The following is a 60,948-nucleotide window of genomic DNA, read 5'->3' on the forward strand; positions in this document are numbered from 1 at the left end:
CAGAACAACTCCTACCAGCGTTGCTAAGTACATCAAACGCCTCAAGCTGCATAAGGCAGCTGGCCTGGATGGTATTCCAAAAAAAAAAAAAAAAAAGATCCTTGGTCCGTCAATCTGCGGTCCATTGAGTTTAATTTTTAATCTGTCCGTCTCATCTGGTGTTTTTCCATCTGTCTGGAAACGCTCCGTTGTTGTCCCCATTTACAAAAATAAGGGCAGACTACACTGAGGATACTGGTAATATAAAGGGTGTTAGTGAGAGTACAGTCATGTAGTGATAGCCAGGTGTGACTTCGATAGATGGCACAGTATCCTCAGTGTAGTCTATCAGTATCGCCTTTGCTTAGCCTGAATCGTCGCGCGTGATGCGCCATTATGTTTCACCCCTTTTGCGCCTAAGATGCGCCATTATGTTTCCCCCTTTTTTGCTACAAAAAGGTGAAGTTCACTATCTGTTAGCCATTCTACATTATAAACTTTCACTGACGAGATCCTGATGATCGAAACAGCTGTGGTATCGTATGTCCATCATATCCGTGCGTCAAGCTGTACGTCATATTTGGGACAGTGCGTGCGTTCAGTGTGAAGAAGGATGTTCTACCTACCCTTAGTAAAAGTAACCTTATCTATTTCTTTCAATGCCGACAATGTGAAGATCGGTATGTAGGTAGAACCCTTCAGCACCTGGGCGCACGCATTCGTCAACATGTGCCGTTAAGTTGTGTTCCGCTTGATGCGCGCGATTGTCGTCCTCGCCGTGGTCGTCCTCCAAAATGTGCTGTCCAGTCCATCGGTGGATCTTCCTCTTCCCGTGAAGATGTGACTGCATGCCCGTCCTCCTCTGCGTGTGTAGGACACGGGCCAGCTGAGAACAGCATAAAAGATGGTGAAAGACCCACACGTAAACCACCGAAACTGACAAAGGATCTGTCGGCGTCGGAAAGGGTGACGAGAAGCCAAGTGAAAATACGGACTGATGAGGACGAACGTACAACGACAACGGAAGTGACAACAACAGTCCATATTCGAAAACGTGGTAGACCGCGAAAACTAACCTCAATATCGGACACCGGACAAGTTGGAGTAAGAAGCTCAATAGAAACCCGCAATGGAGGAGACGTAACGGAAAGGACACCGGGTATCGCGCACCCAACGGTTAGTGTCAAGAAACGTGGAAGGCCGCGGAAACGCGAAGAGACAGATAGTGGTGATGCCACGAAGAGGCGAGATGACGGGACATTGGAGGAGACAACACCCAATGGAGCTAAGAATCGCACTTAGTCAATCAAGCAACATCTGTCAGCCCGTACCAATTGTCGTGAGTTGTACAGTGATAATGTTTTCTCAATATTGTCACGTGGTAGATGTGCGTTACATTTGGCTGTGTTAGAAGCTTTGTATATCCGTAAGTTAGATCCTGAACTTTGCGTACAGAAAGAAAATGTGTTGTCGCTACAATTGTTTGGTGTTACTCCTCGTCGAGGTGGTAACAATGTAACTTAATTTGCTCACTATGTTGTTGTCACTATTATTATTTTCCTTCGAGTTTTGTGTCGTGCTAAACTTGATAATTTTCCACCTTGTCACGAGTGTTGTTATCTAATTATCTTTACGCTATATAAGTTTTAGTCTTTCCAACTTGAGCCATTCCCTGTATAATCCTTGATGAGAAGGGACCGAAAACGTTCGGATACTTATGACAAGTGCCTTATTATGACTGGATGTGTGTTTGCGTGGATATTTGCGACCCATAACTTACCTTCGTTTTAAAATAATAATAATAATAATAATAAAAGGGAACTCACGACAATGGAGTAACAAAAAGCACCACTGCAGAGAGAGAGAGAAAAGAGAAGATATAATTCGGACACAATTTCGCGCTCATTATAAACAGCATATATTTGCCTGCACAAGTCGCTTCACTAGTATATAAATCAATGATCATTTCACTGTTAGGAGATCCCCCCGATAGGCTATGCCTTTGGGAAATCCGTTAAATAATAAATATAATAATATTTGACGAAAACAATCACGCTGTGGATTTCACATGAGTTCCAATACACCACATCAGCAAAGCTCTTTCTTAAAATAAAATAATAATAAATAAAATAAGATAAATGAAATGAGATCATTGAACATCACAGTCGGTCATGTGTGTCCACACCAAAATCACAGCCGCTCATGTGTGTTCACACCACCGCAGAACAAATGTTACTCCACTTCTGCTGGTCAACTGCACAACTTCTGAGGGTTTCGAGGTGCCGGCTCGTCTTCAATGCGATGGCCGTGAATTTGACGTCTCGCTGGAGGCTGTTTCACAAGGGAAACTCGGTAAAGTAATTATGCATCTCAAACTTCGTGAGCCCCCAATTATATTTTTCACTTCGCCCACCTTATTTATTTATTTGTTTACACTTATTCCACCTTACCAAACGTAGTGAAAAGGATGGGGATGACCTCCGTTGCGATCTTGGGCTAATATTGAAAGGATTTAGGCAAGAGGATCTCGCTGTAGCAATCACATAAACCAATGTGCTATTCTCTGGTAATACGATCTTGCCTGCATTGTAGGAAGACGGCTTATGGGTACTGCAAACTCACACATCCACTACATTGTGCACATCCGTGTCAGTTTGCTGAATTGAGGTCGTTCATGATAGACACATGGCCCATCGTGGACGGGGTTTCCCATATTCTTCTACATACACCCTCTCCACACAAAACCATGTTTCTACACCTCCAACAGCATCTTCTTTAGAAACCCCACGCGGGCACTATCACCAATGTGTGCTCTAGTTCAATCCGTTTCAGCTCACAACCGGCAGAACAACTCAAAACTTGTTGTCCTACATATCGTCGGGTTCCAACGGGACCCCAGAGGAATGCACGTACTTCAGGTGTGTGCACACGTTTCGTTTTGTATTATGTATTTGTATGGATTCTCCACAGGCCTAAGCCTAAATCGTGCCAGTATCCGTTCACATGTACATGTAGATCTACACGTTTGAACTGAGCGAAATCTATGACATTGCAGTAATTCCTACCCTACCCGGACATGGTTGCACGTTCGATCCACACTCCACAGCGCTTGGGCGCATGAATATTTGTAGGGTCAATACAATAATTATGCCGCTTGGTACAGGGTCTGGCAAACACAGGTTTTTGGTCATGTGCAAGGTATAACACTGGCGTGCTGCCAGCGTGCCAGTGCTATAGTAATGATGTCCTGCAGAGTATTATCCTGTGTTTCTATTTTTGCAGAGTGCACAACACCCGCGGCCTCCACCCGCTGTATTCCACTGCAGTTTTTTTTGCAGAACCAAAGCATATTGCCTCTGTGCGTTATTTGTAATAATAATAATAATAAGCAAGGCCTGGCACTCACAAAATGATGAAAAGTCTTTATTGAGGGGTATATTAGTGCAGCGGGCATGAATAGTACATACTGGCTACTGACAATAACTGTACGCTGGGTTATTGACGGTACTGGCGGTACTGCCCGTAAGGCTGTCGTCCCGGGCAGTGGAGAGGCCTCCCATGCTTTACCCTATCAAACATAGTGAAGTTGATGCGGCTGGCCTCCGTCGCAATGTTGGTCTGACCACCAATGTTTAATACAACGCGCACTAGGACATGATGATCCAATTTTCGTATTTTGATTCCCACCCTCCCTTTCAACACGTCCCCTGTTTGAACGACCTTACCCATCGTGGACGAAGTTGTCCACTCTTTTATGCACGCAAAACACTCAAACAAATACTAGGTTTATACACCTCCAACAGTTTCTGCACGCATTATCACCAGTGTGTGCACTTGTACAATGTCTTCAGCTCATAACCGGCCGACCAATTCAGAACTTGTTGTCCTGCATTCCGCCAGGTTCCAACGAGACCTCCACGGAATGTACATACTTCATGCGTGTGCACACGTTTCACACGTACAATTTACATGTATGCGTTATGCTAGCACGATGCTGTTTGCTACAATTATGAATTTCAAGTACAGAACATGGTTCCATTGTGTTTACTAGTATTCACGCAATCACCAAGTTTCCTTCGGAGGTGAATTCGTTAAGAAAAGCAAATGAAATTTCGCGACTAGTGTAGAAACAATGTAGAACAATAATATTATTATTTACAAGAGCGAGAGTTCCCAGATTGCCTAGAGTGCTCAACACCACAAGGATGGAGTATTACTAGAAAGGCAGAAGAGAACAGAGACAGCCAGCTAGGTCACTGTTGTTATGATGCGTTTCATGCACATAGCAAAGCTATAACTGTAGCGTTACAATAATGACCTAGCCGACTGTCTCTGTTCTCTTCTGCCTTTCTAAAACCATATCAATATGTACAGTGGAGCTCGCTTACTACGCACTCTGATAAGGCATGCTCTTGCTTAGTACGGACATTGGCCAGAGCACGAGTGTAGTCATCCACACCGAAGTGTGTTAGGATAAAATTTACATGACTGTGTATTATAATTATAACCTAACACTGGTTCAAAACCAGTGTTAGATAAACCTTGTTATAGTTCACGCATATTGGTAGATTGACAGCATGAAACAAGGTGGAGGACACTGTGTTCGAAAACAGTGACCTTACTACAACCTTCCGCGGTTGGCCGAGTCCTGGTCCCTGCGGACCGTTTGAACCATAATGGGTGTTGAACCCGGATCTGACCCTCACTATGCTATCGGGGTTGGAGACTATTCCGTACGTCCGTCGTGTATTCTTTGATCGCTCCTGGATGTCGTCCTAATAGTCTTGTAGCTACGTAAACCTCAACTTGTATATAAACTTCTTTTCTTCCAACTTCTGCCCATGGCGAACTTCTCTCAGCTCTTCAGCTGTCAACAGTTACTGCCACCACCATGACACTGTCGCGAGAAGCTGCTCTCTATACACGGGGTTGGTGATGTCCCGACGCGGCCGTTTGTAGGCCTTCACCACGTCGGAACACCCCAGCTACACGTTGGTCACGTCAACTACTTCTGTTTGTAAATCACTTAGTTGCTGATCTTGTTGCGTAGACTGGTATCGGTCAAGAAGATTTGAATGTTCAAAAAAACCTGAGCAATTGCAAGTGCCTCATTTTCGCTACACGTTGGTTCCAGAGCCGCCAACGAACAGAGTCTGTGTTGCATGCAGCGACTTCTGAATTTCTGTATTTTCAGTGTTTCGCGGAACGTTACCGCCAATTGCCGCCGCGTGCGTAGCTTGCAATGTGTGTTTCCACTCACAGGCATGTCAAGAGCTGGATTTCGTAGTGCAAAACAGGTGTGACCTGTAGAAGGACATAAGTTTTCATGCTACATGTCAGACTCATAGCACGGTATACTCTCGCTTTGACACAAGGTTGCGTTTGCCATGCTTCTATATACTGTTCCGGTAAGCTGAGGGTTGTGAAGATTGACTGAAAAGTAACGTTACGATCCAAAGAACCTGATTGGAAATTTTTATTTTCATTGCTATCAGGTTCGCCCTCATTTCCTCTGTGCTGCGCTGATGAGTTCAAAAAGAACGAAACAGCATGCTGTCCGCAGATTGAGTATTTCGCTCCTGCTCTTGTAGCAGTTGAGCACTTTTGCGTGGGGTAGTGCCTTTGCTGCTTGCGTTATGCAGAGCTCACTGACTTGTCAGTTTGAGCACTCTGGCAAGGTACGTTCGGGCCTGATTGGAAATATTTATTTTCATTGCTATCAGGTTCGGCCTCATTTCCTCTGTGCTGCGCTGATGAGTTCAAAAAGAACGAAACAGCATGCTGTCCGCAGATTGAGTATTTTGCTCCTGCTCTTGTAGCAGTTGAGCACTCTTGCGTGGGGTAGTGCCTTTGCTGGTTGCGTTGTGCAGAGCTCACTGACTTGTCAGTTTGAGCACTCTGGCAAGGTACGTTCGGGCCTGATTGGAAATATTTATTTTCATTGCTATCAGGTTCGGCCTCATTTCCTCTGTGCTGCGCTGATCAGTTCAAAAAGAACGAAACAGCATGCTGTCCGCAGATTGATCCAAAGAACCTTATCCCTTTGAGGTGCCACTGAAGGCGTGAAAATGCGCAATTGCAGTTCACTCCACCATTTCCACCATAACTTACGTTCTGTTTGCTTGATTTTGACAGTCTAGGGCTCTTTGAAACGCTCTTTCCGCTGCCAAGAGAATGAGGCCACGCTCAACTCCGTCGGTGCCACAAAGCCTGCTCCAGAGCGCAGGGAATCGCCATAGGTCGGGCCTTGTGTTGAAAGAAATACTTCTAAATTTCATCCCATTATCATAAGCAGAAATTCCCAGCGGCTCCCGGAGGGATAAGGCAGAAAAGAAGGTTCAGGAAGCAGTCGAAAGAAAAGCAATAAAAACAGGCAGGAAAATCACTACAAGTAGATGAAGCCACTAGTAGTACTGTAGTAGACTTTACAAGTATTATTTAACAAGGTAGTTCTTTTCGAAAAAGGTGAAGGAAATTTGAAGAAGCCAGATATCTACCGCGGCTGACTATCTCCACGTCTACTCCATTCGCCATGAGTTGACAACAGAGTTTGAATTCCGCCAGGAGAGGAACCATAGTCAACGGAAGGGAGGGATTTATCCAAGGCTCTAATCCTCAAACGTATGAGTTTGGCCGAGCTCTACCGAGAAGCGCGGCATGGCCAAAATATTCAGCCAGTCCCTGAACGAAAGGCCTTCAAGCATGCACCATCCTGGCTTCCCCTTGGTTCCCTGTGCATGCACGTTGCACACGTGACTTGCCTATCACCATACACAGAATAGACATGTCATTAACCTTGAATTGAGTACACGTCCTCCTGCTTCCTCTGACACTGTTATATGAACATTAGGCATGCTCTCGCACCCCTCTAACTTGCACCTCTGAACCCCTCATTGTGACTTTGGTGCACGGTATTTGGACATGCGGTAGTGTTTGATCCTTCCTTTTGTTTTGTTTTGATACTGGCAGGAGAGTCAGTCAGGCGGAACGTCTACACCTGTGCAGAGTAACGTGATCCAAGGATCTAATAATTGTAGGTCCTGAAGTTGCACACTACTTTTTTGGGAACTGCATCTAAAGCTTGATCAATCCAATATCCTCCATTTTAGTTATTTGTTTTTTTAATATGTTCACATACCCAACTGGTAAATAATAATCTAGACTACTTTGGATGCATGTATAGCACCAGCATAGGCTGCTGCTGTGTACCAGGGAGGCAGTGTGATGAAAGGCACCTAAACATAATAATTATTATGATCACCTCGTGAACACAGTTCTCTGATGATCGCTTAGTGCGTGAAACACATTTTTCATTTTCTTATTCTTGTTGAAAGCTCTGGCCTTCAGCATTGAGCACTCTATTGGACAGCCTGGAACCTCTCGCATTTGAAGGAGTACCTCCTTCTTCACCTGTGGTCACGAGTTCATGTAGGATGGGGGATATTATTATTATCATGATGAAATGACCCAAATGCCTATCGAGGGGTTCATTTGATTGAGAGAACAGTGCTACTACTAGTATGTACAAAGAAAAGCAATGCTTGATGAGAAGAGAAACGGGGAACATCAACTGCAAGGTGGCCGAAATATGCGGAGTTAAATAGACCTGTACTTCAATTCCATGTACTTCAATGGTTATACAAAGGAGAATGGATGCATTTTTCTCAAAGAGAGCCTCCTTGGCTGTTTTGACATTTTTGACTTCAGTCTCTTACATTCATGGGAAGAGCTGGGGACTAACCTCTGTGTTCTATTTCTAGTCGCGTATACTTGGACTGCTTTAAGTAAACTTGACTGTTATTTACGAACCTGGAAAACTACAAGTCCCTCAATGTGATTTTATTTTTTATTTATGTGTATACCCTCAGAATTTTAAAGGTAAGAAAGCAAGCTCGAGTTACGTCTTACCAATGCATTATAGCTGGACCTACAAGTACATGTACTTGGAGCGCTAGTTTCTGGCAAGCTGACTGACCACTAGAAATTATGATGACACTTTCGGGTCGCTCGTCCAGGGGTATGCGCTCCAAATAGAACTAGGAGTCGATGGTATTTGGGTATAAAGAGTTCCGCCGAGGCACGCTCTGTGTACCCAGTGACTGTGTTGATTTTGTAGTTCAGTTCACTATGATCGTCTCTGTTCTCTTCTTTATTTCAAAGGAAAAACCGTCACGTTCTTCTAAAGATGTTTTGAGACTTTTGACTATGCTCAGCACCTGTATTTTCTGAACGACGTGAAATACTAGCGGGTGGTATTTCACGAATCTAAGCCCGTGATGAACAACTTTGAATCACCCAATTTCCGTTATAAGAAGTAGGATACTATTTCAACTGCAATGATACACGATATTGGAATTGTTCGAGTTATGTATTTGTGGCATTGAGATACCGATGATGGCACTTGCCTGTGACTGGAATATACATGTATATGTACATGTACGCAGGACTTGAGCAGATCGGTCACCGGTAAAGGGCGAATGAGCAGAATACTCGCATTGGCACGCTTAGCCTACGAATTCAGCAACCTGAACCTGCTTAACTGCCAGCCACACTGAAACTGCTATATAAATCGTCTACATGTACATGCTTTCAGTCAGGCAGAAAGTGAAGCAACACCTGGTGTAGCACTGTCTTCGCCTATTCATAAAGTTAACAGTTTCGAAGAAGGAGGTTGCCAATCTCGCCCTCTCCAAACCTAGTTTAAAGCGAAGCAAAGTAACAACTGTCCTTCTTATCTCTCCACAGGGACTTGAGAGGGTGCAACTGATAAAAATAATATATTATTAATGTAAGTCTGCTGATGGGGCACGTGGAACCACTGCAGGTGATAATGTTGTTGTTGACAGTGGCAGCAGTGATGTTGTCCGTGAACACGAAGGTGACTCTGGGCAGGAGCATTGAAGGCGAAATAAAGGAGCCGGCTACTAATGCCACAGGCAAGTGACTTTTCCTTATTGACGCCTTTTGAAGCTTAAGATCACTTTGCACTACCGTACCCACGCGATTAGGTCACCGGGGCGCTAATTTTTCCAACTTCATCAAAGACGGGACACTATTAAAGAGAGGGCACTATCAAAGACGGGGCACTATTAAAGAGAGGGCATTATTCAAGAGTGGGCATTATTCAAGAGAGGCCGGCATTATTGTAATACATGTACTATTTTCCAATTCTGGTACGTTTACGTCATCCAGCATACAATTAAAGAAGGCAAATAGAAAGAGAGTACAGGTAGAGATCGTCTATATAATTACTTCGTACATAGCTCGTATATTATTATGGAGTTGGCTTTATTTCACTCACGTTGTCATGACATGAGGTAAGAACCCCATCACCGGGCCAAAAGAGACCAAGGGTAATGAGAGAAAAAAAATAGATAAATGGCCAAAGCAATGAAGACCGAAGCAAAAAGGATTATAAAAACCAAAGCAAAAATATTGAAAGCCGACGCAGAAACTGAGAGACGGACAGAAATAAGCAGAACGATGGAGGAGGCCAGGACATATTCGAATACAAAAAGATGGAGGAGGACAGGACATATTCGAATACAAAAAGAGTAATCACAAAAATGGACTACCAGTACAGGGATAGAAATAAAGGAAGAGATGAATGCCGGACATACTCAAATGGCAAGAGAAAAATCAGGTTGTGAGGACCGTCATACTGCACATTCATGGATGTCAAAGCAAATGCGGTATTGGAGGTTTATACGGACTAGCTCTACCCGTAACATGAGGAGCCTAATGCCGAATGCCAAGAACGGACTTGATAATGTTCAGCGTGCCCAGGATTGCACATTGCTGAGCCCTTTCAATGCGCAGAGTGCCTGCCAATGCCAACACAAAGTGTGACAGGGACACACCAGTCAGTCCACCAAGCGCCCCAACAACCAGGGGTACAACGCGGACATCATCCACATGCCAGATGCGCCGCAGCTCTTGGCAAAGGGGAGCGTACTTTGTTATTTTTTCGGCGATTTTTGTGGGAACATTCTGGTCCAATGGAACACTGACATCCATCAGCAGCACCTGTGTGCTGGACCGCAACACCAGGTCTGGACGGTTGTGGCGCACTTGCGTATCCGTTGGGATATTGAACTCCCACAGGAGCTTCATGTCAAGATTCTCGGTGACAGGCACAAGATGATGCTTCAGCGGGTTGCTTCCCGGCCGACCCAGACCATGCCGCTTGCATAGTGCCCAATGCACCAACTTGACGAGCGTGTCATGCCGTTCGATATACAGTGTTTTGGCTAGGGCTGGGCAACAGGCCACAATGTGATCAACTGTTTCTCCGCGAGTGCCGCAAACTCGACAAATGTCCACAACGTCTCCCCGTCCAATGACCGTGACCTGATAGTGCCTGGTCGCAATGGCCTGATCCTGTACAGCCAGCAAGAGTCCCTCTGTCGCAGGCCTGATCGTTGGCGATTTCAGCCAGCGAAAACTCAAGCCCAGGTCCAAGCCAGCATCAGAAGCTCGTCTCCAGAACTGGCCATGGAGAGGCTTACCTTGGATAACGGCCAGGCACCGGAGAGCAACGGCCTTCTTGACAATGACTTTTGTGGCAGTCTCCAAGTCGGGTAGGTCAAGTTCACCCAGAAGTCTGGAGGCTTGACGTGTAACTGATTTTGACGATGCCACATCATTGTCGTGATGGCGCTTAACAGCAGCCAACAGTGGCACGTTTGGGTGGGCTTGTAGGTACCGCGCCACCCGGACACGGGTTCTATCCAGGAGATCCCGGAATGATAGAATTCCTCGACCACCCATGTCACGAGGCAGGTGGACCCTGGCGGCAGAGTCCTTGGGGTGGCGGGCGTGTTCTTTAAACAGTGCTTGGCGGGTCTGTCGGTCGAGTTCCTCAATCTCTGCCTTTGTCCACTCAACGATGCACAGGGAGTAGAGGATGACTGGAATGGCAAAGGTGTTGATGGCTTTGACCAAGTTCCTGGCGTTCAATTGAGACGAGCATATCAATTGAAGGCGGCGGCCGAACTCAGACTTTGCCGTGGTCTTCAATTCGGTGGCGTGAAAATGTGCTGATTCCGGGACACCAAGGTACCTGTAGGACTCCTCCGCCTGCAGCTTAGCAATAGCGTGACCCTGGAGTGTCTGGAGAGCAGACTGCTGATCGCTCTGGGCTCTCCCCCGTTTCAAAGTGAGCCAGCTAGACTTTGAAGGGTTGAAATGCATACCAATGCAGTCGCCCATTGACTCCACAACATTGGTCATGGAGAGCAGATTATTGTCGTTTCGGGCGAAGAGCTTCATGTCGTCCATGTACCACAGGTGCGATACAGGGCACACCTGGGCTGGTGGGCCACAGCGGTAGCCAAGGCCCGTCCTGGTCAACTCGCCACTGATCGGATTTAGAGACAGGCAAAATAGCAGTGGAGAAAGGGAATCGCCCTGGAAAATGCCACGGTGGATAGATATTGGGCGACTGAATGCACGGGGTGTTTGACCAGGCAGTACCATTTGCGTTCTCCAATTATCCATCATGCTTGAGATGCATGAGACAAGATTGTCTGCAAAGCGGTAGATCAACAGGCATCTCCGGATCCACTGGTGAGACAGGCTATCGAAGGCTTTGCGGAAGTCCACCCAGCACGTCGAAAGATTCCGACAACGGGATGCTGCATCCTCTAGAACCATCTTGTCGATCATTAGTTGGTCAAGGCATCCACCACGCCCTGGAGTATATTATTATTATTATTATTATTATTATTATTATTATTATTATTATTATTCTCAATTCATGGATGACATGGTGTCAACCAATATTATGAATGAGGGCTACCAGCCATGGAATAAAAGAACAAGAAGAGGCAAAAATGCACACGCAAAATATGGCAAGTTAAATGAAAATGAAAATGAAATAAAAGTAAATCAATCCAAAACCAAAATCAATATAATTATAAAAATCAATCCAAAACCAAAATGAATTGTACAGGTAGCGTATGTGATTTACTTTGGAGCTTGAAGTAATACACAAAGAGAATGAAAATCAATGATTAGTAAATGAAGATCGACGTACGTGTATATTTATCAAGCTTAAAAACGCATTGAGGGTGTTGCTGGACTTTAATTGCTGGGGAAGAGAATCCCATAATTGGTATGCTAGGAATACAGGGATTGATAACAAAATTTAAAAAAAAGTAGATTATCGTGTCCGTTCCCGAAGGAAACTCACGACGGCCGCTAGCACCCGGTAAACCCGAGCGGCAGATGCAGTGCCTAACGGTGGGGTGAGGGGATAAGTCTCACAACCACTGGCACGAGTGCCAAGAAAGACCCCAATAGCCACATCCATGTACCCCTTGTGCCTGGCCACAAATTCCCAGTTGACTGTGGGTAGCAGCACGGCTGGTAAAACCGCTCCCAAGCACGACTTAAACCAGGTACCTCTCGTATCTCAATCGTAGTCTTTGACCAACCCACTGTGCCTGCCTGGTACATATACATGTATAATAATATACAATGTTCATGTTATCAGCTTCAAAATTCAAAAGTAAAAATATTCTTTCCACTCAAACTAAATCGGTTATAAGAGTACCCGGCTATAGCACTATATCGCCTATTTTGATCAAATTCTCACTTCAAAACTGCTCAACTACATAGATTATGGGGCGTTTATAGTAATTGATGGTACGGAGAGGAAGTTTTGGAAAACTGATATTGTGTACATGCTGTGTACTGCCAGAAGTGAGAGTAAAAACAGCTTGTTGTTTGTACTTTAAAGGGGAAGTTAAGGCAAAAATATAAAATTTCACCAGTTGTAGTCTTCGGGGTGCTGAGTCGAATGGTCTTGGTCCGAGAAAGCTGAGACGCTCCCTTCCTACTTGAATCCCAATCGAACTCGCGCACTTCCACCGAAACTGGGTGACTGCGCCCTACTAGATGGGGATTTGTATGCAAAATGTCACTAAAAGCGCCGTTTCGTTCTTATAAAAGCACGGATGACCGCGATTGGCCCATATGTTGTAGTCTTTTGGACGCTGAGTCGACTGGTTTTGGTCCGAAAAGGCTGCGGTGCAGCGTTCCTCCTTTATTCCCAATCGAACGTGGTTGAACAAGTGGTCACGTGCTCCTGGGTGCCCAAATCACCTGGTCACCACGCCAGCAGGCGACAACTTTCACACCAAGGTTCAACTCGAGTTCAACTCGAGTGATAGGACTGCACCCAAAAAAGGTCAAACAGGCTAGTAAGTTGTACCCTGCAGGCACGGTGACCAGCTGACTGGTGTACGCAGGAGCACGTGACCGCTTCTTCAACCATGTTCGATTGGGAATAAAGGAGGAACGCTGCATCGCAGCCTTTTCGGACCAAAACCAGTCGACTCAGCGTCCAAAAGACTACAACATATGGGCCAATCGCGGTCATCCGTGCTTTTATAAGAACGAAACGGCGCTTTTAGTGACATTTTGCATACAAATCCCCATCTCGTAGGGCGCAGTCACCCAGTTTCGGTGGAAGTGCGCGAGTTCGATTGGGATTCAAGTGGAAAGGGAGCGTCTCAGCTTTCTCGGACCAAGACCATTCGACTCTGCACCCCGAAGACTACAACTGGTGAAATTTTATTTTTTGCCTTAACTTCCCCTTTAAGAGAGCTTGTCTGAGAAAACCAGAACATAAGTGCAAGTCGATCTCTCAGATTTTGCTCAAATTTTGCAGGTAGGTTTGCTTTGGGGTGTAGATCGACATTCCAAAGCCCGCGCAAAATCTTTTGAAGGGAACCATGAAATTGGCATACCCCTCAATATTGGCCCAATATTGGCACGATTTATGGGTCTAATTGGTCCGTTTCATCGCAATTGTCGCTTATCTATCGCAACTAAGAACAGGAGTTTTTTTACCGCTCTGTAAAATTTCCAATACGCATAGTGAAGAAGCATGATACAGGATTTCTGTCCGCCACAAGAAATAAATTCAGCGATGGAATCTGATGAAGCAAGTCGAAGAAAGGAAGCAAGGTTACAAAAAATGTACAAAAGAAAACAGCGACGGAGCGCCTTCTTGCACTCACGCGTTAGTTTATCCGACTCTGGCTCTGTATCACTCGAGCTGATGCCACTTGAGCTGACATTCACTGGTGTGTATAGCTGCTGGCGTAGAGTACCGTATCTCTTTCTTTCTCCGCTTGGCGTATAGCAGCGATGGGAAAGGAACAGTCGCGGCTGTCACTTTGGCACTTGGAGGAACGTGGGCAGCGTGACCCGTCTGTCACTACAGTACTGTGTGTTCAACAATGCTTTTGAATCAGGCACACATCCCTCACCAGACAGCTGTCATACGCTCTGCTGGATACGCTGACCACGACTCTTGTACTGCCGGAGCCAGGTCGGACAATGTCTTCTTTGCCACCATCTCGCCATCAGTTTGCAGGCTTGCAAAGAATACCAGGTCATTGCTGTTCAAACATTGCAGTTCAAACAACTCAGCTGGCTGGCCTGGCCGTGACTGTCACGCTCTCCAGGTCAGGATGTCGATTTCCCCTGCTACAGTTCCGGTCTTTGAGCTGCGCTTGGCTTTTCGCTGCAGTGAATGTGTGCATTCACTGCAGCGCATTCACTGCAGCGACAAGTTTCCCACTTTCCCATCAAAATTGTATGAATCGCGATGCCACTGGCGCTAGTCGCGATGGTTTTTTTCTTTCTGGTCTCCTTTGATCTTGCCATCACAACCTCCCAAACGAATGTGAGTTAGATATTGAGATCGGACTGGGTTTTACCTGTCAAAAGGTGCGTGGGAGATAAGCGACAATTGCGATGAAACGGACCAAGCACAAACGAGCCACGGCACAGCGGACAAGAACAAGCTACGAACAAAACTCCATCAAGCCAACATTACCTCACCTTAGAAGAGTTCTTGGGGCAGCACCACTTAGCCACGCCAGCATCCCAGAAGACGAGGGCAATCATCCCTTGACGCCACAAATGATCGTCTTGAAAATAGCAAGATTACGAGCGCTGATAAAACAGCGAGGTACGTCCTCAATAGACGACTTGCACAAAGATTGTCTGGGTTCGAGACGGGGCAAGTGGACCTTCTGACACTGATTTACCCTTCTTTGACTCGTGACGTTCGCTTTTTGCCTGAAGAATACTGAGCTAGATTTTTTGGCTAGAGAGTAGAGTTGTTTTGATTCGGCTTGTATCGTCATGCCGTAGCGCTGCTTCGCTCCTGAATGCACTTGCAGACGAGAGATGGAACTGAGGCTCCCATTCCATACGTTCCTTGCCGAGCCGGCCGGCCGGGAGGCAGAAAAATGAGGGAATATTATTTTAGTATCATTGGTGGAGGCTGCGACAAGCACGTCGTGGTCCTGAAGTGTGACTACTTTCCCGCAGTGGAAGCGAAGTCAAGCACAACGAAAGTGTGTGGACGTCTGAAAAAGAACTCGATTCCCTTTGATTCGGCTGCACTAGCTCCATAGCGACCCTCTCCTGAGGACAGACTGCGGAGAGACCAGGAACCTGCCGAGTCACGAGTGGAAGCCCAAACCACGAAAATGAAGGATGGAAGGACTGAGTGTGAGAGCCAGATGGCCTTTAGTAGTACTTCAAGTAGTATCTGAGTTGAAGGAGAGAACAAGTGTGGAGAACAAGGAGAGAACAAGTGTGCTGGAGAAACGCTGCGAAGTCCTCAGGCCTGATGTGTACTAGCTACTGTTGAAGTCTCACTTGTTCCGATATGAACATTTCATCAGCCCTGACTCTGAGCAGCTGTATCTAGATATGGACTTAGGCCAGAGACATAGCATTGTAAACCTTACTGAAGCCATATGTATCCAATGCCTGGCTCTAGTGAGAAAGCAGTTTGGCGCAGGCTCGCAAACTATGATTGAATCAGGGAGTGGTGGAAAGTCACATTATACCTCTCCATGATTAGCTGGTAATGACGACGATGCGGCTCCGGCTGGGTCTCATGGGAAAATAACTTGCATACCTGAGGCAACGGTACCCCATGTACTGAAGACATGATTGAACTACATTTTATCTCCTCCTGGGAGAAGGTGGAACAAATAATGCCAGAGTGTGTCTGATACACATCACAGTCTGCTGAGTGTGTTCATTATTGTGGACGTAACAGAACTGCGCTGCGAGGTACATTCTGCGTTGGACCTACAGTTGAGCCACTACTGTTCTTACAAATTCCATACAACGGTGAAAGGATTTGTTGGAGAATCATGAAACAGTGCATTCACCTTCATCATACACTGGCTCCGTTGCCTACAGTAGTTCACATTTTGACGGGGCGCGCTGGGACGATACGGAAGGAGCGGCGGGCACTATTGGAGTGCTCATGATGCTGGTTAGCGGAGACGGATTTGAGTGTCAGGAACGGGAACGCAACCGCACTACTGTACAGATCAGGAAGCGATAGAAGAGTTGAATCAGTTCAACCTTCCATGCCGTGTACAGGGACACAAGCGTAAAAATGGCTACATTTCGAATGTGAACTGGCGATGGCATTGTGTGGCGACGAACACAACTGCAACTGTTCAAATTTCAGCATTTCGAACATTATGCTTCCCATGATAACTCACCGAATGGCTCACATGACGGAGTTGGACAATACCAGGCTAGGATTATCATTTGCTGTATTTATGGATAGTCCTTGAGTTTTCAGATGAAGTGCTTTATCTTTTACCCATCGTTCCTTTAGAATGGCACAATGTCCATGGCTGCTTTCTTGTCTCACTCACAGACTGACTGGTGTAATCAGCACGATTCTGCTTTATTTGAAAAGAAATGAAACTTTCCTTTCGGAAAGGAAGCCCAGAAACGTCAACCCCCATGGACTGTGCTTTATGACTCGCGTCCATCGACGTTAACCGTCGCAATAACTGCTGCATGTATGTTGTGCTGTGCGAACCGTACAAGATTTTACAGCTCACCCACGCCTTCCCAACAGGCTCCTATGGTTTACCGACCATTCACCGAATGACAATTCACCGAAAGACACTTCACCGAAAGACACTTCACCGAAAGACAAATCATCGAATGGACAATCCACCGACTTGACAATTCACCGAAAGACACTTCACAGAAAGACATTTCACCGAATGGCCATTTCTCCGACAAGACAGCTCACCGAAATTCTACTGTAAATTGTAATGACTGGTTCGTAGTTAGGCCTTGACGGATTTTGCTAATATTTTCGTGAAATTATGCTTTTCGCCTTGTTGAAAAAATTGCAGAATTATGCTATTTTTATGCTAAAAGTTATCATATTATGCCGCATTATGCTCACATATGCTGCTAATGTACATGTATATGATGGTTCTGAGCAAAACAACAGGGGAATTCGTCACAGTGGGCCTCCCCCCCCCCCTACCTACATGCATGACGACTAGCGCAAGAGCTTTTTTGTAGAGGCCGTTGTACTGTACTGTCTGTAGTAGCAAAAGTTCAACGGGGTCAACGCACCGTCCGACCTAGCCACGACCGTCACTGATTGTAGTGGACTGGACATGACTGTTATCAAGGGAGTCGTAAACCTACGACTTCCTGGTGCATCTACTTGTACATGTACATACTTGTAGAACATTGTACAACTGTATGGAATTTGATGGGAACAGGCGGATTATTCCAGATTCCTCTTGGTAACCCATCCCATTCAGTGGACTTACTCAACCATATACTGATGAACACAATATCGTCGTACGTTCCTATGCGCCGCATCCGACAGCCATCCAATCGCCCACAACTTTTCCAACCTCCCTGGCTGACACCAGCCCTGCGAGCTCAGATCAAACGCAAGCGTGATGCATTCAGTCTGTACAAAAAATCCCAACACCCGCAGAGGCTGGTGGCTGGCCACGGTGCAGCGAAAAGAAAGAAGAAATACGCAGACTGTGACTGAAGGCTGAGGACCCTACTTCACTCATTCGAGGCACGACCACCTCTGGAATTCCTCAGAGGAATTGCACACAACCTGACCTTCAAGGTTGTGGAGTGATTAGCTGGAGTTGCAACATTTTCGCTGCTTGTCTATTGTTCCTCATTGATCTCCTCACCTCTGTACACAAATGAAGACCGCCTCGATTGGCTTGAAATGGCCTCTGGGGAATCCTTGAAATAATATTAAAAAATTCAAAATTCTTCAACGTTGTGGAATGATTGCAACATTTTTGATGCTTGTCTATTGTTCTTCATTGATCCGCTCACCTCTGTACACAAATGAAGACCGCCTCGACAGGCTTAATGGCCTCTGGGGAATCCTTGAAATATATTTAAAAATTCAAAATTCTTCAACGTTGTGGAGTGATTGCAACATTTTCGCTGCTTGTCTATTGTTCTTCATTGATCTGCTCACCTCTGTACACAAATGGAGACCGCCTCGATAGGCTTAATGGCCTCTGGGGAATCCTTGAAATATATTTAAAAATTCAAAATTCTCTCCGTCCTTCTTTATTTTTCTTTCTTTCGGTGAAATGTCTGTTCGGCGAATTGGCCGCTCCTCGAACTGTCATTCTGTGAGTTGTGCATTCGGTGAAATGGGCATTCTGTGAAATGGGTATTCGGTGAGCTGTCGTTCGGTGAGCTGTCAGTCGGTGAACTGTCGCTCGGTGAATTGTCGTTCGGTGATATGTCGGGACACCGGCTCCTATATCCCGTACCGTTAGCGTTACATTGAATATGAACTAGGCTAGCACAGTTATCCTTCGTTCTTTTGATGGCGGCGGGTAGCATGGAACTTGACGTGTTCTTGGGATCCTCGTGCAACACTTGCTTCTCCCGGATGCCATATTATTGGGTGCATCGAGGTTGCTTCTATGCTCATTGTTGTTTGGTAAGGCAATTTTTTATAACTTTTTCACCGAAGAATAAGGCAAGAGTATTTTGGGCTGGTTTGGACCCCTGGCTTCTCTTCACATAATATACACTCGTGTACTTCCACTAACCCTACAAGTGCACATGCATGACTCGTGAGCTGCTGAAGACAGTGACCGTACTGATCATGTACTGTACATGCCATGCACCGTTCATTCACGCTGACCAAAAAAGTACACTACAGACGGTGTAGCTAGGGTGCCCGCAGTGTAGCCTGGGTGCACAGGGTGCACTTATCCCGTCTCACTCGCGCTCGGATCTTTGTGCAAGTCATCTTAAGGGGGAAGTGCATCGATTTTTTCAAGTAGGGCTCAGATGAAAGACAATTGGATATCGGTTCCGATGGTAGAGATGTTGCCTTGAATTGGTTTTGTAGCTACCTGTCTGACAGAATACAAACTGTGAGAGTTGATCAGGAACTTGGACAGTCACGCCCATGCTCCAGAGGAGTGCCCCAAGGCTCCGTTCTGGGCCCAGTCTTGTTTTGTATCTACATTCGCGACATAACACCCTGTTTTAGGTTTAGCCAAGACCAGGAATATGCCGATGATATTGCATTTTATGTCCGGCATAGTGACTGTGATACTGTGTTGGAGCGTCTCACGGCGGACCTTGCTGCTCTGGACAGCTACCTTACAGGGAAGGGACTGGTTCTTAACCCTGATAAGACACAATTTCTGCTACTACGTCGCCCAACTAGTCCCTTACCCACCACTGTGTCCATATCATGCCGCAACTCCACTCTCTATCCTGCGCACACAGCCAAATACCTGGGCCTCATTGTGGATGAGCACTTGGCATTCGATGCTCAAGTAGAGCGAGTTTGCATTGCCGTCAAGCAGAAGGTCGGAGCCTACAAGCATGCCAGGCAGAACCTGAACCACAGAGCGCGTCGTCTTTTCTATCTATCTATTATTCAATCCACCCTTGAGTATGCTAGCTCTGCCTACATTAACTGTCTATCTCACCGTTCATACAACCAGCTGATCACAGCCAGCCGTACTAGTCTTAAAAGAATATTTGCCCTTGACCGCAGAACTCCCACTGAGACCCTGTACGCTTACACCAAGATCTACACACTAGAGCAACGCTTAAATTTCAAGCAATACGTCTTTGTCTTTCGCTGTCTGCATGGTTTATCTAGCCCACTTCTCAGCCTCCTATTCACTCCCCGCTGCACTGGCCCACATTCTGCTGCCACAACTCGGGGCCAAGCTACAGCTGCTCTTGTCTTGCCTGCCTGCCACTCCCGGTATGGTTTCCATTCCATTGCGTATCTTGGTGCCGACAGGTGGAATGCGCTGCCTCCATCTTGTCGCCTGGCCGAGTCGCCTGCTTTGTTTCGCGCTCACACAAAGTCTCATTTAGGGTTCCCAGTAAAAAGGCAACATTGCCTGTTGGGAAATCCCTAACAAAATAAGAAAAAATAATAATAATAATAATAATAATAATATCTCTCGCTTGCATACGGCAAGAGAAACTTGCCATATCGCCGATTTCCTGATCCCGTTTCCATGGCGACTACAGGTGATGACGCAATTCTGCTTAGCTCCGTGAGAGTGAAGGTCGATCACTGCAGAATTGTGTCATTTTCAGTTGTCTTCTTGTATTCACGAAGTGAAAGAAGTACTGTGTTCAATGCTGTTAGTGCCGTGAACTGTTTATTAGTAGTCCTCTTCGTTGTGTACTGGGACGTGACACCGACAGGGTAAAGCTGGAGTGCGGAGACGTTAGCTGGCAAGCGAAAATCGTGACGAACCAAGTGCTGAAATCTTGGTTGGGACAAATCAAACGTTCAGCATTTACCTCAACCAAGGACCATGCCGTTTGCTCTTTCCACTTCCTGAAGATGGATGCGCTGCCTGCTGGAGACTCTCCTATCTCTCGTAACATCTTCTGAAGCCAGGTGAGATGACGAGTAGCGGAGATAAGCGAACGAAATAATGTCGTATGTTTTGAAATTTTGCTGCTCAGGAGAGATGGCATTATACGAACTTAGTCCATGTGAACTCAATCAGCCCATGAACTAACCCATGAACAAATGCTTTCCTTGCAGACGTGCATGTGTCTATCCAATCTACACGTAGAGATCATTCCATGCCCTCAGTGAATGGCCTATTTATAATTATATTTTTTGTCCATACACTTCATCTGCATGTTGTCTCTATGGAGAAGGGTATTGTTCATTTCATATGAAGAAGTTCGGGCAATAGATGCTTTCCTCTGGTACAATTCTGTTGACCTGATGTTCTTTCTAGCTTCATGGGTAGCTTAGGTGAGGTACCATCACCATCCTGTTTACATGAGGGTCAAACACTGCACCGTTCTTTGTTGTGACATGACGTAAGTTATTGTAACTGCTCGCAGACTCCATACATTCCAGCAACGCCTAGCATGGTTTTCCGTCAACGTTGTGGGTGAACAAATTCCTGTCCAACATATTTATACAGACATGCCAGCGCACACCATGCGCCATACACACACTTGCCCTGCCCTGTCGAGTCACAGCCACGTGAGCCCGGAGGGGCAGTGGAGAGAGAATGGGAGAACGCCGCCCCATGGCGCCCGGGACACAAAAACAAGAGTTTGTCCGGCTACGTAGGGAGCAACACACATACATTATACATACACCACACACACACACACACACACACACACACACACCTGTCCTGTCCTGTCCTGTAGAGTCACTGCCGCAAAAGGGTCACGTGATCCCATCACTGGGAAACTTGAGAAGAGAGAGAGAGAGGACACGACGCTCGATGACGCTCCAGGTGCACGGGTAGTCGCATCCGCTTGCCGCATATGCACACGTGCTGGAAGGCTGAGCGCTCCTCTGCTGTTGGTCTATGAGCCACCCTTGAACAGCGATGCCTTCCCCGTCCCCGGACACCGCGAAAGCAGCGACCACACCTGTCACAATGCGCGGCACAACATCCCTCCGCCGGTGCCGACGCTCCGGTAGTTCCAGGTGGCACTGCGGCATCCACCGTTGAGGCACACACATGCCGGACCAAGCCACCGCGGCTTCTCAGCCACCGCCCACAACGCCCGCACTGACTGGCGCCCCGCTGCTCAGACACAGGCCGCGCACGCTCCTCCAGACACTTATGCCGAGCCATGTCTCCTTTCCGTGCAAAATCCCGTCCGCATACCGTACATACCACTCGGGGCGGAGGCTCAGGCACATTGTCAGGCTCTTGGTAGGTGCTGCGCCACTCCGCGCGAGACTCACATGCAACATCATACCATGATGCCTCCACGCCACGGGCACGTAGATCTTGGACAGCGCAGTCCTTCCATCTGCGGCGTGGGCCATGTGCTGGGCGACGCTGCAAGAAGGAGCCAAACAGTACCTGTTTTGGGATGCGGTTGTCCGGCATCCGCGCCACACACACACACACACACACACACACACACACACACACACAATGAGAGTTCGGGTCATCTGCCACGAGACTGACGTACGGCCGGGGAGAGCTTCAGCAGCGGTGTCTATTCCTGCCCTGGACCGAACGGAAGCAGCGGTCGCGGGACACACAGTATTCATCACAACACGGCTCCACTGTCGTTGGGGGCTGAGCCACACACTTGTGACGGGCAAGAACGCCACAGCTAAGAAAGCAACGGACACAGCGATCACACTGGCATGCTCCACGCTGCTCCTGCACACACTCTCTCCCTCTCACACACACACACACACACACACACACACACACACACACACACACACACACACACACATACACACACACACGCACACACACACACACTCACACACACACACACACACGTGCGCACATACTGCAAGAAAGAAAGAAGGCATGAGTGTCAGATTCTTGCATAGGAAGTGTTTATCAGCACACACTTCTACATGCTCATGCAGGCACTCAACGACCAACTATGCACCATGCCGTATGTTCGTCAAACATAAGATTGCAATACCAAAGAACAACATAAACAAGATCACTTACTTCGTTCTCCTCCAAGTGTGTCCTCCCCACCCATTTCCCTAGGCGGAATGTAGCCTACGAAATGGTTTCTCTAGACTAGGAGAAGATGCTTGGTATTCGCCATCTCTCCTTAGCAGCAAAAATTTCAAAACATACGACATTATTTCGTTCGCTTATCTCCACTACTCGTCGTCTCACCTGGCTTCAGAAGATGTTACGAGAGATAGGAGAGTCTCCAGCAGGCAGCGCATCCATCTTCAGGAAGTGGAAAGAGCAAACGGCATGGTCCTTGGTTGAGGTACATGCTGAACGTTTGATTTGTCCCAACCAAGATTTCAGCACATGGTTCGTCACGATTTTCGCTTGCCAGCTAACGTCTCCGCACTCCAGCTTTACCCTGTCGGTGTCACGTCCCAGTACACAACGAAGAAGACTACTAATAAACAGTTCACGGCACTTACAGCATTGAACACAGTACTTCTTTCACTTCGTGAATACAAGAAGACAACTGAAAATGACACAATTCTGCAGTGATCGACCTTCTCTCTCACGGAGCTAAGCAGAATGTGCGTCATCAACTGTAGTCGCCATGGAAACGGGATCAGGAAATCGGCGATATGGCAAGTTTCCCTTGCCGTACGCAAGCGAGAGATATACCATCGGAACCGATATCCAATTGTCTTTCATCTGAGCCCTACTTGAAAAATCGATGCACTTCCCCTTTAATCTATTAGCAAACACTATACACCGGCAGATAGTAGAACACCTCTTCTAGCACTGAGGACACGTCCCCCATCATCCTTTTTGGGTTTTCGTGAAATAAACAGTTTTGAATTTTTCCACTCGACCATTCTGAAATACGTCCAACATCCAGTAAAATCCAAAAACTGCACGCAAAAATTCAGTCACTTTTGCATGAACTGTTGCACCGAAAAATTTTGGTGACGCAAGGAGAAGCTTGTCGTTTGGAGTGACAAGTGATCACCGCTGCTTTTCCTTGTCAGAGTCAACAATACACTTTGTTCTGCAGCGTTGGGAGTGGTGTTGGAGTAGAAATTGCTGACTAGACGTCGCGGAGGGGCGAGCTTTCCAGCGCAGGTATGAGTCGTATTTCAGAATGGTCGAGTGGAAAAATTCAAAAATTGTTTATTTCAAGAAAACCCAAAAAGGATGACGGGGGACATGTCCTCAGTGCTAGAAGAGGTACCGTACTGGCAATATATGTTGCCGCGTAACGCGTAACGCAGGGGGTGCGGCGTAACGCGCGACCAAGCTAGTGCGACAAATTTTCGTTGAGTTCGTAACGCGCGTCCGGCGGGGTGCGGCGATCTTTTCATTGCAGTTTGCACTGCAAAAAAAGGCTGAAAACTGTGAAATCACGTGTACCGCGTTGTGAAAAGTTCAAAACTGGACGCAGCAGGAAGTCCTGACACTCGCTCTTCCCCTATGTCGCTTTCCTTTTGATGATCTTTTTGTGAACAGATCACTCTGATAGTTAAAATATACAGTCTTCTATTGATATCGTTATCGCCCTTTGCCGTCGGGTTTGTAACAGTTGGATAGCAACTGAATTTCTGTGCCTTCAATGTGGATGAAAAGAAAAAAATGATTCGGCAAAAGCAAAAAAATGATGCGGCAATAGCAAAAAAGTGATGCGGTAATAGCAAAAAAAGGACTGCGGCAATATAGAAACCTGTGTAACGGCTCCTGTGCGACTTTGCATGTAACGCCCTGCGTGCGGCAAACATGTGCCAATGTAACGCTTCATGGCCTCACTGCGGCAACATATATTGCCAGTACGGTATTCTACTATCTCCCGGTGGATAGTGTTTGCTAATTGAGGACGTAGCTCGCTGTTTTATCAGCGCTTGTAATTTGGCTATTTTCAAGACGATCATTTGTGGCGTCAAGGTATGATTGCCCTCGTCTTCTGGGATGCTGGCGTGGCTAAGTGGTGCTGCCCCAAGAACTCTTCTAAGGTGAGGTAATGTTGGTTTGATGGAGTTTTGTTCGTAGCTTGTTCTTGTACGCTGTGCCGTGGCTCGTTTATAGACCCATAAATCGTGCCAATATTGGGCCAATATTGAGGGGTATGCCAATTTCATGGTTCCCTTCAAAAGATTTTGCGCGGGCTTTGGAATGTCGATCTACACCCCAAACCAAACCTACCTGAAAATTTGAGCGAAATCTGAGAGACCGATTTGCACATATGTTCTGGTTTTCTCAGACATGCTCTCTTAAAAGTTTTGGTATGGTATTTACATGCACATGTATGATAAACGTCTGTTTCAGTGATTGTGTATGCCATCATTACTAAAAAGTGGTAAAGTTACCACTTACATACTTTTAAGTACTCACTCAACACTGCCGATCACACAGCATGGGGCTGAGTTCCCCAAACCAAGAAAAACAAAAAGAACAAAACAAATTGAATACAAATATGGACACAATAATAGCAACAAACGCACAGGAGGGAAGCGAGAAATGGCAACTAATCTCGCAAGATACTTTTAAGGTATGGTTCCGTGGACTCCTAGCTAAATTATCTGCAATGTACAAGGTTTCCGGAGCTTCTCTGGCGTGGATCACCGACTACCTAACAGATAGAATTCAAGCTGTGTCAGTCGAAGGGGTTACTCTCAGACCCACTGCCTGTGAAGTCGGGAGTCCCCCAGGTATCTATACTGGGGCGTCTAATATTCTTTCATTGCATTCCCAACTCATCACAACCACGCGCTCTTCAGCCGAACCATACAGACACCAGCGAGGACACTTCCGTTGAGAGATAATATTGCTCCACGCCTCTAGACAGCTGTTTCGCTCCCTGTCGGAGCTCATCAGTAGAGGATGATAATGATGATAATGGAGGAATGATCATTCTTATACACCAGAAATGGCGCAAGTGCGCGCTTTCCACATATATCAATGGCATATGCAAGCTGCTAAAATGGTAAAGTGTGAGAACAGCGATAAATAATCATAGTACGCGCTCATTGGTGGAGAAACACACCACACAAGCGACGAAAATCTTACTCGGAATACTGATGCCAATGGAAAGTACATGTATGTTGTTTATTATTATGATGTTGCAATGTCCATGTATGCAGGCGAGGTGAGACTCACCGCCGAGATCCCCCACCGCGACAGGCTCGGTTGCCGTTCAGGATTCACACCGACCTGTCCGCCCGTCAACAGGATCGACAGCGGTAGGCCCCACTAATGCCGATGTCGATGCACACCAGGAAACTTGTAGTCGTGAGTGTGATACTAACAGGTCTAGTAGCAACCAATAGCAATACTAGACCTGTTAGTATCACACTCACGACTACAAGTTTCCTGGTGTGCATCGACATCGGCATCAGTGGGGCCTACCGCTGTCGATCCTGTTGACAGGCGGACAGGTCGGTGTGAATCCTGAACGGCAACCGAGCCTGTCGCGGTGGGGGATCTCGGCGGTGAGTCTCACCTCGCCTGCATACATGGACATTGCAACATCATAATAATAAACAACATACATGTACTTTCCATTGGCATCAGTATTCCGAGTAAGATTTTCGTCGCTTGTGTGGTGTGTTTCTCCACCAATGAGCGCGTACTATGATTATTTATCGCTGTTCTCACACTTTACCATTTTAGCAGCTTGCATATGCCATTGATATATGTGGAAAGCGCGCACTTGCGCCATTTCTGGTGTATAAGAATGATCATTCCTCCATTATCATCATTATCATCCTCTACTGATGAGCTCCGACAGGGAGCGAAACAGCTGTCTAGAGGCGTGGAGCAATATTATCTCTCAACGGAAGTGTCTTCGCTGGTGTCTGTATGGTTCGGCTGAAGAGCGCGTGGTTGTGATGAGTTGGGAATGCAATGAATTGAAAATATGGCCGAAAGCTCTGTCGCAATATTTAGTTCTGAAGTCTAATATTCTTGTTGTATATAAACGATCTACCTGAAGGTCCTTGAAGCTGTTTGTATTCGTACGCATAAGCCCGATTTGTGTAAACAAAAAGAACATGTTGTAGCACTTAGGTTATTTTCGTGAGTTTGCACCCCGTGTTCAGAGGAGTTGTTTCTGCACTGTTCATGCCCATTTGTCACACTTACTCTTTATCTTAGCCCTCACTTTTTGTAATACTTACGCGTCATGTGTCACACTTCTTTGGATTTTTAACCTTTGTTTTTCCCTTGATCACTTTAGTTCCGTATTTCCACTGATGATCGGAGCTTGAAAATCGATTCTGGAAACACACAATCTCAAACCTTGAACAAATTGTCATGTTCCGTGACGATGTCTGCGGCATTCATACTTTTCATAGCTATTATTAAACTTTTATCTCCATGTAGATTATTTGAAGAAATCGCCGCTCTTTTGGCCGAATACGCATTTTTCGCACTGAATTTGCCGAAAATCGATGTTTGGTGCCTCAACAGAGTGCAAATACATTTTATTTCTGTAGCTATCATCTGCGGGAGTTGACTGCGACTTTAGCGTGTATTGCCGAAAACGGTCAGCAGGAAAAAGCACCGAAATCAATGGCTGTTTTACGAAATCGGCGATTATTCGCCGAAAATGGATGTTTCAGTGCCTCTACAGCGTGCAAGTTAATGTACATGTACATGTATACTATAAGAGGTGACTTCAAATACTGCTTTGAGCCGAATTCTGACTTTGGGGCTCAGTTTTGGACATTCTCTTGGCAGATCGAAAAGGCCATTAGGCGAATAAATCGGGCCGATTTGGGAAATGCCTAATGTACATGTAGCAAGAATTTAAGTGTATAAACAACACCAACCGTGCACTTTCGCTTGATTACAAGCCTTTGTTTGGAGTGCGAGCACTATTCTAGAGAGGACTATGTTTTCCATTGGCTCTCAGGGAGAGGGGCACTATTCAAGCCATAATCGATAAGTAAACGCTATGTAATCACATGCATCTTGGACAATACCTATTGCTTCTCGTTGGCTAGCGTAGGAATGACATAAGTCAGCGAACGTAGAGCGAATCCAATACCGATAGTTCAGATTGTAATACTGCAAGTGAAAACTAAACAAGCGTTTCACATACATCAGGTATACATATAGCTACAAGAAGGACTAAATGTACTTACTTACCGTACAATTAGTCCTCCTGGTAGTTATATGCAAGTGAAAATCACATAAAATTATTGTTAAAAAGTTTACAAATTTGTGTATTGGTCACCATGGATATGTGGAACTCTGTAATACTTGAAGTATAATATCAAACGCAAAAACGGAGAAAGAAAAAAAGGAAGAGGAAAAGGATGCATACAGCATTGTAATACTTGAAGAGTTTGAGTGCTCTTTTGTATAAAGTTTGAGTGCTGTGAAGCATATTGTCAGAATGGTGTTGGACGCGTGTACATGTATGCACGTGAAGGTTGTCGCTTTAATTTTCCTTTTTTCCTGAAATAACACGCATTGAAGGCACAAACTGAGTGAAGAATCATTATACTGTACTTCAAGTACGTGCACCGGATATCGGTACTTTAAAAGGCTACAAGGTAACAGGAGCTACCGTCTCTTTCGGACAGCAAGCTCTTCCCCTTCACCGAATTCATCCCCTTGAAAAACATTTCTTGGTTATTGATTTGAGTCCTCTGAAGTCTTGTTTGTGTTCCTTGCTTGTCTTTCACTGCAGGCATGGAATCATGTATCACTCGAGCACTTCAATTGTCACAAGTTCCCCAGGCTAGTATTTACCCAATCACAAGCACTTTGCAAAGCCTCTCACCACCAGTCGATCAACTGACAGTTGACAGCGCCAACCCTGCAGTTTTGGCATATGTTCTGGGTGGAGAGGATACTTTCAGGCGATTTACGCACTGCTTGGGTATGTAAAGACACCTAAGGTACTTTGCAGTTTGTATACATGACCTTTCCGGCTTACAGAACTGCCTCCGCGGTGTTGAGCACTGTCAACACACTGGGTACATCCTCCGCTGATCTTTCAGGCTTCAATGCTTAAAGGGGAACTCCACGAAAAAATGAAAATTTGATAGCCTGTAGAGTTTCGGGCGCTGAGTCGAATGGTCTTGGTCCGAAGTCTCTACGAGAAAGCGTTCTTGAGATATTTCAATTTTAGCCACGCCCCATACCAATGTATGTGTGACGTCATTGTGGCATGGTGCGAAAATACTTGGATTTTGAATCTCACTTTCTTCAGGACGAAAGTCACTTCAGAAAGTAGTTTGCCAAGTCGCCTGAGCCGCTGCAATGCCAAATTGTTGTGTTGTTGATTGTGCCAGTATCACATCATCCTCCTGGGGTTAGTTTTCTCAGATTCCCAAAGGATGGAGACCTGGCAAAGCGCCGAGATGTTGCAATGCGTCGTGAAAATTTCAAGCCTATTTTTGTAGCACGAGCTATGTTTGCTCGCTGCATTTATGATCCAGAGGGACTTGAGAGCTGAGTTTTGACGAGTACGCCGTCCAGGAAAGCCCTCATCAGTGTACCAGTGCCCTCCGAACCGTGAGCCTCCAGCAAAGCGAACTCAACAAGCTGCAACTGAGAAAGCAGGGCGAGATACGTCCCATCAGGATCAGAAGAGTACATCACACCATTAACTCCGACTGCAGCTAGCTGATGAACGATATTACCCCAGTAACTTTGCGCATACCAGTACTCAAACTGTGCACATCTGTCATCAACTGGGACGCAAACAGACAGACCCCCAGCAAGTACGAAGGTTACAGAACTGTTTGCTTGCGATGTGCAGGCAGCATGCACGACGAACTGTCTCACCAATCCTGCCAAACTGAACCAGTGTAAGTTGATTGCGTGGATATGTCTCTATTTATAACAGCTACCCTACTTCTAGGCATGGTTGCATGAATACCATATCACTCAGAGCAGTTGTTAGAAGTCTGGACAGCCTAGGAATAGTGCAAGCAAAGTGAAACAAAAAATTATTACACTCCGAGTTCCACGCTTGCGGGATCACCAGGCCAAAAAAATCCAATTTCGAACAAGGAATGGGTTCTGGTTGTATGCGAAAGAAAAGTAAGTGAAGACCTATTGTGCAAGGAATACAGTGGGAACTACACATATTATACACATGCACTCACACCTTCACCCACATGCGCGCGCGCGTGTGCGTGCACACACACAAACACAACAACACACACACATACGCACCCACATACTCAAACTCACTCGCACGCACGCTAGCCTAAGGATAGTACATATGCTGTAGTAGTGGTGTACTTAGTGAAATGACTATGTGTACATCTAATGATGCCGCCACTCCACGCCAGAAGACAACAAACATCTGCTGAACATTTTTGCTCCCGTCTCTTATGGACAACACAGGGAATGAAACGAGCAATGCAATTGAGAACAAGAGTCGTCCTGTACGGTGAAGTTTCCATTTTCTCATACAGCAGTATATTGTCTAAGCAAGTGTGTTTTCTCCACATTCTTTTTGCCATGCAGGTATATCACAGTGTCCTGCCAAACTTCATTCTCAAACGCATTCGTTTCTCAATTCTGGGGATGATTGGACACGCACATCTCGCAGCTCTTGACGACGTCAATGTCAACCGTCGCCACAGCACAACCAAAAAGACCAATAATTATTTTCAAAACGAAACTCCGTCAAACCCACCCACAAACGAAAACATTTCGTTTTGAAAATATTATTGGTAACCTTGGACGGCCCCTAAAGAAGACTGGCCAAATAGAAATTATACGACAGAAAGAGCTATGAGTATGTTGACAAGCTCATGTGTGAGGTGGTAGCGGTTGCAAATGGCAACCTCGATGTTCCTGCCTTGGAGAAGCGAGTTTCCCTGCCAAATTCCAGGTGGAAGCCTCCTGAGAAGGCTGAGGTGGTGCAGAATTTGGATATCTTTGCCTGATGGTATTCACAACGCAGGCTGGAAGACGACAACGAACGTGCTTGCCCAATTTGCCCTGTATATAGTGTGTACTGCCTGTGTGCCGCATAGCGTAGAGATCTACACAAACACAGAATGTCATATGGAATGTGTATGATGAGTGCTTCGTGCTTGTACACATACCACATTGCTGTACCGTAATAATTATTATAGTCAAATACTCATTTGCTCTACATATGCGCTGTATTGCACCTACCGGTACCTACCTGCACTTTCAGTGCGCGCGCCATACTAATTTAGTGTACACTGGTACAAAGATGGAGGGTCTTGTAGAATTTACCATAATTGCTGATTTCAAATTGAATTCCAATGATCTGGGGGATGAATACTGATTAGGACGCGTTCGATTACCTACTAGTACAGAGATGTCTTGGTCAGAAAGTACAGATTTCTTACTCTCCTGCCAGAATTTGTGCATTATTTTGGTGTACACTTTCTTGACCCCACGCTTGTACGTTGCATGCCATGGTATACTAGAAAACGAGTTTATTGACAAAGTCTATCGCTTGAAACGATAAAGTATGGGTTCGGGTGTGATCAAATGCACCCATGGTGCTCATAAACTGTGTGCAGTGCTCTCTTCACCAACAGAACACTACCTACCATACTTTGTAGATCTCGTACCAATCCAAGGGAAAATGACAAAGACAAATGTGAGTCATGCATGAAAACTTGTGATAGCACTACAGTACAGAACAACGTTGTTCGTGCTATGCCTGACAACAATAAGTTACACACAAAACATTACGCGCATCGATCCTCACAAGATAAGTCAAGACATACTCGGAGCAAAGAGAAATTTGTTTGTGTCATGCATGAAACTTGTGATAACTACCCGTACAATGTCTTTCTTGTGCGACGCCTACTGTAGTGCGCCTGACAACAATAAATTTCCCCAAAAAAATAAGAATAAGTGTATCATGCTGATACGCGCTTCTCACAAGACAAGTCAAGGCAAACTAATTGAGGCTTACCTAATGTCAGACTCTTCTGTCACTGGCATTGGCGGCTTCTGCATGTCGAGATAACCTCGAAGAGCAGTGATGGGCACAGCCTAATGCAAGGATACGATCTCGTAATCTGCGAGGTCCGCTACGCAAGAAACCTTGGGCCGTCTTGTCGACAACGACGGCAGCATCCTACCAGCAAAATCATTCCCGCAGGCTGGGCATGGCTATACACTTTTGTCCACGCTCGCACCAGTCGGAGTCCCAAACGAATCGAGATTCTGGTGGCCAAGCTACTCGTCTTCTGTCGGACGCAGCTGCTGAAGCATCTTCTTCCTCAACATTTGTTACACGCGATGGCAGCTCCTCAGCAGAGTATCTGGGCTCCCTGCCCCAACCATACGCGGCGGTGGGCTGTTGGTCGTCCTCACTGGCCTCAGCATCGCTGTCTTCATTGCTGGGGACAGAGGATTGTTCGGAATCGCCCATCTTCCCTTGAAATACCAACTAAAATTAGTGCTTGTAGATTGGCGAAGAGAAACGACTTTGCCACAATGACGTAGGCAGCCCGTGATGATGTAACCAAATGGCCGCATGACGTCAGGGCGCGGCCCCCGTTTTTACAATTTCAAAGCGAAATATCTCAAGAACGCTTCGTCGTAGAGGCTTCGGACCAAGACCATTCGACTCAGCGCCCGAAACTCTACAGGCTATCAAAGTTTCATTTTTTCGTGGAGTTCCCCTTTAACTATGTTGCGATTAGGACACATCTGTAGCATGACCGACTGCTTAGCTCTCCCCCCCCCCCCCCCCCGATACCCTGTCTATTAAGAGTAGAGGTCAGTTTTTCAGGCCTTTTTTGAGTAGTACATTGTACTGTTGAGCCACATAAGTACTTCAAGTAAATATATTCAATGCAATACAATACAATACAATACAATACAATAGACAGCTGCACTTTTAAATGCCAACATTCATAGTTCGCTTGTTCCCGTCTTGAGTGCGCTCACCTTCCCCTTTCTTACGTTAATAAGTTAGAACCTTCCAGGTGGGATGGCTATTGTTTTGCGAATTCTAGACGTGATATAGCTAAGAATCAGGTGGTTGAATGTTAATATCACATCAGTCAGTGTTGTGCTAATTGTTGCACGTTCTGACTCACGGGGATCTTGCATTGTATATCGGTATTTGCTAATGTTGCACGATCTGACTCACGGGGATCTTGCATTGCATACCGGTATTTGCTAATGTTGCACTTTCTGACTCACGGGGATCTTGCGTTGTATACCGGTATTTGCTAATGTTGCACGTTCTGACTCACGGGGATCTTGCATTGTATACCGGTATTTGCTAATGTTGCGCGTTCTGACTCACGGGGATCTTGCATTGTATACCGGTATTTGCTAATGTTGAACGTTCTGACTCACGGGGATCTTGCATTGTATACCGGTATTTGCTAATGTTGCACGTTCTGACTCACGGGGATCTTGCATTGTATACCGGTATTTGCTAATGTTGAACGTTCTGACTCACGGGGATCTTGCATTGTATACCGGTATTTGCTAATGTTGCACGTTCTGACTCACGGTGATCTTGCATGGTATACCGGTATTTGCTAATGTTGCACGTTCTGACTCACGGGGATCTTGCATTGTATACCGGTATTTGCTAATGTTGCACGTTCTGACTCACGGGGATCTTGCATTGTATACCGGTATTTGCTAATGTTGCACGTTCTGACTCACGGGGATCTTGCATTGTATACCGGTATTTGCTAATGTTGAACGTTCTGACTCACGGGGATCTTGCATTGTATACCGGTATTTGCTAATGTTGCACGTTCTGACTCACGGGGATCTTGCATTGTATACCGGTATTTGCTAATGTTGCACGTTCTGACTCACGGGGATCTTGCATTGTATACCGGTATTTGCTAATGTTGAACGTTCTGACTCACGGGGATCTTGCATTGTATACCGGTATTTGCTAATGTTGCACGTTCTGACTCACGGGGATCTTGCATTGTATACCGGTATTTGCTAATGTTGCACGTTGTGACTCACGGGGATCTTGCATTGTATACCGGTATTTGCTAATGTTGCACGTTGTGACTCACGGGGATCTTGCATTGTATACCGGTATTTGCTAATGTTGCACGTTCTGACTCACGGGGATCTTGCATTGTATACCGGTATTTGCTAATGTTGCACGTTCTGACTCACGGGGATCTTGCATTGTATACCGGTATTTGCTAATTGTTGCACGTTCTGACTCACGGGGATCTTGCATTGTATACCGGTATTTGCTAATGTTGAACGTTCTGACTCATGGGGATCTTGCATTGTATACCGGTATTTGCTAATATTGCACGTTCTGACTCACGGGGATCTCGCATTGTATACCGGTATTTGCTAATATTGCACCTTCTGACTCACGGGGATCTCGCATTGTATACCGGTATTTGCTAATGTTGCATCGTTCTGACTCACGGGGATCTTGCATTGTATACCTGTTGTGAACACTCTGGTTCTCTAAAGTATCAGGAACGAACGACCCCACACGGCACTAGGACAACTATTTATTCTCAACAGTATATTTCACTTCCATCGACTAATAACAATGAACAATGAATGGAACAACTGAATGAACTAACACTAAAACCACCAGGTAATTATAGCGTGAAAATGACAGCGTATATGAGAAAAGCATACACATACAACATACAACTACAGCGCACACAGCAAACCGCACATAGCGCATGTAGCGTATACTACGTCGTAATCATCAGCGGTACGGCGGAGTCGGGATACAACTGCATTGACACGAACACAATGTCACAAGCGAGAAGGCCTTTCACTCTCGAGAACTTGTGGTTTCACAACATTCTCCCCACCAAAGGGCTTCTCACCGCCGTACTACAACTCACGAGTCAAAAACGACCGGGGCTCTGACTACACGCCCAGAACGAGTCATCCGCTGCTGTGGGGGTGGCCAAGGTGGAATATTACCAGTGCTCACCATTTCTGCCAACTGAGCAATGGTCTGCAGACTCGCGCATTTCAGATCAAGCTCTAACGTTGGCTTAACGAGAGCACATACCGGAATGACTGCGGAGCTACCCAGGATCGTGATGGCGAACTTGTCCGTCCGCCGTTGGCTTGATTCCGCACCGAACGGCTTCACCTCAACAGTCTCAATACCAAGCTTGCCGATCTGGGCTGTCACACACAACACAGTCACTGGGCCACTGCCTCGTGGGGCGGACGCTGGACCAGATAACCTACATTCGATCTCCGTGTTCCACACAGTCTCGCCGCTTACTTTTTCCGTGCTAACCAGTATCGCCCTTCTCATTTTCTCGGCTTCTACGCCTTGCGCTTCTAAGTCTCGCGCCTCTAACTCTTGCGCCTCTAACTCTTGCGCCTCTACCTCTTGCGCCTCTACGTCTTGCGTCTCTACGTCTTGCGCCTCTACGTCTTGCGCCTCTACGTCTTGCACCTCTACGTCTTGCGCCTCTACGTCTTGCGCCTCTACGTCTTGCGCCTCTACGTCTTGCGCCTCTACGTCTTGCGCCTCTACGTCTTGCGCCTCTACGTCTTGCGCCTCTACGTCTTGCGCCTCTACGTCTTGCGCCTCTACGTCTTGCGCTTCGACGTCTTGCGCGTCTACGTCTTGTGCGTCTACGTCTTGTGCGTCTACGTCTTGCGCTTCTACGTCTTGCGCGTCTACGTCTTGCGCTTCTACGTCGTTCGGCCGAGACTCCAGCTGCTTCTGAGCGTCTCCGACCGATGTTGCCACGCTCTGTACCGACGCAGTGGGCCTTGGATCTAATCCTCCCACTGGCTTCAAGCACTCTTCTGACCGCTGCTTGTCTGTAAGCAAAGTCTTCCACGCCTTGTCCGGCGTCCTTCCGGGCGAGGCAAGCAAATCTCGCTTTGCTTCCTCATAATATGTACTGACGGCGATGCGCTCGGCAATCTTCTTGAGCTTTTCGTTAAACTCTGCGCGGAGCGCACACTCTTGCTGTCTAGCACTGCGCTCTTCAAACTCCTCGCTCTGTCGGAGCCTCTTCTCCACGTATTCTCTCAACCTATCGCCTTCAAATCCATACCGAATTCCGTTGGCGATAAAGCTGGCTTCAATGATCCATAGTTCCTGTGCCATGCTCGCTTCGTATCCTGGCGTGGTCGCCAAATGTTGTGAACCCTCTGGTTCTCTAAAGTATCAGGAACGAACGACCCCACACGGCACTATTATTATTATTATTATTTTGCTTGTTCGCGTTGGCATCAACCTGCATAAAGCAGGTATATAGCCTTCGCTTAAGCTGCCATAAAAAAGAAAGCTCATCCTAAGCGAGAGGGCTAGAGGGAAATAATAACGATAACGAGATACAGAATACAAAGAAATCCAATGAGTTCAACGTACAATTCAAAACAAGAAAGAAAGGAAAGAAAAACAGAGCCGAATCTACCGATTGATCCATCAATCGACAAAGGGGACTAATCCGTTAATGTTGCAAAGTAGAAGCCGATTACAGTTGCAGATCTCCAGGCCAGGGCCAGCATATTGCCGATTCTGGATAGGTCTCCGCAGCATTTGATGTGGTAATTATCATAATGTTTGATAAAATTGTTACACGGCACTAGGACAACTATTTATTCTCAACAGTATATTTCACTTCCATCGACTAATAACAATGAACAATGAATGGAACAACTGAACGAACTAACACTAAAACCACCAGGTAGTTATAGCGTGAAAATGACAGCGTATATGAGAGAAAGCATACACATACAACATACAACTACAGCGCACACAGCAAACCGCACATAGCGCATGTAGCGTATACTACGTCGTAATCATCAGCGGTACGGCGGAGTCGGGATACAACTGCATTGACACGAACACAATGTCACAAGCGAGAAGGCCTTTCACTCTCGAGAACTTGTGGTTTCACAACAATACCGGTATTTGCTAATGTTGCACGTTGTGACTCACGGGGATCTTGCATTGTATACTGGTATTTGCTAATATTGCACGTTCTGACTCACGGAGATCTTGCATTGTATACCGGTATTTGCTAATGTTGCGCGTTCGGACTCACGGGGATCTTGCATTGTATACCGGTATTTGCTAATGTTGAACACAAATAACAGATAACCTGTGATGCCTTGGCCCTTCTCTGCTTTCATTTTAACGTTCTTGTCTTCGGTTTTCGTATCAGCATTCTTTTCTCAATTTGATTGGGCATATTTTGTCTCATGATTCTTGGTTCATGCAGGCGGTCGGCTTCAGCAATGTCGCCAAAGTCCCCCTTGTAGCGATGCCGGAAAGTGCATCTTTACACGTTCTCAACAAGGGCAAGGCTCGTACATTTGCAACTGTGATGATGGTCATACTGGAAAGTTTTGTGAGACAGGTACGAAACTTGAATTTGAACTCGAATTTCGAGCCAAAGTAATCATGGATTAAAAATAAAGGACTAAATGTTACAAGTTATGCCTAACTGTCCACCAACGTAACCAAATCATATGCAGTCGGCGAGTGCGACAAAATGGCACAAACGGACAAGGAGTATTGAGACATTGAGACAGTCAACGTCAGTTCGTCGAATGTTACAGTGCTCATTGTCAGTTTGTGCAGGTAATCATTAAAGAGGAAGTATACCCCGCGTGCTCATGTACAGCCTGTTTGGGCCCGTTTATGTCACTCGAGTTGAACCGTGGAACCAGGGAGTCGTAAAAGCCTCTTTCGACTCCCTCCTTTGAGCTTTTGTGTTGAACCTTGATGTGAAAATTGTAGCCTGCATGCACGGTGACAAGGCGACTGGTGTACGCATGAGCACGTGACCGCTTCCTCAACCTCCTCCTTCTTTGTGCTCTGCGCTTATTCTTATTAATTTTTGTGTTTCTGTTTTGGTACATTTCGTATTTCAAGGCATACCCCGAGGCTATAGGTATTATTGATTAAAGGACCATTCTGGAACATTCAGCTTAATTGTATTTCTCTTGCTAGGCTGTTCATTACGAATTATTAGCCCTCCACTGTCCGCTATCTCAACCCTACAGCCTCCCATTATAATGGAACTCCCTTCAATTTAGACTACGTCTTTGGGAAATCCTCAAATATATATAATAATAATAATAATAATAATAACCGTGTTCGATTGGGAATAAGGGCCGAACGCTGCATCGCAGCCTGTTTGGACCAAAACCAGTCGACTCAGCGACCAAAAGACTACAACATATGGACCATTCGCGGTCATCCGTGATTTTCTAAGAACGAAACGGTGTTTCTAGAGACTTTTTCCATACAAATCCCTATCTAGTAGGATGCAGTCACCCAGTTTCGGTGGAAGTGCGCGAGTTCGATTGGGAATAAAGGCGGAAGGGAGCGTCTCAGCTTCCTCGGACCAGGGCCATCCGGCTCAGCTACCCGAAGACCACAACTGGTGAAATTTTGATTTTAGGGTATTCTTCCTCTTTATATAGAGATAATCAGTATGGAAGAAAGAGCGAAAGACAAAATGTTACGCGTTATAACTACTTCAGTAACTGTCCACCAACGTAACCAGATCTTATACAGTCAACGAGTGCGACAAGATGGCACAAAACTGACAACTGACTGTACAAGATCTGGTTACGTTTGCGGACAGTTAGTCATAGCGCGTAACATTTTGTCCTTCTTCGTTTTTTACCAGAGATAATTTTGTGCGAGTCCATAATTATGTTTACCCAAATGAAAGACTAAATTGAACAAACGGCTGTTCAGACACAAAACCGATACTAATATACAGTATTATGCCCATATTGAACTTATCACTGACTGACACTGATCTCTTTGAGTTAAAAATGATCATTTTTTTTGTCAAATTCATTTGTAGCTTTTTAAAGAACTCATCACATTTTACATTCGTCAAGTACAAGTATAGACACAAGATATGTAGATGACTAAGTGGCAAATATCTTGCTATGTTAGACTGTTTATTCTTTTGGCAGGCCACAGTCTACCATTCTGTGCAGCGCTTGACCTAAAAATGACTTTGCTCGGGACATTTCACTTCACGGAAAAACGAAGAATGTGATCCTCAAACTGCCGATATGCACATTATTTCTTTCTCTCAAACACATAAAAAATACATGTACATGTACTTCATATGAGATGCGTTGAGGGAACCCGTGAAATTCCACGGTATTTAGTTTGCCTTTCTTCTGAGTTCTATGCGAAACTCTCACTTTAAAATACTACTACTTTCCATCTTGTTCCATTTTATTTGCCTTTACTACCTCCCAGTACTGCCATCCTGTTCTGGTAATCCATGTCAGAACGGTGCAACATGTCAACAGAGAGGATCATCATTTCATTGTCAATGTCCGCCACTTTATATTGGAAAAAGTTGTGAAGAAAGTAAGTATACAAGAGAACAAATTGATGCTGATCTGATCAAGTGGGAAGTTGTACTATTTTTAAGAAATCGTTAGGAAGGGATATTGTTCACAATGCCCATCACTAATCCTTATCTTAGCTCGCATCATAATCAAACCAAATGACGTGTTCTCTTCCAAATTTTACAATTCATCATCGGTGCACAAACGTCGTTGGTAGATAACGTTAGATCACTAGAAGTACAACCAGCAATTTCAAACGGTCCACAAAATCAGGGTTGGTTGGCGCTTTCAAGTCTCTGGTAATCTGATAGGCCGCTTGCGTTGGGGGGGGGGGGGGTTGGGGATGTCGGTGATTGGTTGTGACATATTCAATTGGCATCTTATCATTATCCAACTTCTAGTAGGTTGTGAGTTGCCTAGGTGATACACGTGAGACGCTGTGTGTGACTATGGTGTCCAAGCTAATCATTTTCCCATTGCGGCTTCACACCTTCCTGTCGGTGCAGTTCCACTTGCATGCAAACGATTTCCAAGCAGCTTTTCTTTCAAATGTACAATTTTGCAGTTCTTTACGACGTCGAAGTGGAAACTGTCTTGCACAAGAAAATAATGACCGCGCTGTACAGACATCTATCATTACATATGTAAGGAAGGTATTACCTAGTCAAAAGATTACTTCTAGAGAGTACGTAGATGTATAATTATGCTTTCGGTCACCGTTGAACGATGGTTGCCAATAATCATAAAACGTAGAATGAATCTTGATTGATTTCTGTAGCTGTCAATGCTTGTTTTAGTGACCACAATACACTGATAAACACGGCTAGGAAAATGATTTGGAAAACTCTTGGGATTTCGATGATGCGTGGCGATGATTGGGGATATGCAAATGTAACCCGATCGAGTCTGATACAAGACGTGATTTTTGTGTTGTTTGCTCTCCAGAGTGGTTGGATGTAGCTAAGTTTAAACAGCAATCCAACACATTGCATCAAGTCAGTGAGGATGTTTCACAACTGAAACATGAACAACGTGCGGGAAGGCAGGATGATATCAATCGTATTGATTCATATCTTCAACAACTGGGTACGAAGATCCTTACTAATGTAAACTCCACTATGAATCAGATGTCATCTCAGGTTGCCGCCCTGGTGAGTTCATGATATAGCGGATTGCGTCAATTGTACTAGTAGAACATGTGTTTACCCAGCTATAAGTAACTTTGCCATGACTGAACCAGAGTTTGTGTAAGTTAGGCCCACTTCCCCTACAAGTTAGTGAAGGCTTTATGAGAGCATGTAATCTTCCAGTATATAATCCAAACAATGATATACAGAGGTTTTGCCTGTAAAATTGATGTATATTCATCAGCATTCGTCCAAAGCCTGGAGATTGTCACCCACCGTGCAAGCATTCAGCCACAAAAGGCGTAACGTGCATCATTGTTATGATAATAATTCTTAATGATGTTACGTGAATTGATAGTAAAGAAAAAAGGACCAAGAGACTACAAGTTACGCTATTATGTCCACTAACACCACCAGTTACTAAACAATCAGCTCATGCGATAACATTGCACGACACTGACCGACGGTACTGAAGTTCTACAACTAACTGGCTAACAGCTCAATCATATCTTGGATGCGCACTCCAACAGCCTCCCAACTGGGAAGGTTCTAAGTTATAGAAATAACATGAGGCGGGAAAGGTAAACGCAACAAAGACACGCACAAGTTGAAAGTCTCATCTGTGAAGGACGTTGGCGGATGTTCATGCATGTCGATGACGATACTGGCAAGACCACTGGACAATACGGTCAAACCCCGGTTCAAGGACGCAAGGAACATTCCACACAACTTGTGTGGCGCAAAGATGCGAAGATCAATATAATTAAAAAGGGGAAGCTATGCGAACAAGAATCATGTAAAACCGAATGCCTCATGAAAACAGCGCTGTACTTCGACTATGTCTTGCCAGTATCGCCATTGACATAATTATATCAACATCCGCCAACGCCCTTCACAGTTGAGACTTTTAGCTCGTGCTTGTCTTGATTGCGCTCACCTTCCCCTCCTCATGTTATTTCTGTAACTTTGAACCTTCCAAATTGAAAGGCTGTTGGAGTGAGCTTCCAGGATGTGCTAGAGCTGCTAGCCAGTTTGTTGTAGAACGTCAGTACCGTCGGTTAGTGCCGTGCAATGTTATCGCATGAGCTGATTATTTAGTAACTGGTGGTGTTAGTGGACATTATGGCGTAACTTGTAGTTTCTTGGTCCTTTTTTCTTTACTATAAAGCATCCTTGGGTCTCCATTCGGGTCCATTCCGTCATTGGAAACACAAGAGGATTATAGGAAACCACGACCGAAGGAACTCAACTACCAACCCACCCCCTTATGCAGGATAGCTGCCGATGCAAGGATTGCATTCGTTTGCAATTCTAACAAAGAGCAGTGGCTTGTTTATACATGTAACCGGGGATGTGTATTTTTAAATAATTGTACACCTTCGGTTTGACAGCAATGTTCTACAACTGAGTTGTTAGCCTCGTGATCGCAGACTTCATTTCCTTCAGCCGCTGGTACAAATGATTCCAGTGAGAAGAAACGGGGGAACCCCCAAACAGTCATAATTATTATATTATTTTGTGCATTTTGAAAAGCAAATCAAATTGGTGATCGTCAGAAATCTAATTATAGCCTCATCTTTACAAATGTTTTAAGTTACAGTGTTGATTCTTCTTGTTGGGATTTACCACAGAATGAAAGGCTGAACGAAGTCCAGGAAAATCAAGAAGGTAAAATGCAATCATTCATTAGTTGAAATTAGGTGATATTAAATAGAATATTGAAATTTACATGGCAAATATTTATACAGCTAGTGACAAAGGCCCTACCGAGGCACCTGTATGATTCCCATGAAACTCTAATATATCACTTGATTGCCCAAATAAAGCAGACGCAGTGACATAATGCCTCCTAACTTGCTGGTGACAACAGAATACTGCAAATGATAATTCTTCTCCAAGTTGATAGTTACCATATTCGTCCTAAAAAGAGATGCCTCGGCGCGACACATGCCTGTCACAGTGTGGAAAACACTAATAGTGCGAAAGATCCTATCTCGACACTGTCTACCCGAGCGCAACACTGCCTTTTCTTCGCCTGCTCGTGGGGCGGCGGTACGTAGGTAGATAGGTAGGTGCTTCGGAAAGCCAACGGTGGGGGGGGGGGGGGGGGTTGGGGCTGGAGCACTGTAACTATCAACTTGACCGACATACTTTCATTCCGCGATTTTTCCATGCCAAGACGAGGCATTATTGGAGGTAGGTGAGAGAGAAGACCTTTCCAAGAGACATTAGAGCCCAAACGCGATCGAGTTGAGTGGAAAGACGACGTTTGAATTTCAACGAATGAGCCCTGATCATGTCATGAGTGAGTAGCTAGCAGGCGCGATGCAGCGAAGTTGTACCAAGTTCATTTTGGAGAATTTTCAATTGTAGAGGAGGTTATTGGCCATGTTCTCCGAACGTCGTTAGATATCCCGTGTTCTGTTCCCCTCCAGTGATCCGGACTTTATCTCAAAAATGTTATTGATATGTAAAATGGGTCTCAAGAGCTATTCATGACGTGTTGGTATTGCAGAATGTAGAATTTGCGATACTGTGATACCACTACTTCAAAGAGGTAGTGAGTTGAAGATGGAATGCAAGGTTGATAGCTGCTGTTATAATTATGGAGAGTAAAGCTGCTTAGGGCGGCAACGAGGATCATTTGTATTACCTGTGCACCCAGGAATCAAAGTACATAACCGTTTGTGCTCACTCGACACAAATAGGGCTTAGAGACAAAATATTCGCGGTTCTCGTTAAACTTGGCTGGATGCCTTGCGCTTCTAAGTAGGACTAGAAACTGGTACCCTCTGTGTTTCATCCACGGTCTCAGACCATCCCACTATGCCTGCAAGACTGCTGATATTGCAAACGCTGTTTTACAATTCAACAAGAGGTTGGAAGTTTTGCTATGATCCGTCATTTGTAGCTGTATGGATAGGCACGTATATGAATTCTCCACATAATCTTAATGCTGCCCAAGCTCGCGGTAACACCGAGACCACAGATCGGCATGTTTATTTTTGGCTTGTCTCACCACACAGATTCCTTCTCGGAGCCCCTACTCTTCACATTGTTGTGTTGTCATGCTACTTCTCTCCTCTCTTCTCACGACTAGGTTGTGTCTTCTTTAAAAAATATACTGGCCTTCGTTGTTACCTTTCTCCGGTAATGACTCTTTTTACTATTCTGATTCCTAATTCTGCAGTGTCATTTCTCTGTCAGAGAACAGACTCTGGTCCGCCAGGTGTATTCAATGGCAGAACACCGACAACAAGATTCACTGCATACTGTGATCGAGAGACTGATGGAGGTGGCTGGATTGTGTTTCAGAGAAGACAAGATGGCTCAGTGGACTTTTACCGTGACTGGAATGCATACAAACGAGGTTTCGGATCAGCGTCTGGAGAGTTCTGGCTGGGTCTAGATACACTACACTATCTGACGTCACAAGCTGGTAGTACTTATGAACTGCGTATTGATATGGTGTTAAATACAACTGGAGAGAAGCATTATGCCAAGTGGTCAACATTCCGTGTTGAAGGGGAAGCTAACAATTACAGACTACATGTTTCAGGATTCTCAAGCCCTACATTGCCAGACAGCGTGAGAACCCACAATGGACAACAGTTCAGTACTCGAGATCGTGAGCATGACTCGCACGGTAGGTCCTGTTCCAATAGGTACAAGGGTGGTTGGTGGTATAACGCGTGTTTCCATGTCAATGTCAATGGATTGTATGGACGTAGTGATGGAGACCTCACTGGTGTAGTGTACTATTACAACGGGGACAAGAGTTTGAAGCTTGTGGAAATGAAGCTAAGAAGGCGTGGCTAAAACCCAATGCACTACTAGATTCACTACACACACTGTGCTCATTTGCATCCAAATTCAAAATTCTGCACTTTTTTGAACGTTTTCACTGGTTTCCTCTTTTCGTGATGGCTTTTGGCTATCCTTGGATATTATGTGATGCCTTTTCCACCCATACATTTCTTTTGCAGGAGAGTCAACCTGCCATTCGATTCTTATTCACCGGCTTCCAAAAAGCCAGTAAAGCTTTTGTTTAACATAATATTACTACACACATGCACTAAGGGAGTGTTGACCATTTCAAGGCATTGCGCGCATCTTCATAACCCGCTCCTTCGCCACCATACAACACATTGATCTCCTAGGAGTGCGTTTGGTTCATACTTCTTTACAGCGAGCCATCGTGGTTACAAGAATGCAACCACTCTTTCTAATGGATTACACTTTTCCTGTTTACTACAATCAACCGCATTCTCTCACTAACCACCTGAACATTGACCATCAAGCGCTATACAATTCACCAGGTGTTTTTGTTACTCACGAGCGAAAGATGAAGTTCAATTTACGGGTAGTCACACTATCCAAAATGTATGTGACATGCATAGTATGTAAGAACTGTTTCATGGTGCCTCTATATCTTTTGCTTTGAATTATGTGCGGCTCCTCCGTTCGTACTGAAGACACAACTGTAAGATAGAGCCTACTGTAGAGAAATTGAGTGATTCAGTAAAAGACCTAATGCGTTGCTAGAACAACGGAGGCAAATGTATAGCCTATGCTGGTGAAGTACCATGTGCATCATGTGAACAAGGAAAAGATTACGAGGCAGGCAGAGTCTTTTCAGTGGTGTATTTCATCTCATCCATGTATACGACCATTGCACCACTACTGAATGCCTCGCAGTCCACTGTTCTATGGATTTATAGCCTGCACTATTGTTTCCTATCCTTACCTCCCACCTCCTTAAAGGGGCACTCCGGCTTCATTTTCGACGCCGAGTTTTCGATGCCAAGACGAAGGTAGGTGAAAGAGAAGACCCCTCGAACAAGAACGAGTCTCCAGAAGCGATCGAGTCGAGCAGGAAGACGACTTTTGAATTTCGCCGAGCGAGCGCTGATGACGTAATGAGGGATTAGCTTGCCAGTGGAAATGCACCTGCGCACATACATTTCACTTACATTTTGGCCAATTTTCAATCGAAGAGGAGGTTGTTTTCTATGTTCTCTCAACGTCGTGAGCAATCCCGTCTTCTATACCCTTCCAGGTACCCTGAAGGTCCTCCAGAGGAGAATTTATCTCCAGCAAAGCGTTGTTGATCCGCTAAATTCGTCTCGAGACATATTCACCCAGTGCAGTGCTGATAAATGTAGAATGTTGAATCTGTGATAATTGTCGACAATGGAGAGAGAGGCTGATAGCCGCTGTCGCAGGGAGAGTGAAGCTGCTGGAAGTAACAACGGGGAGCCCGTTTGTACCACCTGAACAACCAGACTTCAAAGCAGCTTGACCAAATCGGAGGGTGCCTCGTTGCTTATCGTGAATATTACACCGACATGAATTACTACAATTACAAGTATACTGGTGAGTTTTTATCTTGTTTTGTTCGTATGCTAGTACCCTGGCCTGGAGTTCTCGTTAGCAAATTCCTATTCCCTGGCGTTTTCTAAACATTCCGTGTAGTACTGAATACGTGATCAAGTATTCCGATTTGGGTAGATGTGGAATTTGGATATGCATTTTATAAAAAAATTCTATTTTCCAAATAGAGCGTTTGTAGAGAAATGTTTACCCAAAATGCCAAATACAACAAAATTGATTCTGCAGTTCTACAACTTGTACTGAAATCCAGTCAAAGTAAAAATGATTATTCATGACAGTTGGGGTCAATGAAATCTGATCCAGGCATAACGAATGGTGACCCCCGGGAACGAATGCCCATTTGGTGGGGGATACCAAAGTACTCGAAAGTGGTGCGTGTTTCAATGTGGCATTTGGAAGTTTTATATGATCTCTGGTCAATGCAACATACGATAGCCATCATGAATTGCAGGCCTCGAACGCAACTCAGACCAGAATTGGCAGTTCCCTAAGTTAGATGCTTTGATGTGTTCATCAGCTGAGAGATTTCTCTCCACTATTTCTGTTGTGCACACAGGTCTGTCCAATATGCATTGACCGTATTGGGTATGGTATCTGCTCTGAGAAGGGAATCGCTGGAGCCGCAGTCCAACTAGACAGGCTTTCAAGAAACAGAGAGGAGTCATCTTTGCAAGCTGATACCTGATGTGTACCGACAGAATTCTCACGAGATACCTTACGGACTACGTCTGGTGTGTACTTCATAGTACTCCTTCGACTACTGTCTAGAATCAAGTCGACTGAAACAAGTTCAAACAACTCTGGCTTCAAACGAGCCGTCGATTAGACAAACAAAACGTTCTCTCATAATACTAGAGCACTCCCGACCTATTCCTAACGATTGCCACCGCTTATAAATATGTAGAGTGCTGATTGGAATGTGCTCATAATCTCAACAATTCAGTGCTATAATTATTTGAACAATGTGTTAGAAATTATTCCACTTTCCTTCCATAAATGTTGTATCCACATAATAATCCACAGTGCTGCAAAGTTTCAGAGTTCTCAGGGTATCAAACAAAATTATTTCAAATACAGTGAAATTGTTCGCGGACATTATAGCGTAACTTGTAGTTCCCTGGTCCTTTTCTTTGCTATAAATTAATCCTTCGCTCTCTAGCCGCCGGCGAGTCCAACAGTGAAATTCTTAGTTCATATTAATAATGTGGGTATGTAGGAGGGGGGGGGGGGGGGGGTTGAACATATTTCTATATAAGGGACCTGCCACTGTAATACCACAATAGTAGCCGGCAAATATGTGGAAAACAGAAATGCATGTTACCATCATTGTACATGGACGGGCGCAGCAGGCCGAAGCTATCAGCCAGAACAGGATTTACAATCACCTAGAGATACTTGAGCTATTCCAGTATTCTCCGTGAGCTGTCCCATTCCACAATGGTTCATGCCACCATTATTTCTGGTAGTATCCATGTGCATAATTCCAAGACCATCTCGGATTCTTCAGTAATTTGTGCCAGGGCAAAAGACAACGCTTGACTCGTTCACTGGGGCTGTCAAACTTCCCGTCACAAATGAACTTCAATTTCTCATCTGCGTCAAGTATATGTACTGCCATGACTTGACCATGCTTCATCCACAGCTGGGCGAAGATTGTGGCGTTGAATTCCATAGCGCACCTTCTTGCTGCCATGCAGAAGTATGTTGAGAGAAGTGAACATATTTTTACTAAAAAACAACAGCCACTGAAGAGGATAGCAATAGCCTGGGGTGAATTTCCTGCAGGTACACGTTGTTGGTAGGTCTACTGGTCCGTCTCCATATCGTCAAGTTCAGAAATCACCTGTACTGCACTACACATCTTGTAGGGGGGATCCTGATCGAATAATTTCTGGTCATAAAATTCACTAAACTGAGGGCGAGACAAATAGTCAGTACTCCCCGATTCCGTCAAGCTGCTTTGAAGTCTGGATGCTCATGTGATGCTAACAAGCTCCCCATCGTTACTTCCAGCAGCTTCACTTTCCCTGCGACAGCAGCTATCAACCTCTCTCTCCATCGTCGACAATTATCACAGATTCAATATTCTACATTTAGCAGCGCTGCACTGGTTGAACATGTCTCGAGACGAATTTAGCGGATCAACAACGCTTTGCTGGAGATAAATTCTCCTCTGGAGGACCTTCAGGGCACCTGGAAGGGTATAGAAGACGGGATTGCTCACGACGTTGAGAGAACATAGAAAACAACCTCCTCTTCGATTGAAAATTGGCCAAAATGTAAGTGAAATGTATGTGCGCAGATGCATTTCCACTGGCAAGCTAATCCCTCATTACGTCATCAGCGCTCGCTCGGCGAAATTCAAAAGTCGTCTTCCTGCTCGACTCGATCGCTTCTGGAGACTCATTCTTGTTCGAGGGATCTTCTCTTTCACCGACCTTCGTCTTGGCATCGAAAACTCGGCGTCGAAAATGAAGCCGGAGTGCCCCTTTAAAGGGGCACTCCGGGAATATTTTCGGTTGTGTGTTCTCTTCATGGGGCCGTATATGGCCCCCAAAAATGGGGAATCGCGAAAACTAGACCCAAAAAGTCGATATATGAAGCCAGGGAGGGCAAAGTTTGTCTCCTCTTTTGATGGTTTTGATGACGTCACGTGTGATTAGTATTCAAATTCCCTGCATTTGTAGATCTTAGTTGTTTGAATTTTCTGGTGATGAAGAACGATGTTTGGTCGATATTCCCAAGCTTGACAACTGCGGACATACTCTAAGGCCCCGGTCACACATGCACTTTTTTTGGCGGTTCCGCCAAAGCGTAAGTTACGCTTCCGCCGTTGCCTCGGCAACGGCGGAGGCGTAAGTTACGCTTTGGCGGAAAGTTTGGATTTCGCTACGCCAAAAAAATGCGAGCGGAGCCTCCGCTTTGGCGGATCCGCTTTGGCGGAACCTGCATGGTGGTGGCTTTGGAGTTTGGTGTGCTACTTCTGCACTGAGTTCTGGTGTTGTTTGGTTGCCGTTTGGTATTCAGTTTTCATATTGTTCTTCTTTGCCAATGAACTGTACGTTCTGGAGATCTCGCAAACAATACTGCATCGTTATGAGTGGATAATTGATGAGGGAATCCGTCTCCCAATTGGCCCCGATCGTCCGCGGTAGTTCCGCTTTCCGCCTCCGCAAAAGCGGTGCAAGCTTTTCATGTGTGACCGCGGCCTTAGGAACCTGAAGGACCTCCTGAGATGCCCCTGGTAGAAGCGCAGCCTGATGAGGGCCAGGAGATGGGAGCCGACGACTTCACTGGTGCGAGTACGAGGATCCCAAAATTCTCTATACCCCGTGAGGCATATGGTCAGAACAGTTTTGTTTCGACAAGCTGACGCGAAGTCAGGGTGATGTGTAACGCATGTCAAAGGGCTGTCAATGCTAACAGCTGCAGCGCTCTCTCAACAGCGAAGGTAATCGACTGCCCTCTGCATTACCCCACATTTCTGGCAGGAACACCAATAGTTATTTCCTGTCGTGACTCTCGACATCATAAGAATCCCGACTCAACGGACATGAAAGACATTTAACGTTTCTTGTTTTGGAAAGTTTGTTTCTTTGTTTCTTTCTCAAACAAGATCAGATTTCAACGGAAAAGGGCAGCTGCATCCACAGGCAGCTGCGCACAAAAAACATGCATAAAAATGGCGACCATGACCTTCATTTTATTATTATTATTATTATTTTAATATGGCAATAAGTAGGACGAACAATTATTGTCTCCTCGTCGAATTATTATTATTATTATTATTAAAATTTCATTTTGAATAGGGCAGTCCCACAGGCCATTTTTTACGTGGCATGGTAACAAAAGGAACTAGTGCAGCGAAAAAACAGAAATGCAGAAGAAGTGAACAACAAGGAGAGCGAATCGCTAAAATGCACTAGCCTACTGTCTGTACAGTCATGGAGTTAGTGGACACGCAGTCACTTGGTCACATACACATACATGTACGTCACACCAAATACGTCATAATGGTCATGCATAACAAAAAAAGAAAGGAAAGGAAAGTCACGCGCGAGAAAAACAAATCAAGAGCGCGAAAATGCTCACGGGACGAAAACATAAGGGAGAATTTGTTTGTGACCAAAATGCAAAGAATAGAGACACGAAGGATTGCTTCGAAGCTACTTCGAAGTGGAATGAAATTAATCACTAGAAAGGACGATGGGGAACTAGACTTCGGCTAACCCAAGCGTGGAATCAGCCACAACGTAAGTAAGCAAGAGAGTACAAAATCATTGTCATGTAATGCAAATATAAATTGGTTATTCCAAATTCATGTACATGTATTTTATCGCAACGTTCGCGGCATTTCCTTGTCGACCAGTGAAGTCGTCCGCTCCAATTTCCTGGCCCTCATCAGCCTGCGCTTCTACCAGGGGCACCTCAGGAGGTCCTTCAGGTTCCTTAGAGTATGGTCGCAGTTGTGAAGCTTGGGAATATCGACCAAACATCGTTCTTCATCACCAGAAAATTCAAACAACTGCAATCTTCAAATGCAAAGAACTTGAATACTAATCACACGTGACGTCATCAAAACCATCAAAATAGGAGACAAACTTGGCCCTCCCTGGCTTCATATATCGACTTTTTGGGTCTAGGTTTCGCGAGTCCCCATTCCTTGGGGGCCATATAGGGCCTCGTGAAGAGAACACACCACCGAAAAAATTCCCGGAGTGCCCCTTTAAATTCAGGCTACCAGTCTTGGAACCCTTGATCTTACATAACGCGACACTCGCAGTTCCAACATATCTTCACACATTCCCTCTACTGGCTGCGTTCAAAGCTCTGCCGTACAAGGGCATCGCACATTCTCCTGGCAGTTGAATACCCTACCTTGTTATATCTGAGACACTCCTTTCTTCCTTTCTTCCCAATCAAACTCGCCATTTCCACTCACACTGGGTGACTGTGCCCCACTAGTTGGGGATTTGTATGCATAATTTCACTAAAAGTGCCATTTCGTTCTTATAAAAGCACGGAAGACCACGATTTGCCCATATGTTGTAGTCTTTTGAACGGTGAGTGGACTGGTGTTGGTCCGAGAAGTCTGAAATGCTTATTCCCAATCGAACATGGTTGAATAAGCGGTCACGTAGCGGGTACTCATGCGTACACCAGTCACCTGGTCAAAGTGCAACTAACTTACAGCCTCTAAATAAACAACACAGGTGGGACACAGCGCCCATACATGACCTATAGGTTGGTTGGTTTTTATTTCACTTCGCATATTCAAACGGGATGACGACCCAATAAAGTGACGGCGAAGGCTTAGCCTAGAAGTGGCTATGGAAGAACATAGTAAAAGCTATGGAAGCACATAGTAAGAGAATAGGATACCAATAACTGTAGTAAACGGGGGGAGAGAGAGAGAAAATACGATGTATCTGTGATACTACGTGAGGATTACTGAACTGCACGGGGAGGGAGAGCAGAGCGATCAGCAGCAACTCGACCTATAGAAAGCATGGATCACTGTTCTAGGCTGTTTATGTTGACACTGAGGCTGATAAGGGTGAGCATTCACCTTTGCAGCTTGCTGAGGCGAGACGGCGGACTGGGAGCATCAACCGACCAGCATGTATCAGTAATCCATCAGAATACGGACAGACGCTTTTGTAATTAGTTAGAAGCCTGCTGGTGTCGGGTCATCGGGTGTTGGGGGGGGGGGGCTGAGAAGCTGATGTACGGTGCAATCTTGAAAAGGACATGCTGTTAGTGTTAGAGGTAATGAAGTTGGCTGCAATGGAGACTTTGAAAGGCGTTGTAGCAATGGTCTCAGCAACTAAATAGCCATCAATCCATCCGGGGTTGGAGGGGGAGAGGAGTATGTGAGAGAGATGGGATAACAGGTTCTGGTGAGAAAGAGAATCAATAAATTTAACCGTCAAGTTGCTCCCCACAGCGAGGTTTGCACCACCGGTCTGCAGTTGATCGCAGGAGCAAGCATCATCGCATGATGATGGAGGCATGTGAAGGGTTGTTTCAACAGCACAGGTACACATAATCACTCCGTCTGGAAAAGCATAAGCTTTCTCCTGTACCAACAAGAGAGTATGGCCCAGAATGCTACGTATGGTCACACCTGCTGGCACAGGGTGAGCTAATGTTGTGATTCTAGTCTGGGTTGGAAACAACTGACAACAGCTCGCGCTCGCAGGGATATGGACAGTTAGACATGGATGCAAGGGTGCAAGGGTCACTAATGAGGTAGCCATTGACTTTGTATAATAGGAAACAGTGCGACACACTTTAAATACCTCTGGAAGGGTCTACTGCTAGCACCCGTACTGATTCGCTATTGCTGATAGTGTGCAGCCATTCAGAGTATCCAGCAGGTCTGCTACCACAAGACTACTAGTATGGCGGAAACCGAAGAAGACCACCAGCACCGCCAGATGGTTCATGATGTTAATGTTGACAATGCTCTCCACTTTGTAACGTTATCTGAGGATACAGTGTGACACATTTTCCAAAGCTCTGGCAGAGTCTACTGCTACCATCAGGACTGCTACGTTACTGATGATAGTGCACATCCATTCAGAAGATGCAGCAGGTCTACAACCACAAGACTACTAGTGTGGCTGAAATCAAAGAGGAGCAGCTCCACCAGGTGGTTCATAATGCTAATGTTGACAATGCTCTCCGTGACTTGAGGTATTGAGCCTACTCGTACATGTACGTGTGCAATGCACATCAGTTCTGCAGTGCGGGGACACCAGCCAAAACAAAATCTGGATATCTACCATCATGATTATGGGCTTTACTGGAAGAGCGGGTACAAGATCATTTCCTCAACAGTATTTGCGTCAGATTGATATTGTCGTCGTGGTGAAAAGTCTGTATTTGAAGCGGCTCCAAAGGCACCGTTTGTTGAGCAGACTAACCACCACGAGCATTTTCTAGATAAGCGCCTGAGCGCTGATCGAAGGCCGCTTTGAAAATGAACTTGCCGCAAACTACTCACCTCTATATATCGGTTTCATTGTTGTTGGCGGTCTCGTTCACAAGTGTTTTCTCCAGGACCACCCTTACACAAGACCGCTCCAGTACTAGAAATGAAACAGGTGAGAGCACTAACATGCCGATGTTAGTTTTCGCCGAATGCCCCCAACAGCATTTTGCCTGTGGACTGGTGGGACAGAGATACACTCTTAGTTACTACAAACTAATAAACTCTTGGTAAACTCTTGGTAAACTCTTGCTTTCCCTTCGGTGGGGTCATTATTTGAATGGTTTTAAATTACAGTTTCAGTGTTTGTGGCTGAAAGAAATAACATTCGTTTGTTGTCCAATTGTTTTCAATGTGTGTTCAATAGGTGTGGAGAAGTCTTGTATGGCACGAGTTCTTCATCTTCTACCATCTACAGCTCTTCGCCTTAGCATACAGGACACAGAGACACTGCTAGCAAATCTACGTCAACCCATTGATCAGCTCGACTACGCCAACGCTGACACCGCATCCCTATCTGCTTTACTAGGTGGACGGCAGAATGCTGAAATGCTGGTACTGTGTCTGAGTGAGTCTACTGATCTACTACGCATATACTGTACTTCTAATGAACTTATGACAAACATACAAGTCTATGTTTGTGACTTTACACACACGTAACCCTGGTCTCTAACTCTTCGGGAATTTCTAGATACACGTACTTGTATGTGAAAACTTGTCTCAGTAACTCATCAGCCAATATTTTACCTGGCCCACCTGTACCGAGTCTGGCCTTACACAAACCTCAGAGTACATGACTGATTGTGTAGGCTTGAGCAATTTTGGTCTCCGTTGCATTGCCCAGGTTATATAAACGTTCAGCACCAGGGAAAAGAGCTTTATTGGTAGCGAGTACCATAACATGCTTTGCATTCAATTGATAATACTCGTCATCAATTTTTGGAAAGATTAAAATAAATTGCTGACGTATATATCAATATTAAAATAGTCTTCGAATTCTGTTGTATTGGATTTGATACCACAAATTGGTACCTCAATCATTTTAGCATTAAGGAGCGCTCTTGCTGGCTGATTTTTGTAAGAGAGTTCTAATACTTTATCCACCCACCTTTTGTTTTTAATTTTACTATTGTCTTATGCAGGTGGGCAGCTTGAGCAATGTCGCCAAAGTCCCCCGTGCAGCAATGCAGGAAAATGCATTTTCAGCGGTTCTCGACAAGGGAGAGGCTCGTCGTACATTTGCAACTGCAATGATGGTCATTCTGGAACGTATTGTCAGACCGGTAATATTTTAGTGTATTAGTGATACGTAGTGTTACGCCAAAATAAAGGATTCTTCATCTCAAACGCTCAAACACGGTTTCTTTGCTGCATACGGTATACGACTATACGTCACTTGAAATGTTCAACATTGTTTTGGGCCCGTCCCATCAATAGGGTCAAACAGAAAAATGTTTTGGTGGAACTGATGAATTTTAATGTAATTAACGCAATTAAAGAAAACCTTACTTTGTCTAACATTTACTGAGTACCAGAGGTTTACCTAAATTCCTGATAAATTTGAAGTATCCATTAGTTCATGGTGTTGAAAAGAGAACAGTGTGAAGAAATGATTGACTGCCACCACCAGACCTAAACCCATTCCGGAGCTATTGTGTAGCTTAGGGTCCAGCGGATTCGGCTCCGAAAATGTTCGTATAATGCTAACCATAATGCTCCAAAAACTGCCGAATAATGCTGATTATAATGCTTCAGCAAGGGATATAATGCTCTTGGTTTCGGACAAAATTGGAAGAAAGTCTGCACATTGTCAAACTTCCAGGAAATAATGCATATCGTCGATCTCCATCTGAAGTTGCCACCTTATCTCTGACGAGCTCCACTACTTCTTAGCACTATAAGACATGATTCTTTCTCCATTGATTGCTCTCCATTCCAACTTTGATGCAGGGTTGTGGCAGAATAGTCGGTGTATCAAATCCCTCCCCTAATTATCCATGTAGTGAGAGATGAAACCATTATTGCAGGTAGTCATTCATTGTTGGGATGAAGTTAATCTTGGAAAATAGTATTCCTGCCTGCAGACAAGCTGTCACTGCATCCATTATGTGAATAATGTCTTCATCTGAAACACCAGACGTGAGGCCAGCTCCTGAGATCCAATCTCAGATGGAGAGCCCTCCCATTTGCGGAAATCCTGAAAACACGTGGTCAGAAGTTATTTTGCCACTCTACATCCTTTACTTGTGCTCTCATCTTCTCCTTGAGATGGTGTGTATACGTATGGCTTGCCACAATACTCTTCCTTTCTGATAGCATTTGACTGTAGGCCTGGCATTACAACCGTTCACAACTAACTGTACGTGCTTCATCAGGAAAGTAAGACAGGCGCTGCTGAGCAATCGACTTGGTACTGAGTCCATGAGAAATTCTAGTTCTTTTCGAGCCTCCTGAGCTGGACTTGGCAAAGGCAGTTCTTTTGGAACGAGCTCTTTCTGTTTATAGCCGTTCCTTCATCCTGGTCCAAATTTGACAATGCATCAGTGTCTACTTCAGTATCGCTAGAGATGCTATCGCCAGAGCCTCTGGCACAACTAGAAAGCTCTTCTTGGTCTGTTTGATACTAGTTCACTTCGCGTTTGTCTCCTCCATAGCTCTCCATTATTCTAAAAGTCAAAGAAACCTCGTAAAAAAATTCTCCGCATTTGTGTAACTTGAACTGCCTCAGCCTCGGTTGGGCATGCTTCACAAATGGCTAGTACATGTATACATGTACCTGACCACATGGCTACAATCATAACGTTTTGATGTAGCAATAGTTATGTAGCGTTAGTGCTAAAGGTGTTACGTGTCTACACAATCACAAAGTCATGCGCCGGTACAATGCATAGTGCTCAAATGCCCGGAATGGGCGGAGCGTAGTCCGCAAGAGGTACACAAAAGGAGACAAATAGGGCTGTTTCGTTGTTACTCAGAGTTTCATGGCAAAAACCAATCATCAGACAACATCTCATGATCATAAGTGTAGCCGATTGTTGCCAAAAACCTGGGATTTCCCGATATTATCCACTATGAAACTCGTTATGCCGCTCAAACCTCACATAATGCTCGTTTTGTTCCTTTCTAATGCTCTATAATGCTCTGATGCTCGGATAGTCGTATAATGCCGAATATAATGCCGGCATTATCCGCTGGACCCTAGTGTAGCTGCCATCTCATCAGATTTTGACAAACATGAATTATTACTGACTCTTGAGACTTCAGAACTCCAGCTTCCAGTGACTCTACACAGGCTGGTGGGAAGCAGCCACAATAACTTTTTTGACATTGTGTGTTTCCAGAATCCTCTTGCTCTTTTACTTGCCTTTTCTACCGCACAGTTCTACCATCTTGCGCTGGAAATCCATGTCAGAATGGGGCAACATGTCAACAAAGAGGGTCATCATTCCATTGTCACTGTCCTCCACTGTATACTGGACACCATTGTGAAAAAGTGAGATCCATAACTAAGGAGAGAAACATTGAAAATATAACGGTCGTTCTCAAGTTATGAAGTAGTATTTTTTAACACGTGACACTCACTGTACCAAGATTTCAAAAGAATGTATTATACTTTTGCCAGTACGTAAATGTATATGCCTCCCTACTGGGATTCATCGATATCATGATAGGTAAGTATTAGTAGGCCACTTCCTCAACCAAGGTATCAGTTTTTGTTCTCTTGTCAAACATAAAAGCCAAATTCACGAAGAGAATAGTTTCAGAGAATTTTTAGGTGCCCATGGGGCGCATTTGGAGGAGGTGGATTTGCTTCATAGAATATTCGGGGCCTGAGATATACTAATTCGTGGTAGTAACCTTTCAACTACATCAGCAACGTCATCCTTTCCAGCTGTGGCATATACTGATTTGCAGGACAGACTGAAGCAGAATTTGAATTTTCATCACAATGTTCACCTTCAACAGGATATAACTTTCGCCTCCTCCGCTCAATTTCCATAATCTAAGACTCGTTGGTAAGCTCTGGTTTTAAAAGCGTAATACTCTATTCGCCTACTTCCTCCGGAAACAAAAATTTCGTGACTTTTTCATTGGTTTTCGCTGCTGCTATTTCGCGCCTCTCTCTCTCTCTGCTTCTGTCAGCCTGAAACACTGACATGACATTTCGGGATCGTAGGAAAGCATGATTCATCTTCTGGAGAGCCGACAGTCGTCGTAAAGCAAGGGTGTCGACGCTGAAAACAAAGCAAAGCGATCATGTTATTCATTTTTGTCCACCAGGGCCGGGCACCTGGAGCAATGCGAAGAAAAGCACTACGCTCACTGCTCATCGTTGCTATTTTTTCTTTCCGAACTTGACACAGCAGGTCAATGGCACCGAGGAGCAAGAAGAGTGGAAAATGAATAGCAATAGCAGCTAGCGTTTTGAAATCTTCGCCATCCCCGAAACGCCTGCCAGCATGTGAACAGGCCGGCAAGATGTCAAAACTCCAAAATGCAGAGATGTGACAATCGTCACTTCGCGCAGCAGAGCAAGGTGAACAAGTTCAAAATAGAAGTCGTTCAGCTACTGCTGAGCCCAGACCTCAACGTGGATGATCTTGCAATTTCCACCAGGATCCACGATGTGTCCTTGGTCGCAAGGGAGAACAGACGAGATCTGATCGCCGCAGTCGGGAAGTGCTGGTACGACTATGATGTCCCTAGGAGAAATTTGAAATGCTTGGCTTTTCTTGTGTTTGTTGTTCCGGGGCATCCTCGGGCGAGAGTGGAGGCGGTAACGAGTACCAGCGCTGCAGCGCCACCGTGCTCTCCAATAAGTGTTGGAGAAGGCATTCAGGTAACAGCGAAGACGATCAGGGACGCGGAGAAGCTGCTCTGTGGCATACGATAACGCGTCGATCGCCCTGCCACTGCGAACGGTTTCAGGGGTGATGAGTCGAGCGATGGCGACCCAGACAGAGACTCTAGTCCCATGAATCGATCCTGTAGATATTGTAGATATGTCGATTGAGTGTGTTGAAGTGTTTCTCTTCCAAAAGAACACTTTTGTTGAGCACAGTAACTCCTTGAAAAGTCATGTAAAAAGGTCGCGAAGTTTGTTTCCGGAGGAAGTTGATCCCTGCCTAAGCGCTTATGTGAGACCGAATATTACGGGTGACAGTGGTGTCAGTACTGGGGTTACTAATGTAGTGTACTTGACAGCTTCCTCCTATAGATTGTAATCGGTACTCCCTGATTACTAGTCAAATGACGAAACACAATGTTCTACCATCCATGTGTGTGTTGATACCTTAGAGTGGCTGGATGCAAGAACGTTCCGAAAGTACGCAAACACAGTGCATCAAATCAGTGACCAGATGAAGAACCTGGAGCGAGGGATAGACGCAGCGAGACATGAGGACGTCAGTCGGATCGAAACCTTTCTCCAGAGACTTGAGCAAAAAGTCATGACTAAGTTCAATTCCACTTTGACTCAGCTCTCATCTGAAGTTGTAGCACCGGTAAGCACAGTACATACATATACATGTACATATACTCATATAGTCATGTGTGCAGTCATATGCAGTTATGTTTATCGTCATTTGCAGCATAGCGCATGTCTACATATTTGTTGTACATTAGCAAAATGTTGTTTATCACTGAGAAAGGACGAGGCAAGTACAAGTTGTCCGGTAATAACCTTCCTGAAGGCACAGATACTGAATAATTACCCTGTACTCAAGTAGTTTGGACAGCATGCCCTTACATTAGCGTAGCTGTCATCCCAGCAGAAACAGTTCAACCTTGTTTTTAAGACTTGGATACTCACGCTTCCTGTGAAACTAAACAGAATGGTAGGACGCAGCCCTCACTGTACACACACTTTTGCCTTTTCATGTAGAATCACCGCCTGGATGAAGGCCAAGGAAATCAAGAAGGTAGCAAGTAATGTATTGATGCTTACTTTTAAGGAATAAGCACGTTTAAAAATGCTTTAACCTGATAAATATTTTGTACGTGCACACAGAGGAAAATGCTTTTGTTGAAAATGTGAATCTGCACGTGTCAGGTATGATAACACAGAACAGGCATAATATTATGTACTTTGGACTAATTTGAAAAAGGCACTTGTGAGTTTTTGGCCAGAAAGCGACCATCAAACACTATTTTGATCTCAATCTACTTCTAGTGATCTTGAATCGGAGAGAAACTCAGACTCATAACAAACAGATTCTTCCAATAAGACCAAAGCATTTGCTCTTCGTGCTCATGGTGCTCACACTGCTGCCCTTACCCGTAGTCAGGTGCTTGCCGCGCTTGTTTAATCCTCTGCTCGCATACGCTATGGTTTCAGTGCAATTTATTACATAGACGCTGAACCATGGAATGCACTGCCACCTGCTGACCCCCTTTCTAATTCACCTGCTGAATTTCGATCATCCATCAAGACGTTCTTAGGGTTCCTGTAAAAAGGCGAAGACGCCTAGCGCCTGTTGGGAATTCCCTAGTAAATAAATAACAAAGTAAATAAATAAAAAGCATTCCGACCCAGTGAAATTATCAAAGCTCCCTTTCTCCTTTCAAAAATCTAAAATCTGTTAGGGTTTGTGCAGTACTTGAATGGTTTCATTTCATGCCTATGCGTTTAAAGACGTAAAACGGTCTTACTTCATTTCCACTGTTATGGCCTGTTCAACCCCTATTACTGATACTCTTGTTTGAACTGACCTACTGGTCGAAGATCAGTTGCCCTTTCAAGTGTTGATTTCCACTTATTTACTAATGCCTGGCCTTTGCTTACTTCCAAGTACACGTAGTTGGATGGGCAGATAAATACACGAACCGAGGTGAGTATGTAAGTACATGTACATGAATGCATGTTGGGTTTCAAAAGGGTTGCAGCATGTTTGGAAAGCAGGTCATGGTATCTTTTGAGTCATTAATGTTCCCCTCATCCTTCCACTGTGTTTATCCTGCAGCAAATGCGTCGTGTGAACGAACTAACCACGGGCAATCAGGATTGTTCACTGGTACAACAACGACTACGACATTCACTGCATACTGTGACCGAGAGACTGATGGAGGTGGCTGGATTGTGTTTCAGAGAAGACAGGATGGCTCAGTGGACTTTTACCGTGACTGGAATGCATACAAACGAGGATTCGGATCAGCGTCTGGAGAGTTCTGGCTGGGTCTAGATACACTACACTATCTGACGTCACAAGCTGGTAGTACTTATGAACTGCGTATTGATATGGTGTTCAAGACAACTGCAGAGAAGCATTATGCCAAGTGGTCAACATTCCGTGTTGAAGGTGAAGCTAACAATTACAGACTACATGTTTCAGGATTCTCAAGCCCTACCTTGGTGGACAGCATGAGAACCCACAATGGACAACAGTTCAGTACTCGAGACCGTGACCATGACTCTTCCCATGGAGGAGACTGTTCCAATCTGTACAAGGGTAGTTGGTGGTATAGAAACTGTTACGATGTCAATGTCAATGGATTGTATGGACGTAGTGATGGAGACAACACTGGTGTAGTGTACTTTCAAAACGGGTCCAAGAGTTTGAAGTTTGTGGAAATGAAGTTAAGAAAGCGTGGATAAAACCCAATGCACTACTAGATTCACTACACACAATGTGCTCATTTGCATCCAAATGCAACATTCTACACTTTTAAACGTCTTAACTAGATTCCTCTTTTCATGGTGGCTTTTCTCTATCCTTGAAAATATGTATACCGCATTCCACCCATAAATGTCTTTTGCAGGAGAGTCAGCCTGCCATTCGATTCTTAATCACCGGTTTCCAAAAAGGCAGTAATGCTTTCGTTTAACATAATATTGATACACACATGCACTAAGGGAGTGTTTACCATTTCAGGGCATTGCGCGCATCCTCATAACCAGCTTCTCCGCCACCATAGAACACATTGATCTCCTAGGAGCGCTTTCGTTTTATAATTTTTATCAGCGAGCCATCGTGGTAACAAGAATACAATCATTTTTTCTTATATACTGGACTTTTCCTGTCTACTACAATCACCCGCATTCTCTCACTAGCCATCTGAACATTAACCATCTAGCGCTATACACTTTACCAGCTGTTTTCTATGTTGTTTTACATCACTAATTGCTTAAACCAGACACACTGTTTTTGTTACTCACGAGCAAAAGCTGAAGTTCAATTGAGGGGTAGTCACACTATCCAAAATGTCTGTAACATGCATAGTAGCTACCATCTGTTTCATGTCGTCTTAATATCTTTTAATTCCCGTAGCTATGCAGAAGACGTTACTTCAGTAACGTCTGGCGCTAGCCAGGGTCCACACAGCTTTAATTTGGTGTTTGTTTGTGTGTTTGTTTGTGTCACGCCTGGCGCTATCCCGTATCTGTCCCGTACTGTACCGTACCAGC

General features: G+C 45.1%; 2 protein-coding genes across 2 annotated transcripts; both read left to right on the plus strand.

The window, feature by feature from the left end:
• The first annotated feature begins 8,595 nt into the window (after positions 1 to 8,595).
• On the plus strand, positions 8,596 to 44,630 carry LOC135830328 (angiopoietin-related protein 7-like). The gene is made up of 7 exons (XM_065342592.1): positions 8,596 to 8,915; positions 28,435 to 28,626; positions 36,923 to 37,060; positions 38,935 to 39,048; positions 39,975 to 40,180; positions 41,788 to 41,824; positions 43,347 to 44,630. Exons 1-7 carry the CDS (start codon positions 8,780 to 8,782, stop codon positions 43,973 to 43,975), a joined length of 1,452 nt encoding a protein of 483 aa, XP_065198664.1. The 5' UTR covers positions 8,596 to 8,779; the 3' UTR covers positions 43,976 to 44,630.
• A 7,771-nt stretch (positions 44,631 to 52,401) lies between these two features.
• LOC135830336 (fibrinogen alpha chain-like) lies at positions 52,402 to 60,698 on the plus strand. The gene is made up of 6 exons (XM_065342605.1): positions 52,402 to 52,659; positions 52,912 to 53,112; positions 53,687 to 53,827; positions 57,843 to 58,048; positions 58,429 to 58,465; positions 59,507 to 60,698. Exons 1-6 carry the CDS (start codon positions 52,536 to 52,538, stop codon positions 60,136 to 60,138), a joined length of 1,341 nt encoding a protein of 446 aa, XP_065198677.1. The 5' UTR covers positions 52,402 to 52,535; the 3' UTR covers positions 60,139 to 60,698.
• The last annotated feature ends 250 nt before the right edge of the window (positions 60,699 to 60,948 follow it).

The sequence above is a fragment of the Sycon ciliatum genome (assembly GCF_964019385.1).
Source record: "Sycon ciliatum chromosome 5 unlocalized genomic scaffold, ocSycCili1.1 SUPER_5_unloc_1, whole genome shotgun sequence".
Lineage (NCBI taxonomy): Eukaryota > Metazoa > Porifera > Calcarea > Leucosolenida > Sycettidae > Sycon > Sycon ciliatum.

Excerpts from the sequence above, each read along its gene's own strand:
- LOC135830336 (XM_065342605.1), top strand. The coding sequence starts at position 52,536 with ATGAACTTGCCGCAAACTACTCACCTCTATATATCGGTTTCATTGTTG. Across the intron at positions 52,660-52,911 it reads CAGTACTAGAAATGAAACAG|GTGTGGAGAAGTCTTGTATG; the intron begins GTGAGAGCACTA and ends TGTGTTCAATAG. Across the intron at positions 58,049-58,428 it reads CATCTGAAGTTGTAGCACCG|AATCACCGCCTGGATGAAGG; the intron begins GTAAGCACAGTA and ends CTTTTCATGTAG.
- LOC135830328 (XM_065342592.1), top strand. The coding sequence starts at position 8,780 with ATGGGGCACGTGGAACCACTGCAGGTGATAATGTTGTTGTTGACAGTG. Across the intron at positions 8,916-28,434 it reads GCCGGCTACTAATGCCACAG|GCATGGAATCATGTATCACT; the intron begins GCAAGTGACTTT and ends CTTTCACTGCAG. Across the intron at positions 28,627-36,922 it reads GCGATTTACGCACTGCTTGG|GCGGTCGGCTTCAGCAATGT; the intron begins GTATGTAAAGAC and ends TGGTTCATGCAG.